The sequence below is a fragment of the Protomyctophum bolini genome (genome assembly GCF_963924005.1).
Source record: "Protomyctophum bolini genome assembly, chromosome: 20".
Taxonomy (NCBI): domain Eukaryota; kingdom Metazoa; phylum Chordata; class Actinopteri; order Myctophiformes; family Myctophidae; genus Protomyctophum; species Protomyctophum bolini.
The window spans coordinates 27,385,558-27,446,505 of NC_137881.1; the positions used below are offsets into that span (position 1 = coordinate 27,385,558).

The 60,948-nt window shown below is 44.2% G+C and overlaps 3 protein-coding genes and 1 pseudogene across 5 annotated transcripts; 2 read left to right on the forward strand and 2 right to left on the reverse strand.

Moving 5' to 3' along the window:
- Positions 1-309: 309 nt before the first annotated feature.
- Positions 310-1,921, forward strand: LOC308335289 (copine-3-like; the record flags this gene model as incomplete). Its single annotated transcript, XM_080792307.1, has 1 exon — positions 310-1,921. The coding sequence occupies exon 1, from the start codon at positions 323-325 to the stop codon at positions 1,919-1,921; it is 1,599 nt and encodes a 532-aa protein (XP_080648433.1). The 5' UTR covers positions 310-322.
- An 18,536-nt stretch (positions 1,922-20,457) lies between these two features.
- On the forward strand, positions 20,458-23,508 carry LOC308335290 (solute carrier family 12 member 7-like; the record flags this gene model as incomplete). The annotated part of the gene is made up of 1 exon (XM_080792308.1): positions 20,458-23,508. The coding sequence occupies one exon, from the start codon at positions 20,458-20,460 to the stop codon at positions 23,506-23,508; it is 3,051 nt and encodes a 1,016-aa protein (XP_080648434.1).
- A 1,098-nt stretch (positions 23,509-24,606) lies between these two features.
- gba2 (glucosidase, beta (bile acid) 2) lies at positions 24,607-49,473 on the reverse strand. 2 transcript variants are annotated; one of them, XM_080791733.1, is made up of 18 exons: positions 48,999-49,473; positions 48,437-48,646; positions 41,213-41,304; positions 40,969-41,084; positions 38,802-39,020; positions 38,092-38,331; positions 36,782-36,884; positions 36,195-36,348; positions 34,758-34,883; positions 34,035-34,219; positions 33,310-33,414; positions 33,046-33,153; positions 32,725-32,876; positions 31,737-31,843; positions 27,754-27,896; positions 27,122-27,237; positions 25,736-25,927; positions 24,607-25,439 (listed from the first exon to the last, which is right to left on the reverse strand). In XM_080791733.1, exons 2-18 carry the CDS (start codon positions 48,622-48,624, stop codon positions 25,203-25,205), a joined length of 2,583 nt encoding a protein of 860 aa, XP_080647859.1. In that variant the 5' UTR covers positions 48,625-48,646; positions 48,999-49,473; the 3' UTR covers positions 24,607-25,202. The 2 variants fall into 2 exon arrangements, with proteins under 2 accessions (XP_080647859.1, XP_080647858.1); XM_080791732.1 differs by having other exon boundaries at positions 48,437-48,649.
- A 5,239-nt stretch (positions 49,474-54,712) lies between these two features.
- Positions 54,713-57,847, reverse strand: LOC308335291 (tubulin alpha chain-like; annotated as a pseudogene). Its single transcript, XR_013966257.1, has 3 exons — positions 57,610-57,847; positions 56,400-56,787; positions 54,713-55,701 (listed from the first exon to the last, which is right to left on the reverse strand). The product of XR_013966257.1 is annotated as a tubulin alpha chain-like (transcript).
- Between the last annotated feature and the right edge of the window lie 3,101 nt (positions 57,848-60,948).

Genomic DNA, 60,948 nt, shown 5'->3' on the forward strand with positions numbered 1-60,948 from the left:
CAGCTCCATATATGGAGATATAGGGGTGATCAGGTCCAGAGCCCGGGCAGAGGCTTTTGTAATGGTTCTGGACAACTGGCTATCCACCGGACTCGACACCGGGCACTGCACTCCCTGTGGGGGTGTGGAACGTGTGCGTCAATGTTGAAGTAGGTGGGGCTAACGGTTCTCGAGTTACATGGATTACAGACGTACACACATATATTTGGAGTTCTGTGTCAGGTGCCCAAATATGGGCATACCATTCTCGGCTGCCTGGAAGTCTCTGGACTATAGTCGTTAGTCCGTCCGTTAGTCTTCATTAATGACTTCTCCGACGGACATGGCTGCCCAGTGTGTGACCAAGATGGAGCTGACTGTCAGCTGTGACAATCTGCTGGATAAAGACATTGGCTCAAAGTCTGACCCCCTGTGTGTGTTGCTCACCAGCAGCTCACAGTCACAGTGGTGTGAGCTGGGCCGAACGGAGAAAGTGCAGAACTGCCTCAGTCCAAAGTTTGCCAAAAAGTTTGTGGTCGACTACTACTTTGAGACCGTCCAAAAGTTGAAGTTTAGCCTCTACGACATTGACAACAAGACCATAGACCTGAGTGACGATGACTTCCTGGGCGAGCTGGAGTGCACCATGGGCCAGGTGGTGTCCAGTAAGAAATATACCCGGCCGCTGGTCCTGAAGAACAACAGACCTGCTGGAAAGGGGACCATCACTATCATTGCTGAAGAAATAAATGACAGCAGGGTGGTGAATTTTGAGGTGGAAGCCAGGAAGCTTGACAACAAGGACTTCTTTGGCAAGTCTGACCCATACCTGGAGTTCTACAAGCAGACAGAAACTGCATGGCAGCTGGCCCATAGAACAGAGGTGGTACAGAACAACCTGAATCCAACGTGGAAACCTTTCCAGATCCAACTGCAGTCTCTCTGTGGAGGAGACGTGGACAAACCAATAAAGGTCGAGTGTTACGACTACGACAACGACGGCTCACATGACCTCATCGGCACCTTCGAGACCACGCTGACACAACTGCAGAGAGCCCATAGAGCCTCTCCGGCGGAGTTTGAATGCGTCAACAGTAAAAAGAAACAGAAGAAGAAGAGCTATAAAAACTCTGGCGTCGTTAGCGTGAAGCTATGCCAGGTGGTGAAGGAGTACACCTTCCTGGATTACATCATGGGAGGCTGTCAGCTCAACTTCACTGTGGCTATTGACTTCACCGGCTCCAACGGGGACCCCAGGACCCCCCAGTCTCTCCACTACATCAACCCGCAGGGTGTCAACGAGTACCTTTCCGCCATCTGGTCTGTGGGCACTGTTATCCAGGACTATGACAGTGACAAGATGTTCCCAGCCTTCGGCTTTGGAGCCCAGATTCCTCCTTCATGGCAGGTTTCTCATGAGTTCCCCCTCAATTTCAACCCAGCGAACCCGTTCTGTGCAGGTGTAGAAGGGGTGGCGGAGGCTTACAGGGCGTGTCTGCCCCAGGTGAGGCTCTATGGTCCGACCAACTTCTCTCCAATCATCAACCACGTGGCCACCTTCGCCAGACAGGCCCTCCAGCAGACCACTGCATCGCAATACTTTGTCCTGCTCATCATAACTGATGGAGCGATCACAGACATGGACCAAACGCGCAGTGCCATCGTCAACGCGGCGCGCCTGCCCATGTCCGTCATCATCGTCGGGGTGGGCGGGGCCGACTTCAGCGCCATGGAGTTCTTGGACGGAGACGATGGTCGGCTGCGATCACAGACGGGCGAATGCGCCATGCGAGACATCGTCCAGTTTGTGCCCTTCAGACAGTTCCAGAACGGCCCTCGAGAAGCGCTGGCTCAGAATGTGCTGGCCGAGGTTCCCAGACAGGTGGTGGACTTTTTCAAGGCCATGAAGTTGACTCCACCCAACAACAACAACACCTGCTGAGCATGCCATAGTGGGACCCACACTATGAAGGAACTGCTAATATTTACATACATGTAAAACATATAAAAACATAGATCACCTTTTATTTGCCACAAACAAATTGTTTGTGGCAGTATGCTATTTGTTATCTGAAGTATTAATTGCCTGTTCTGAGTAAATGCGATGCAAAGACTAATTTGTCTATATCAAAAAATATTTACAATATATAATCACAAAGGAAGAAATATCAGTGTTAAGTCATGCGGTTACATACTTGTTTTTGCCGTTTACCAAGAGTTTAACTAGATTGTCTATCTGATTTGACTCATTGATGACGATTTACATTGGAACCTTAAAAGGCACATTTGTACATTCTCTTATACGTACTCTGCAGTACATAAGAAGATATGTACCTAAGGGCCAACGATGACACTTATTTTCTTCAGGAAAAAATAAATGTATACAAAAAACTAAAGAACAGGCCAGCTCCATATATGGAGCATGGGCAGGGGCCCTGTCCAGAGCCCGGGCGTAGGTCTTTTGTGGCGGTTCAGGACAACCGTGGGTCCGAGTCCTTCGACAGACTCAACACCGGGCACAGCACTAGTGCACTCCCTGTGGGGGTGTGGAACTGGTGTCGAATTGTCGGTTCTCGAGTTACGTGCATTACAGCCATGTGGGTCATGAATACAAGCGGCCAAAATTAGTTTTCTTCGACGGGTGGCTGGCATCTCCCTTAGAGATAGGGTGAGAAGTTTGAGTCACACGAGAGAGTGCTTCTTCTCCTGGAAAGGAGCCGGCTTAGGTGGTTCGGGCATCTGGTTAGGATGCCTCTCGGGCGTCTCCCTAGGGAAGTCCTCAAGGCACGTCCCACTGGAAGGAGACCCCGGGGAAGACCAAGGCGTAGTTGGAGGAAACACATCTACTCACTGGCCTTGGAACGTCTCGGGATCCCCCAGGAGGAAGTCACTAATGTTGCTCTGGAGGGGGACGTCTGGAGTACTCTGGTTGACCCGACTACAGATAAGCAGTTGAAGATGGATGGATGGATGGACACGTACAGACAGACGTACAGACAGACAGGGACATGGTGCATTTATAGATAGATATTCCTGACTGTTTGTGGAACCGAATGGCCAGAAAAAAATATTTCTAGGAGAGTGATGTCTCAGAGAGTCATTCTTTAGACATGCAGGAAAACGTTGACAACTCTTCTTTTGTGGAGATCCCTGGCACAAACTATTTCCAGACGGAGAATAGATCAATTTGGGAATCCTTGACATGAAAATGTTTGAGAACCACTGTGTATACTCTATAGCAAGTGCAACATTATACTTTCCTTGGGGGAAAAAATAATTGTGCCAGCCAGCCAGGAGGAAAGATGAGAGGAAGACAGTGTGTGAAGACACAGGAAGTAGGTCCTGGCAGGATGCCATGGTAAGCCAGCAGGTCTACAACACTCAGCTCTCTGTAAGTCTGGGACTGGGAGTATTTTAATAACCGCTACCCCACTGACTGGCACAGCAGACTGTGCTGTGCAACACTCTACATTCCTGAAGGGGAATAAATAAATGCATGGCTGTAAAGAAGATTGGAAGAGGGCAGCGCACTTAGTTGCAAGTTGCAACGGCTCAGTGTTTATGTATTTTGGTGATTTGATGCACTGATCGGTCTGCACTTTTAATTTCATTGTACAAGTTACAATGACAATAAAGATCTAATCTAACAAATCCACAGTGTCCTCCCAGGAAGGATAGGCACAGCTATAAAAGACCCAAAAAAGCAATTTGAGTAAACAGCTATATTATACTTAGCTGACCGGCGGAGTCCCCCAAGGCTCAATACCAGCCCCTCCTGTTTTTGCTCTACGCTAAATATCTTTGCCGAATATAACAGATCTACAACAGATCTTGCAACACGTTGTGATCTATTTTCACCAAATTTTCACCCAGAATAGGGACATAGTGGTTAACCATATGAGCCTTATATTATTATGAAACAGGTTATCCTTCCTGATAAACTGTCCCCACCTATAAGACTCTCTAAACGTGTGCACAATTACAAGAAACACTGTCTGGGAACATCTTGAATCTAGGGTGATGTCAGCAGCAGCACGCTCAAAAACGTGCATGCACCTTACATATTCTCAAGCACATTCTGCTGAGAAAATGCTTAGTCATGTCCTATGCGAGGAGGAGGAGGAAGAAGAAGAGGAGGAAGGGTCGCTATAGGGTGAATGGACTGAAGGCTTGTGGAATTTAATTGAACCCATCATCACTGAACCTGCTTCCATTAGTGAATTGAGGTATCGCTCTACCTGTGCGTGCGTGTGTGTGCGTGTGCGTGTGCGTGTGTGTGTGTGTGTGTGCGCGCGCGCGTGTGCGTGCGTACCCCATTAGTCATACTTGAGATCAAAACTGTTGAAGGATTTGTCAGTGAAACAGCCAAGTCAAAAGCAAAAGGCTGACCCACACAGGTTATTAAACAACATACACAAAAATCGACATAAACACAAGCACATGCCACATGACAGACATACAATAACCAGCTGTACACATACTGGTACAGCATGTTAACTATCACACGCTAAGCCACATGCAATCTATAATATACACCATGTTAATGAGTCGTGCTGTTCCGCCACATGTGCTGTGCCTGCTTAACTCGATACAAATGGCCCAACATGCATATTATGACATATAGTCAACTAGAACTGCACTCTGCCGAGTGCATACTTGCTTGTTGCACACTAGTAGGCCATAAATGGCCTACTAGTGCGCAAGCAGAGCGCGCAAGTACTTTCGAGAGAGAAAGTAGTCTGCGTAGTCAGTTCGGTAGAAAAATTCTCTTCTCTGAAATGGTATGGATTTCTGTCCTTTATCCTAAAGTTCTGTTTGGTTTAGTTAGTTATATACTACAACGACGTTAAGCTTAATGGTTAACTTTTTGACATTTGCGTGATTTTTATACAATCCAGAAACATAATGTTGGGACCAGAGATATGGTCATCTGTGTAGTCTGGTCCCAGCAGACCAGGCACAGATTTACAAATTACAAATCACATTACAACTACATACAGAGTATGTAGTTGTAATTTGATTAGCAGTATACTGTGGTTACTTGGTTCCAAAAAGTGAAGCCAAGATGTTTTCAACCGTAAGTCTGTGCCTGGTTTGCTGGGACCAGTTACAACATTACGTCATCGTTGAGAACTGGGACCAGAGTACATGGTGTGTATATGTATGACTAGCTCTCAGTGATGACGTAAGAGATATGGTCATCTGTGTAGTCTGGTCCCAGCAGACCAGGCACAGATTTACAAATTACAAATCACATTACAACTACATACAGAGTATGTAGTTGTAATTTGATTAGCAGTATACTGTGGTTACTTGGTTCCAAAAAGTGAAGCCAAGTTTTTTTCAACCGTAGGTTTGTGCCTGGTTTGCTGGGACCAGTTACAACATTACGTCATCGTTGTGAACTGGGACCAGAGTACATGGTGTGTATATGACGTAATGTTGTAACTTGTAACTAGTCCCAGCAAACCAGGCACAGACTGTATGTAGTTGTTCTAGTTACAACTACATACAGAGTATGTAGTTGTAATTTGATTAGCAGTATACTGTGGTTACTTGGTTCCAAAAAGTGAAGCCAAGTTTTTTTCAACCGTAGGTTTGTGCCTGGTTTGCTGGGACCAGTTACAACATTACGTCATCGTTGAGAACTGGGACCAGAGTACATGGTGTGTATATGACGTAATGTTGTAACTTGTAACTTGTAACTAGTCCCAGCAAACCAGGCACAGACTTACGGTTGAAGAAAACTTGGCTTCACTTCGAAGAGACCAAGCGAAATGATTACTTGCGCGCTCTGCTTGCGCAAGTAACTACATACAGAGTATGTAGTTGTAATTTGATTAGCAGTATACTGTGGTTACTTGGTTCCAAAAAGTGAAGACAAGTTTTCTTCAACGGTAAATCTGTGCCTGGTTTGCTGGGACTAGTTACAACATTACGTCATCCTTGAGAGAGTACATGGTGTGTATATGACGTAATGTTGTAACTTGTAACTTGTAACTAGTCCCAGCAAACCAGGCACAGACTGTATGTAGTTGTTCTAGTTACAACTACATACAGAGTATGTAGTTGTAATTTGATTAGCAGTATACTGTGGTTACTTGGTTCCAAAAAGTGAAGACAAGTTTTCTTCAACGGTGAATCTGTGCCTGGTTTGCTGGGACTAGTTACAACATTACGTCATCCTTGAGAGAGTACATGGTGTGTATATGACGTAATGTTACAAGTTACAAGTTACAAGTTACAACATTACGTCATATACACACCATGTACTCTCTCAAGGATAATGTTGTAACTAGTCCCAGCAAACCAGGCACAGATTCACCGTTGAAGAAAACTTGTCTTCACTTCGAAGAGACCAAGCGAAACGATTACTTGCGCGCTCTGCTTGCGCAAGTAACAATGCACAATGTATCTGATAGCGGCACAATTATCTACAGTATAATTTACAAGGGGAGGTTCTTTTTTCTTTTTCTTTTAAATCCCAATGGCAACTAGAAAAATGAGAGGCCGGTAATGTACTCTACTGGGAAGCTGCGATGGATGTCTCATCATGTGTGGAGTGCTTGTGTGTGTGTGTGTGTGTGTGTGTGTGCACCAGTATGAACCTGGTGGTGTGAAATTTCACTTATTTCAGTATTCATTGAGATGACACTCACACACACACACACACACACACACACACACACACACACCTGTGAACAGTCACAAATTTGACCTCAATGAACAGGCACACAGCCACACACTAAACTATCCGTGCATGCACAGTTTGCACACGCACACACACACACAATCTCTCCATCTTTCCTGATCCATCAATCACTGACACTGTTTATCCTCCTTCCTCCTCTAGTCTAGTCTGTCAGTCACCCACCACCACCTCCCCCTCCCCATGCTCTGTCAACAAACTCTGTTTCCCAATTAAGCCTAATTTACACATGGTTCGATGGAGTATAAATTAGGCTTTCACCTCCACGCCACATCACTTAGACACAACACTGTGCTACCATGGCGACCGCTGCGTCAACAACCTAGAAGTTATCTTTATAAAGCAATAAGCTTTCCGTCTATAATTCTATCTCTGACCTGAGATCAGATTCTAAAAATGTCTGTTTGAAAATGACAAGTTTCCTGAAAAAGCTATGTTTCTATGTCAAGTCGTTCTTCGATTTTTCAAAAATAGCAGACCTACAAGCTCGTAGCTCGGAGCTTGTAGATCTGCTATTTTTCAATAGCAACCCCAAAATGGGTTAATGGCCTCTTCTCATAACTTTCTCTCTCTCTCTCTGGCCCAGTTCTCAAAATCCGACCTTCCGTCGACCAGAGGCAGATGTCCTTCACTGTGGGAGGGGGGTGGGGGGGGGGGCATCCTGCATGTCGACATCCTGACACCAGCCTATGTCTGTCCATCACCAGCAGCATGTTAATCGCTCCACTTCACACCCAGCGAGGGATTGGAAATAAACACACATACTGTAGAGGGCTTCCGTTTGGTGTGTGTGTACCCAGGTTTCATGAGCATCTCAATATGTGATCGTATGACTGAGTGCGTCTGTGAGTGTGTGCCCGCCTGGCCATGGGAGTGTGCATTTGTTCTCTTTCAGTTTTTGTTGCTATAATCTCTGCGTCTCCATCTGGTTTCCAGGCAATCATGCTCCTCACTGTATCCATCATGGCCATGAACAAATAGCTGAAACCATGTCCCACATCTTAAATGGTTGCCATGTTTACAGGGGCCTTTACATACAGTAAGTAGGCATGACAGAATAGTGGATTTGATATCGAAAGACATCTGTTCCATTTTCAGGTCCTCCATCATGCTTTATAAGCATTCTACTGTGAAGCCGAGGATGTTTAACCTGTGTAATGATGATTCTGTGTTCTCTAACATTTCAGCTAACACCCCTGAAAAACCATAGAGAGGTGTTCATTCTCGAGGTCGGCTGTACCTTTGACTATAGCCTGGAAGAAGCCTTTCTAACCAAAGTGCTGAATTATCAGCAGCTAGTGCAGACCATCTCACAGCTAGGCTACAGATGTAAACTTTTAGTTTTTATCTTTGGCAGCCTAGGGCATGTGTATAAGTTGGTTGTGAGGGGCTTACAAATGGCCGGCCTTTCCAAAAGGAGAGCCAAGCAGTTAATAGCGAGGTATTGCTCCGTTTCAGCCATTATAGGAAGCCGCTCAATTTGGAGGAGGCGTTGTTTCCTTTATCCATGAGCAGCACGTTGTAACTGGCTGCTCTCCCACTGTCAAACTGCACTGGCAGTGATTATGTCCTTTGTACAAGGTATTCCTGTACTTCTCATTATGTGGACATAAATAAACATTTCAAAAAAGTGTGTGTGTGTGTGTGTGTGTGTGTGTGTGTGTGTGTGTGTGTGTGTGTGTGTGTGTGTGTGTGTGTGTGTGTGCTCGCATGCATACTGTACTGTGCGAGTGTGGTCTCTCTATTCAACAGTAACACATCGATGTGTTTGCTCAGTGGACATCTGACGTCTACCTCTGTTCCCTGACTGACTCTATGAGCCTTCCTACGGTCACTGTCTGTCTCCATGAGTCTTCATCTCTACAGTATCATCTCCACCCCCTGAGTTAGTCCATGAGTCCTAAGTCAACTGAATGGCATATTGGCATACTGGGTATATTAACCCGTGAAAACCACAAATCATTTTAGACTTCAGCGTTACCAGATGTACAAGCTCATAGCGCATCGGCGAGCGTGTACATCTGTATATAATTATCTGAACATTTTCAGTGGCGATATATACACCTGTTTTTTAGAGGTGTATATCTTCGGCACAAAAAACATTTGAGAACTACTAGTCATTTGTAGAATGTAGAAGAATTGTCTGAGGAAGAGCATTGCACTCGAAACGTCACCGTCAGCTTTTTTGTGCAAATAAAGGCACTTAATTAACTAGCATCGGAGCCCACAGTGTGCGAGTATCTTCATTTCCTTATCTGTGTATACTACTCACCGCTCGGCACCTGCCCACGTTTAGGTTGGATGTGCATGCGTCAAATAACTTTTCGTTATTTGTAGAATCTACCTCAGGTCTTAATCAATGAAATATACTGTAAGTGCTGTGTAGTTTCTTCATCAGACTGAGATTGAGGAGTCTGATAGCTTGGAACATCATACTGCTGGAGATGGTACAGTACACCAGTGGTTCTCAAACTTGTTCATGTCAAGGACCCCAAATTTGATATGTATTTGGCGGACCCCCATCTGAAAAGGTTTTGTGCCAGACTGACCAGTGACCCCCAGTAATCCGATTCATTCTATGACCCGGATCGATCTATGATGTTGGGAAGAAGATAACTCTGTACAGGACAAATCTTGCATTTGTTGGTTGGCCTATTGAGAAAAATAAAGGGAAGCTCCGCACACTCAGATCTGTGCAATCAATGTATTTATTTAGCAAGCTTTCGGTCTACTGACCTTCTTCGGGCATAATCAAAAAGTGACATTTCTCATTTTCCCCTCCAGCACCTCACTTCAGTTTTTTCAGCGGATGAGCGGTGGTTCTTTTTACATTTTTGGTTGGCCTATTCGAAAAGCACATTCCACAAAACAGTTTGTGTGCACTTGCACTGTGCAGCCCATAGAAAACAGCACAACTGTAACAGAAACAGCAGCAGTACGAGTGAACGTTGACAGCCAGGCGAGGCGACAGTCTCCCCTTAGCTCTAGCTAAGTCCTAGTCCTCCAAGCGTAAACAAATCAGATCTACATCAGATCTAATTACCAAAAGATCAACTCGGAGCAGCAAATACTTCACCGTTCCAGTCCAGTTTCTCCAATCCTCTGTGCTGAATTGCACCGCTCAGGGGAACACTTGGCCTCATTCAAAATGGTTAGTAATGACATTTAATGGTGACTGCATGCCTATAAACTTTGCCTTTAAAACCTCACTACACCACCATCTATCTTCAACTGTCAAATAAGACTAGTGGATGTAGACTAAATAATCTTGCCTAGTGGAGCCACGCACGCGCGCACACGCACACACAGTGATCTAGCCATTCATGGTGACTGAATTCCCAGCACATAACAGAGCGCTTGGAAACACTTAACACACACACACCCCTTAAAAGCCACTAGGACACGCCGCAGTGTTCATGTCGCACTGAGGCTGTGTGAATGAAATGAAAAGACAGACGAGTAAACACGGGAGGGCAAAACAAATTAAATAACTCTCCTGGGGATAGTGACACACACACACACACAGACACTGACACAACCACCCTGACCCGTTTTGCACAGGCATCAGTTTGGAAGGCAGTATATGAAAGGACCACTTCACCACTTTTCAACCTATATCTTCATATAATTGGTCCTCATTTTTTCTGTGTGTCAGTTCAGAAACCACCATCATCGATGGGGAATCCAAGCTATAGAAACTGCAGGTTTTCTATTCCTGAAAAGATGCAATGCGAAAATGGAAGCCATCATTCTCACGATAATAAAATGTAAATATGAAAAAAATCTGCAAAAAATCTGCCTAACGATGATGTCACATGCAGGTGGATCAGTTTCTGAACTGCCCACAGCCCTCCTATGAGACACAAACTGAGTAGAAAAGAATTGTGGTATTTTATCATGAACATTAGTGAGGAGTGGACAGAGAACAGGTTGAAAAGTGGTCCTTTTTTACCACATAAAGTGACGCAGCATGTGACGCAACACGCAAACATGTACAGTATGTGACGGAGAGGGCAGCGTGCATTTCTATCAGCGAAGGTCACCCGCCTTGACTCCCTAAAATATGACTCAACAAGCCAAGGCTTCGAGGAGGAACAGCACAGAGCTGCTGTTTGGAGAAAGTTGAGACAGATGTCACAAATATTGTTTCACATGTTGTCTATATAGCATATGTAGGCTATATTGCCAAGATATGGGGCAGTTAAAACAAATAAATAAATAAAGCCTTGACCAAGTTGACAGCTAGCCTTCTACTATAGCCAGCCAGGCCAGCCAACCTATCTAATGTGAAAAGAGCGCCAGTCTGTTGTCAGACGACAGGTCTTAATTTATAATTATAAATTCGTTAACAACACTCAGCAGCAACATCACAATTAACAGTTCGCCACTGAACGGGACAACTTCACTTTGCAGCATGGTATAATAATCTACAAGGTCCAAGCTGCATCGACCTGTAGTCTAATTAGTGTAGTGTCTGGTGACGAGCCAGGCAGTTGACCGTAAGCACACACGCACGCACACACACACACACACACGTACCTGTCGTATTGTAGAGGGCTGCTCGTCATTTCGGGTGGGAGAAGGGGTCCCTCCTTCCACCAAAGCCTCCATGATGTTCCGCTCTCCTGTCGCCCAGCATTCGGTCTAGGAGGACGGAGAGACTTCCACTTCCAGCCAGGCTGCAGCAGGCTGTTGACAGTTGGACGTGTCTTTCTTCCCAACACTGGCGTTCTGTCCCCGACTACACAATCCACGCACTGTCCGTCTGTACCCCCGAAACGTCCGCCGCGCGTCTGTGCAGCGTGGAGGGGCTAGCCCCGGTGCCAAGTCAAATGACGTATCTCTCTCTCTCTCTCTCTCTCTCTCTCACTCTTACTGTCTCAGTATCTCTCTCTACTCTCTCTCTCCCGCCTCTCTCTCAGAGTGTCTCTCTCTCTCTCTCTCTAAAAATAGAACCTCCTCAACCTATTTTTTTTAATGAGGAGAAACTGAATGAAGGCGAGAAAAATGTGTATGCGGACGTGTCATGTATTTGCGCGTGTGTCGGTGTGTGCCTCTCTCCCTTCGCCGCCGAACATCTGTTTTCACACGCTGAGCCATTGAGACACGACGACGTCACAACTTGTTGTCTTTCACTTGAATACACACAAACACACGTGCACCTGCACTCACTCAGAGGGACAACTCGACCAAAATACACCAGCACCACTAGTACACCTGCCTGCCTGCAGCCTGACTGTTCTTCGCCACACATCACTATTCTGGCTGATTGCATACTATATTATGGGGGGATGGTTTTGTGGTTATGGGGGTTGGGCTCCAGAGAAAAGGAGACACACACCCCCAATTTGTCACAGGGGACACTGCAGGGAGTGGGTCTGCATGTGTCTGTGATGCTAGAATGGGAGGGAGTGCTCCCAGCTGGTGTCAGTGGTTATAGAGAGCAGTGACATTGACTGGCCCATCTTCATCATCACAATAATAACAGAGACAGGGATGTTAGGGGGAAGGGAGAATGGGAAGCTTTTCCTCACCAAAACTGAGGGGAGGATATGTGGACCCATGTATACTATCCCTGCTAATGAAGATGGACTGTGTGTGTGTGTGTGTGTGTGTGTGTGTGTGTGTGTGTGTGTGTGTGTGCAGAGTGCAAGAACCCTGCATATGAAAACACTTTTATGAACTGCAACATATCAATCTATTCCATAAAGCTCCTTGCAATGCATGAAAGATATAACAAAATAAAAGATTAAAGCAGGTATTGTCTCTGTTTGTCTGAGCTTAACAGACCCTGCATGCCAAAGGAAAGTACCGTACACACACAAGAATGAAGAATAACAAGTTAATGCTGAAATTACACTTATTTATTAAATCCCTTTCACCCCTGGCATGCTGATGGATGGCCTAGTGGTTAAGGCACATACCACCTAATCAGGCTGGGACCAAAGCTACCACCTAATGCAGCTGACAGCGAGGCACAGGTTTGATTTCTGCACCCGATGATGATGCTTTATGTGTCTCTCCCCAGTCTCCCCTGCACTATAGTATACAAATGGGGCAGAAAGGCCCAAACATATCTTATAATATTTTTTTAAATCCATTTCCCTGACGCACACACAACCTCAAAACATTGTCATCATGTTCCCCCAGACATGCATCATATTACTCATGTACATCATATGAAGTTCATACCCTAGCATTAAAAAGTGTTGTTCATACTATATGAACAACACTTTTTATTTAATGAATGAAATGTAATTTTGTCCAATCTGTATGGTAGAGTAATACAATATAACTTATACAAAGGTCATGTCTCACCCAGAGTCCCAGACACAGGATCTGATAAAAAAAAATGTGACTTGAAGGTCAAGATTCAATTTATCGGCCTAAGCAAGCAGGCAGGATCTATTAGCTCAATGGTAAAAATGTCAGCACTAGCGCAGGAAACTGAGTTCAAATCCAGAGTAGAAGAGAGTCCTGTTTCAGCTCTATACTGTTCCCTGCTGGGTAGAGACCCTATGCTGGAGATTGATATGGTTATTATTACTGGCACATGTTGTTGATGTTGAAATAAGATTTGAGGTGAGTAGCTTCCTGTTCACAATAGCATTATGATCGAATCAGGACAGGGGGATCGGTCTTCTAGGTCCCTTTGTCATGGCAACAAGAGCCTCCAAGATTGCAGTTACACTTTTTTCAGACTTTCTGATGACAGGTGACATATCTGTGTTTGGGGAAGCAGCGGGTTATGCTGCATTATGACAACATATTTGGTAAATGTCAGCTACGCTTATTCCACGACTGCAGTTCTAATATTCCATGTGGAGAAGAGCATTGGCTGACAGCCTAGAATGCAATGTGAGATGTACAGTAATCGACACAGACCTACATTGTGCAATAACTGTATGAGATCAAAACCACACTGTAAGGATAGAATGTAATTTGTGTTCCACGCATGTCATGAGTCAGAGTCAGCTAAAAGTGAGAACTGTCCAGAACGCTCACCAAGTATAAAGTCGTTACTTTTGGAAATGCACGCGGAAATGGAGAATCATGCTTTTAACTATTCAGCTTGAAAACGGGATAGCCGTCCTCGGCCAATAACGACAATAAGCAACTTACATACTTAAGAAAGGCTAATACAATTATCCGTCTTCAGGTAAAAGATGTGGTCTACCTTAGTATGTTGTTCTGCACCTGCACAATATGACGACAAAAACAGTGCAAACAGACTTTCACCCACTCCTTTACACCTTTAATCTTCTGATGTGACAATAAAGTTGATTCTTTCTTTTTTTTTAAGATTTATTTAATGATAATGCAAACATCATCATTCAAAACAACAAATTACAGAATCATGATTTAATTTTTTTCTTAAACAAGACAAGACAAACTAAATAAATAAAACAAAAAACAGCAAAAACAACCCCCCCACCCCAACCCCAGAAAGGTAAACTACACAGCTCTCATTACAAAATCAACACAGAGGAGATATTGAAGGTAGAACGAACCTCAAAGAACCTGACCCATATCTTTTCAAAAGTAGCAGGCTTTCTCCTTACATTGTACAGTATCTTTTCAGGAGGAAAGCTCATTCAGCCAGTGTCTCTGTGAAGGTGAGTTTTCAGATTTCCAATTAGTTGATTCTGATTCTGATAGTTGTAATACTCATTTGTCAATACTAATTTGTCACCATAGCAATGGTGATGGTAAAACAATGTACTTCCACAGTTTCTGATTGAATTACTGCCCTGGTTAGATGATCCCTGGAAGGACAGGGGAGAAATGTGGTAATTGATGGAGAGAAGGGCAATCTAATATGTTTTGGAGCAGAGGAGGAGAGGAGAAGAACGCAGAGAGGAGAGGATACACAAACCTTGTTAGGCAGAATGATGGATATACCCATGGTCTCTCTGGACTGGGAGGTCTCGTCATTTAACCACATGATTTGAACCATATTGTGGGCAGGTGAGCATTCAGGAACAATAGCAGATCTACAAGCTCACAATGTATCGCGTTGTGAGCTTTTCGGTGTAGAGGGGAAAAAGGAGGGGGCCAAGCACAGACCCCTGGGCATCCTGGTAAACCAATAGGGTTTAAGTGGTTACATCAGAGTGATTTCTTACACTTATATGCTACCAAAATCTAGTCTATATTCTTTACATGGCATAAGCCAATGGGCTTTGTTGGTGAATGTATGTCTGTAGATGTATTGCTAAACAAGCAACACAAAGCAGAAGAGATATGATTTTGTTTCTAACAATGCTTCTAGTTTCTCCCCTCTCACTTCCTATGCTACATCCCTTCTTCATCTTACTTTCTCTTCGGTCCTGCCCTCTCATCATTCACCCTGGCCTCTCTCTAATTCAATTCAATACAATGTTATTATAGGGCTGAATCATAAGTTGTCACAATACTCTTTACATAGAGCAGAGACATCTCAGAGATTCTCAGTCATGTTCACCAGACTGTGCATGGTGCTGCTATGACAACAGATTCCCCCCACAGGATCTATAAAAGGTCTATCTAAATATTGACTCAATTAAGACTCGTGGACTGATTTGTGCCACAGTCACAAATCGCAGCATGCATGCCAGCTATAGCTAAGCCTAACTGCTGTTTACCGTTGAGCAGAAGTGACAAGCATCTGCTAGGTTCTGTCTGGTTCCTCCAAATGACCCGCCTGGCAGCCATGATGCTCACATTAATCTCAGTTAGTGTAGTGTAGTGTTAATAAAATTAATCAATTAATAAATACAGTGGTTCTCAAAATGTTTAATTTCAAGGACCCCCATAACTCTCAGAGTTGCAGAGCTAGGTTCTAAAAGAGTGTGCGTGTGTGTGTGTGTGTGTGTGTGTGTGTGTGTGTGTGTGTGTGTGTGGTGGTACCCACACTGTACAATACATTACATTTTCCTTAATCTATTGTATGGTATGATGGTATGATGATAACTGAATCATATTGTTCTGTCTGCTCCACAACATCACAGCGCCTTTCAACACATTATCTTACAGAAGTCACTATAAATAGTAAAGAATGCTACACAAGTTGCTGTACTGCACACCCGACCAGACTATAGTGACATGATGAGTCATGTGTCTATTCAATATACAGTACAGTAGATTCTACTCTAGTATCATGCTACAGAGTAGAATGATATTGTTTAACCCTTGTGGGCTGAGATAGCAAGCAAGAATGTATTCAAGATATATTTAATTCCACATTTCATTCCATGACCACGCCAGCTCATGGAAGCTTGTTGTCGTGTGTGTGTGTGTGTGTGTGTGTGTGTGTGTGTGTGTGTGTGTGTGTATATGACGCATTACATTCACCCATTCACACAAACACATTCATACACCGATGGCGGCTGTACCGGCCTCTCTACCCTGAGCCTCTGTGTGTGTGTGCGTTCGTGTACGTCACAGCGTGTGTAACTAGGTAGAGAAGGTAAATGTCCCTCAGTGACAATGTCATAGGAACAGACTGAGCTGTCACTCACTACCTTCACCGGCTCTGACATTGAGAGAGTATGTGTGCTTCAGTTTAGGTTTAACGGAAGCACAGATGGACAGCCAGCCAGAGAGAGAGATAATATAATAACAATAATGATAATATAATATATAAATTAAAAATATATTCACCCAAAAAATGTCTTATTTTCTATCAATTACACATTTATGAAGCCTTTTTTAAATATATTTTTTATCCCACGATTTTGTAACCCATTTTTCACCCCTGTGTCAATCATCTAATCCTGGGCTCTACACACCCTCCACCAACCTAGTCCCCATATATGGGGGACAAGGGGAGAGCAACGGACTTTAACTCATGCTTCCTTCATGCCTGAGTGTCCAAGTTGCTCCTTTACACCTGACAGGGGGGAGGTTTCCCTGGTTGGATGTAGCGCGTGGAAGGAACACGTTATTCCAACCAGTTCCTTTCCCCTCCATCAGGCGCCCCGGCTGGCCAGGGGGAGGCAGTTTAGTGACCAGGATTACTGCATGTTTTTTGTGAGGGTACCCTATTTATGAAGCCTTGAGTTCATGGAGATTCATCAGAGTTTCCACATACTGTGTCAGGAGTCAAGAAGAAAAAATCACTTGAGTAAATGTACTGAAAGTACCAAAAGTAAAAGTACTCATTATGTAGAAGGTGGTCACATTTCACAGGTTTTCAAATGTACAATCTAGGAACCCATTGGCAAAACAAAGGAAAAACAGCACCCTCTTGTGAGTCAACAGACTGTCTCGAGAGACTATCAAATGTATAAAATGTATAAAAAAATACTAAAATAATAAATATCGAAACACTTCCACTCCACTCCACTTCTCAGTAACGTCCAATCAGACCCTCTCTGCAAAGAACCTGCTTCCTCATATGAAATCTGTCCGGATGATGAGGATGCGACTGATTTGCTCTCACCGGTGTCGCCGGTTCTGTTGTTCTCAGACAGAGAGAGCTTTATGTTCGCTGTGTTTGGGTTCACAGAACTGAGTCGTCCACTTGTTCCACCTTCTCTTCTATTTGCAGAACCTTGTTCTCTGTCAACTTGTTCTCTGTCAACTGTGTCAACTTCAAGTTCACGTTTTCATTTCTCCGCTCCGCAGAGATTAGCTGAAGGCTCTCCTCACTCAGAGAGCTGTAGAACAGCTCTCTGCAGAAGGCTCCATTCTCCGTCGCCTTCAGCTCATTCCGCACGACTTCCATTTTCTGCACTGCATAGATGAACTTGTCCTCCGCCGCCCTCTTCTCATTCTGCATGCGTTCAATGTTCTGCTCCGCAGAGAAGCACTTCTGTGACAAAGATTCCTTTTCTCTAATCAGCTGGATTCTCTCCTCCTCCCATTTGTTCCTCTCCTCCCCCATCTCTTCCTGGATCGTCGCGGTCACCAGGCAGTTCCTTTGCTCCTCTGCTTCCATCTCCTCCAACCTCGCTTCCATGTCCTTCAACCTCTTTTCCATTTTCAGGACGTTGACATCTCGGGTCTTTCTCTCTTCCTCTATGTCTTTAGCCGTCTCTTTGATCGTCTCCTCTTGTGAGAAGAGACGATCAATCAGTCTGTCTTTTGTCTCTTCCCATTCGTTCTTCTCCTTGATGAAGGTCTTGTTCATTTCCTCCATGGCGTTCAGGACAGTGTTCCCTTGTCTAGAGTAACCAACAACCACGAGCACTGCTGCCACGACACCGAGGCCTAGGACTTTCACATGATACATTGTTACCACATACCTGTGATCATGAAGCCCTTCAGCATAGAGTGCAGAGCTACTTGTGGTTCAATTATGTGCTGGCAATTTCATTTAAGAGGTTGAGCTGAAACCTTGCCACGATATGGAGTCACACGTCATAGATAAGACGTCATTGATCGGAGAGGACTTACGTCATAGACTGGCCACGTTAAGTCCGAGATCCATGGGAAACTCTGTTTGTTTACATATTGTTTCATGAATTGTGGAGAAAAAAAATGTGTATATATATATATATATATATATATATATATATATATATATATATATAGAGAGAGAGAGAGAGAGAGAGAGAGAGAGAGAGAGGTATTGGCATAGTGCTGGGTCAAACCATCAGTGGTTGTGCTGAACCACCAATCGATGGATTCAGAGCAACATGTTCTGTCTTTAGTTTGTCATATAACTATAGCCTACTGCTAATTTATTTGAGGTTACCTTTTGTAGCACTAATTTAGACTGTAGGATAGAAGTGCATCAATAAGATTTTTTTTTTTTAATCCCCCAATAATCTAAACACTCAATTTAAAGGTGACATACAGTTTAGACGTGCAGAACTAAATTATAGGCTAAGCATATTATCAGCTGCACAATTGCGTGACACTACAGAATAATAATAATAATAATAATGCATTTTATTTCCATTGCACTTTTCATTCACAAGGAATCCCAGAGTGCTACATGGTTAAAACACATACTCAATCATAAAAGGTTAAAAACAGGGTTATCAAAACTCCTGCTCTTCATTGCAGCAACACCAAATCTGTTAATTGATAGAGCTCTAGTCTAGAGCATCTAGATAATATTTCATTACCATATGTCTAGCATTCTGTAAACAGCATAGTAGGCTTATATGTCTGATAGCTTTACCAGATGGATGGCTCTAGAGACAGTCCCATGCAGCGAAGAGTAGCAAATAGAAACCATCCCAGGTATGGAGGTATTTTGATATGGGGGTTTCCATATTCTCCCATGCATGTACGAGCGATTATATGAGCCCACACTGAGCTCAGATCTAGTAGGCTAAAGATCTGCTGTGATCTGTTCTGTTCTTTGGCTATATAGAAGTGTATATTTGTACGTCTCTAAATGTTTTGATGAATTGAACAAGGTGGACCCTCTTGTAAACAAGTGTAATGCATTGGGTCGTCCACTCACAGTTAACAGTCTTTGTATTGAGATGTGCTTGAAATGTACTGTAATTCTGCAAACCAATCAATCATTAAAACCACTTTTAATCTCACTACAGCCTCACTATGTAGATCTTCTATTTTTATGATCGATCTTGACATTTTCAACGAGTCAAGGATTAATTTCCCTGAGGGTGGAGGACCGAGGACGGACACCAGCTGAGAGAGACCCACGTGACCTTAGGGCTCCGAACATGTACAAAAGCAAAATATATGGTGCTTACCCTGATGCCCACAATGTTAGACAGGCGGCACATGCCCGCAGCGTGCTTGTGCAATGTATTAGTCCGTGGTTTTCAATAAAGAAGTGTGTTAATCCCGTTTGTGGCCGAACGCCATTTTCCCACCTCGTTTACTTCCTGTTTACGTTGAGCGTAATTCCGGGTTTCACCGGATGCGCCCCCTCACTATAGTGTCACTATTAGGGTTCCGACTTCAGACAGAATCGGCCACAAATGGGATTATTAACAATTTGATTAAAGTCGAGAGTCGAAATCGTTAGACGTATGTTCTATTAGTGGTGATTGTTACAATTACGGTTAGATGTTTAGGAAATAAATCAATTGAAATATGCCTCATCATCCGGAAAAGTATAATCTGTGGGACAGATATCCTATATTATTCTCTGTCATTAATGGGATTACCCCATGTAAATGATAGTACATCATTTTAAATGATGTATACTATAATCAGTAATGATTACAAATTCACCTTCGGGAAACAAACATCAAGAGATTCGTCTGCAGTTGGTTTGCAAGGGTATACTGGCATCTGTTGGAGGTTGTGAGTAACTGCAGCGACTGTTTGCATTTCAACCTGATTTCAACAGAGTATGCCATGTCTGGTCTGCTATAGAACACATGATTGTGTGGACGCACCTGCCAATTTTATGCCCCATTTAATGTTGATTAATACAAACAGTTTTTATTTAAGTAAATGGAAAACAAGAACAGAAGAGAATTCCTCCAGGTTGACAGAACCTGGCAGTGATGCCCCTGCAGTTTCAGTTTGTAGTTTGCCTCAATTGCTTGCCTTTAGCTTTTGAACTTTCTCAGACATTTAGAGATATGCAATGCAGATATGCAATGCAAAATTGCAAAATTCAGGCCAAACATTGTCAAACGGCATGTGCAAATCGGCATACATGTCACACATGTCAACAGATAGTGTTGTGTGTGATGTTAGACCAGAGCTCTTGTCATCCTTTATGTGTTTAAGATGCCTGAGTTGTTTTCATTTTTTCTGTACCTCCTATACCTAGTCTTTTAGAACCGCAGCATAACGTTGTTGTGGCTTCCCCCTAGGAAGCAATATGATAAGTGGAGAGACACAGGAAGATGGGGGATATGAGCGAGAGATTTGTGGTTGTGCCGATCGACGAACGTGACCCCTTAATCAACACAGACAGTGACACAGGGAGCAACTATGACGGAAAGAACATGCTCCTCTTTGAAGAGGAGATGGAGAGCAACCCTATGGTTTCGTCTCTCCTCAACAAACTGGCAAACTACACCAATCTAACCCAGGGGGCTCAGGAATACGAAGAGGACGAAGATGAGGGACACAAAAAGAAAGCTTTCAGGCCCAATCAGATGGGGACCTTTATGGGCGTCTACCTGCCCTGCATCCAGAACACCATAGGGGCCCTCCTCTTCTTGCGTCTACCCTGGATTGTTGGCACAGCAGGCATCATGGAGTCTCTGGCCATGTGGTTGATTGGCTGCTTATGTACCCTGCTAACGGCTATATCCATGAGTGCAATTGCTACGAATGGCGTTGTACCAGCTGGAGGCTCGTACTACATGATCTCCAGATCTCTGGGTCCAGAGTTTGGTGGAGCTGTGGGTCTCTGTTCCTTCCTGGGAACAGCCTTTTCCAGCTCTATGAGCATATTGGCTACTATAGAAGTTTTGCTGACTTACGTCTGGCCTCAGGCGGCCATCTTCGTTTCCTTGCAGAATAACATGCGCATGTACGGCACCTGTTGCTTGACGCTCATGTCCCTGGTTGTATTTGTTGGCTTGAAATATGTAAACAAACTGTCCTTGGTCTTCCTCGCCTCCGTCATCCTGTCCGTCATAGCGATATATGGCGGTGTTATCAAGACCACCTTTGATCCTCCGGACTTCCCCGTTTGTCTGCTGGGGAATCGCACCCTACAGAACCACGACTTTGACAAGTGTCTGAAGATGGAGATCATTGACAATGTGACAGTCACCACCAAGCTGTGGAGTCTGTTCTGCTCAGGCCCGGAGCTCAACGCCACCTGTGACGAGTACTTCCATGTCAACGAAGTGAACATGCTACAGGGGATCCCCGGGCTGACCAGTGGTGTCATGTCAGATAACATGTGGGAACACTACGGTCCACTTGGCATATTGTTAGAAAACAAGCACCTGGCATCTATTCCAGCCACGGACAAATCCAAGGACACCTACAGCCCCTACTTGGTAAATGATATAACCACCTCCTTCACTCTGCTGCTCAGTATCTACTTCCCCTCTGTCACGGGAATAATGGCCGGTGCAAACCGGTCGGGGGACCTGCGAAGTGCCCAGAAGTCCATCCCCATTGGAACCTTCTGGTCTATCGTCGTCACCTCCGTCATCTATGTCACGTTCATTGTGATGTTCGGGGCCTGCATCGAGGGTGTCGTGCTCCGAGACAAGTTTGGCGACTCTGTGAAAGGGTACCTTGTGATCGGGACACTGTGCTGGCCCTCGCCTTGGGTGATTATAATTGGCTCCCTTTTCTCCTCCTGCGGGGCAGGGCTTCAGAACTTGTCCACAGCCCCACGTCTTCTGCAGGCAATTGCCCGAGATGGCATAATACCATTCCTGCAGCTGTTTGGCCACGGAAAAGCTAACGGAGAGCCCACCTGGGCACTGTTGTTGACTGCGGGAATCTGTGAAATTGGCATCCTCTTTGCGTCCCTGGACGCTGTAGCTCCCATCCTCTCCATGTTCTCCCTGATGAGTTATCTGTTTATCAACCTGGCCTGTGCCGTTCAGACCCTGCTGCATACGCCCAACTGGAGACCACATTTCAAATACTACCACTGGACCCTGTCTTTCCTTGGCATGAGCATGTGTCTTGCTCTCATGTTCATTTTCTCATGGTCCTACGCTGTCATAGCCATGGGCTTCGTTGGCTCCGTCTACAAATACATTGAATACACAGGGGCAAAGAAGGAGTGGGGAGATGGTCTCCGGGGACTCTCCCTTAATGCTGCACACTATGCTCTCATTTCCCTCGAGGAGTCACCACCACACACCAAGAACTGGAGTCCTCAGTTGTTGGTGCTACTTAACCTGGACTCGGATCTGTCTGTGAAACATCCTCGCCTGCTGTCCTTAACCACTCAGTTGAAGGCAGGGAAAGGCCTGACTATAGTGGGGCACGTCCTGAAAGGAAATTATCTCCTCAAGGACACCGAGGCCAGACAAGCTAAGGAAAACGTCAAATTGTCCATGACGGCGGAACACACCAAAGGTTTCTGCCACGTCGTTGTATCCTCCAACCTGCGAGATGGCTTCTCTCACCTCATCCAGGCTGCCGGGCTCGGAGGTATGAAGCACAACTCTGTCCTGATGGCCTGGCCTCGCACCTGGAAACAGTCCAATGATGGACAGTCCAGGCTGTCCTTGAAGAACTTCATAGAGACTGTGCGCGAGACCACAGCAGCCCATCAGGCCTTGCTTGTGGCCAAGAATGTGGACAGTTATCCCTCCAACCAGGACCGTCTCGGGGAGGGCACCATCGACGTGTGGTGGGTGGTTCACGACGGAGGGATGCTGATGATGGTGCCCTTCCTGCTCCGACAGCACAAGGTGTGGAGGAAGTGCAAGATGCGCATCTTCACCGTGGCCCAAGAGGACGACAACTCCATCCAGATGAAGAAGGACGTCCAGATGTTCCTCTATCAGCTCCGACTGGACGCGGAGGTGGAGGTGGTGGAGATGTACGACACCGAGATCTCAACCTTGACCTATGAGAAGACAATTCAGATGGAGCAAAGGTCTCACATGCTCAAAGAGATACAGCTGGTGAGGACAAGGAGGAAGAGAGAGGCCCAGCTGAGCCATCACACTAAGGAGAAGTGCCTTCGCCATCGCGAGCCCAACGGCAACATGGCCTTACATGACCTCTTCAACATGAAACCAAACCAGACCAACGTTCGCCGGATGCACACGGCAGTGAAGCTGAACGAGCTAATTGTCAACAAGTCCCAGGGAACCCACCTTGTCCTGCTCAACATGCCCGGGCCACTTAAGAACAGAAACGAGGATGCAAACTACATGGAATTCCTGGAGGTTCTTGTAGAGGGTCTCAACCGGGTCCTCTTGATCCGCGGTTGTGGTCGTGAGGTCGTTACCATCTACTCTTAACAGAACACACCAGTGGTGAAGAAATCAGCCCCACTGCCACTCCACCCCCTGGACTACATGGAAGACTGGTAGGGTTCCAGAGATTGATCCTGTGGGAGAGCAGTTTTGAAGTGGAAAATACAAGGAGATAATCAGAGCTTGCACATCCACTAGAAAGCCCAGGTGGCAGGACAAACTGGTTGGTAGTATGTAAAAAAGAAATAGTCCACAGACTCCGCAGTCCGCACACTGCAGTTTAACTTCTCAACCAGCAAAGGGTCTTAATCTGAATGAATAAATGAACCAGTATAATACAAAGCAAGGAAAATAATTGCTATTCTTTTTTCTGTTTTATTTCTATTTATTAATTTCATATTTTTTCCTGTGCTATTTTTTTAACTGTATTGTGGCTCCTTCAAGGGTAAGATTTTAAATGGCTCTCTGTTGCTGCTTAAAATGTAACTAATCCAAAATGAAATGCTGTCCGTCACTCACTGAGTGACAGACAGCATTCAGTGGACATTGTTACCCAGTCGATGGCCTGTGCTGTCCACTCACTAGGTGGCATGACTGGATATCGTTGGGCAGCCTTGTATCTGTACCTTTGTTTTTAATACAACAGTGCTATTTTCACTACTTTAAAAGTTCCACAATTTTTAATCACTCCTCAAAACATACCTATTTCAGTAGTTCTTCCACATAATACACTGTAAATAACGACTGTTTTTTATTTATATTTATTTACTATTTCATTGTCCTCAACAATATTGGATTGTATAAAACATTAAATGTCCCTGCTACATGAATATGGATAATTGTAAATGTGCACCAAAGGCACCAAATGCAAAGTAAATGAAAAAGTACATGTCAGATTTGATTTTAAACTACACATCACATAGAAGTCAGTAAAGCATTCACATTGGAAAAAACGATCTTCAAATTAATTGATTTCTTTTCAAGCTTCTATGTTCTAAAACCACAAATAATCCAAATCCCAGTCAGTTTACTAGATGACCCAAGGTGGGACATACCTTGTGCTTGAAGTTCAAGATAAACATTCCGTTTCAGTTTTATGATAATAACGATTATGTGAGCTGCTACAGTAATAGACAACAGTCCTTCTCAAACAGTTTTCATTCACTTTTGAATAATATGCAAGCATTACAATTGATGTGGACAGTGTTAAGAAACAATGTACTTAACTGAAGCCCCGTGGCTGTGCATGACACAAACAGACGTTTATACTTGATAAAACATGAGATCAATGACAATCACCAATACATCTAGCTATGATATTGATGCGGTCTTGGCAATCCACTCCACATTTTGCCAGCATCAATCCGATAACCATCCACAATTCAACTGTCAAATTAGCCTCAGCTTTGACTTGAGCCTCGTGACTAACACTATAGGGTTGGATAAGCCAGAGAACTACTAATTCAATGTCTGTAGCCCGTCACAGGTGCAATGCGAGATGGGAGGGTTTGAGCTATAGAAGCTGAGGGAGACCACATGAGGTCAACCTTTGTCTGGGTCAGTTCCCTTGTGGTCATCACTCCACTCCGGTCTATAGGCTTGGGCTCAAGCTCCATTCACTTTCTGTTATTAAAGCTCATTTAGACTTTGTCATTCAACCTTGTCGTTAGCTGAAAATCTGTTATGTTCAGCAGGCGACGCCGACACACACACCATTTACAATAAAGTATGAATTAGCCTTAATCGTGTCCCTGTTCCCCATCAGCGACCCCAGTCTGATTCCGTTTGGTTTGGTCTTTGTGTGACGAGTCCAGGGCGAGCTGGATAGCCCAGACGCTGAGCGGTCTCATGTACGCCAGGGAGCGATAGATGCCCTTTTCACAGTATGCTTCGGGTGTCTGGAAGGCCATGCCGAGTCTCTCCCACACGGTCCGATAGCAACCCTCCGCTGTGCGAAGTCCTTCCTCCAGCATGCCCTGAGAGGACAAACAGCCAATCGGGCGAGAGCTTAGACCAAAACTTCAAAACACCAATGTTATAGTGTTCGTGTTACAAAGTACACGGAACACTGCAGTTCCATGTTAGTTCCACAGGGAGGAGTAACACGTAAGCAAGAGTAACATAACAGGTTAACAAACAAACATCAAGAAAAAGAAACATAACAGGACATTTCACTTAATCAAGTAAACGTTAAAAACCTCTCTCTTTAATAGGAAAGACAGAATCATAAATTGCCAATATTCAGACGAGCATAAAAAAAAAAAAAACTTGCCTCATAGATCATGGTGGCTGCCAATCCGTACACCACTCCGATCCAGACCTCATCCGATTGGACGCTGGAATGGTCGGGCACTCCTTCAGGCCGCATGCCGTTGACGGCGCCCATCTGGCCTCCGGCGAAACTCATCACGTTCAAGTCAAAGACCGACTTCAGTGCACTGCGAATCTTCTCCTTGGGAAAAGCCTTGGGACGGAGGAAGTCAATGTTGGGACCTTTTCAAAAAGTATTTATTTAAAGACCTTTTAAGAGTCGTACAAAGCCAACTCGAGTCGTGACAAATCATGACAACAAACACAATATTTTGGACCAAACAAATAATTACAAAGAAGAAAAACAACAGTTTTTTTATACTTTCTAATTCTTTGTTTGGCCTAAAAGCTAAAACATTGTGTTTATTGTCATGATTTGTCACGACAAGAGTTGGCTTTGTCCACAGCGTAAACGTATTTAAATACTTTCTGAAAAGTCTATGAGGAAAATGAACAGGGATTTATTTTCCGGGTCTCTCGAGGGGGCGGGACTGCGACACTCTATAGTGCAAGCAGCATGCATTATAAGACCGTAAGAACACAGCAGATCTAACAACCTGTCAATGTTGTGCCTGTAGACAGGCCATTTTTGCTCAAAAAAGGAACGCAAACACACTGGACATTCCAATTTGTTGAACTGAGAGATACACAAGAAATCACCAATCCCATACATGTGCACACTCCGAAATGATCAGATTTTGTATTGTAAATCAGCAAAATAATTCAGTTTTTCTGGTCCGTCTTTTTTTTTTAACCTGTGATCTCTATCATGGTTAAAATAGAGTTACAAAAGTTACAATGGGTTTGTATAAGAAGAGTCTGATAAAAAAAATAGGGTCAAAAATCTAAATACTGAAGCAAGAAACTTCAAAACTGTCTGGGGTACTCAGATCCCAGACAGACCCCAAACATGTTTGAAAGTAAAATATCCCTTTAATAGGGACATTTTTGGTTCAAGTAGTTCATATGGAACACTGTGTTTTTGTCTGCTTGTTTTGTGGCGGCTCCCCATATAACCCAGATGATGCATGGCTTCCACTGTTATCACAGGATTATGAGTCCTTGACGCTGTCACAGGAGCAGAGAACAGAGCAGGGCATGCAAGTGTGTCTGGATCACACATCCCTTGTTAGTGCGGCTGAAGCAGTAACTGCATTTAATGTAGCATGTCTGTGAATAAGAGCGCAACATTTTCTACATTCGAGTCGCTGCACTTTGAATCTGCTGCACGCTGATTTGTAGCATGTCATTTTCACTGAACTGAACATCAGCATGTGCTCTCTCTTGATGACATGTTAGCCCATGACATATTCATTGAACACGTGTCACGGATATCTAGATAACTGACCTGGAACTCCCCTTCACCCAGTCCGGAGGCCCTCAGGAACCAGTGTCCAGCACACTGGTCTGACATGACGCTGTTAGACAGGTCTCTCCCACTGCTGTCATAGTTGTAGTACTTGCCTGAAAATAATATAAGCAAATTAGAATATTTTATACCCATTTAGACCTGGTGCAAACTATACATTGTTAATACCTTTCAATCCGGATGCTACCGCTGTGTCTCATTGGTTGTTGCTATTCGTGTACGTACCAAATTCTTATTTTTAATAATATTTTCAGAAACCTTATGTTAGGTTTTAGAAGGCGTTTTTTTTTTTTTCAGCCTCAGGTCTAAAAGAGTTTAAAAATATACGTTAAAGAAAACGCATGAGCCCTATTTTTGTCTTTTAATTATGATTGATCATTTAAGTCTAAGAAAGTTGTAGAGTAGGTTCAATTGAACTTAGTAGATTCCAGTAAATCCAGGCACCGTTTGTACAGTTCTAGCTTTACACAATGAGGAAGGTCCTTAAGACCGTAGTCAGGACAAATGTTGTTTGGTAAATAACAAGTCCTACACCAGTGCGCAGGACTGTCTCTAAAAGCAATTCAACAACGGGGGGAAAGAAAAGCTAGATTTACTACTCATGAACTCACCATTCCACAGCAGCTTGTCATAAGCAGCACTGCCTCTGTCCAGTATGTCTTTGAAGCGCTGATAGGCTGCCTCGTCCTCCATCAGCTTAGCCATCTTGCACATCACGCACACCGACGCCAACCACAGACCTCCGCAGTATGCACTGGAACACACACAAAAGACTAAATCACATAAACTTGAAGTCACCGCCAACAGGTGGCACCACACTACAGTAACAATGGAGAGTGCAGAGAAGTACGGTATATATAAAACCATAGACATAAACGCCCCTTTCCGGCTCTGGAGCGTATGTTCTCAAGGGAGGGCAAAACTTTCCCGAGATTCCTTTGCGAAGCACCGCGGAAGCATGAGCGTGCGTCACAGAGCGCATGTTCGGGTCTGTAAGTCCCGGAAAAGATGCGCTGTGATTGGCCAGTAATCACTTGAGTGGCAGCGTGACGTGTGACTTCCTTCAGCCAGTGTAAATTCTTCCGCCCCTCCTTCAACACACATGGCTCCAACGAACAGCAGCGGCCAATGAGGCATCTGTATCCATGTATAAAACAGCTGGAGAAATCTAATTCAGCCAGCTGAATGAAAACGCAAGTAATTTTATAATAGGTTATATCCCGAGAAAAAGGATACAGCCTCCGTCAGTCCAAACTTTGCCGTGTATGTAATGGGAGAGGGTTAGATTCGCAGCTTTGAACATGTAGGGTACATGTAGGGTGCACGCACTCTCCTTAACATTAATCCAACAGGGCTATAAACAGGAGGTGGCTTGTGAAAGGCTTTTGATATAACCTTTGAACACAGGCTCAGCTCCCTGCATAGAGCCAGACAAACAAGTTACAAATAACACATAACTCAGAGTCATCATGGAGCAAGACCATTTCCTGCATTTCTTTTCTTTTTTTGTCACTGTGGAAAAAAACTTGAGTCATGCTTCTTGCTAGCCTCTCTCTGTGTCTCTCTCTCTCTCTGTCTGTCTCTCTCTCTCTCTCTCTCTCTCTCTATCGCTACACATAATTCACATACGGTATATGAAGTGAATTATGGGTTTTAAGGCCAATTCTGTTGTGTCAGTGCTATCGTTGTCCAATGTACAGTACATTGCCTCTGTCCAATTCTGTTGTTCATACAGAATCCCTCTTTAACACATAGACTGCTACAGGTTCTAGCGGACCCTGGCTTACTGGTGCTGAAGGCTTAACATGGGCTTTTTGAACTTTTTGGGGGGCCCACAGCGAGGGGCCTCTTATAGCGAGAATCACAATCGCATAAATAAAAAGAAAGCCCAACTTGTCCACTTCAATTTAAAAAAAAATTTATGATTCTACCATCTTCCATTCTGGAGATATTGACCTTTTTCTAACACCTGCTTTTGCCTGCACGCTGCTTGTGAAAAAAAACAACAGAGATATGGAGGCCTGAAGTTGACAGACATTTCAGTTCAGTTTTTTTAGTTCAAAAGACCGATATAAAATTGAGCACAAATAATATCCTATACAAACCATATACCGAATGAAAGCCCTGAATGTCTACTTTTAGGAGGAAAACAGTACACATTGTACACATATACAGTTTGTCACTAATTGGCTATTGAATGCAGCTTGCGCCCACCAGAGAACTTTAGAGAAGGCATGGACCCGAAGAACTATTATTCACAAAATAAGGCCTATAGCGACATGTACATACTATATACCGTATGAAACAGTAGACTCTCTGCTTTCATAAGAAAAATACCACCCAGAAAAATCACACCCCTGTGTGATAGTTATTCAGGCCCATGCCATCTCTAAAGTTCTCTGAAAAAGATAATTTTAGAGAGCATGGACCTAACAACTAAATATTCACAAAATAAGGCCTATAGCGACATGTACATACTATATACCGTATGAAACAGAATACTCTCTGCTTTCATAAGAAAAATACTAATACTGTAATAATAATAGAAATCACACCCCAGTGAAGTGAGCAGTGCAATGTTGCACTGCTCACTTCACAACATTGCACTGCTCACTTCACAGGGGTGTGATTTTTATTATTACGAGTAAGACGCGCGAACGCGGAAGGCGAACGCAGATCGTAAATTGCAATAACAATTAGAATAAATTACAGACATGATCTGCAGGGTGTCATAGTTAGTGCTTGGACCACGCCAGCTCCATATATGGTCACAAAAGACGCCATCACACTCATGTCACCATGACTCAGCCATAACCATATAAGGAGTCCCCAAAGCAGGACCACGCCATCACACTCATGTCACCATGACTCACAAATCACTCAGCTCCATATATGGGCACAAAAGGGCCAGGTCCACATATACAGTAAGCGGGACAGACAGACACACACACACACACACACACACACACACACACACACACAGACAGACAGACAGACAGACAGACAGACAGACGTGATCTGCTAGGTCTCATAGTAAGTGCTCATTGCATTCGCAATTACAGTATTAGTTTTTTTCTTATGAAAGCAGAGAGTCTTGATGCACATTATCTGATCATAAAACGGACTTGGAAACTTTCTTCAATCGTAGCCCCATATGTGCCCTCTCCCTACGCTCATTGAACTCATTCTGTGATTCGAGCTACAAACAATCGCAGTAACGGGGGGGGGGGGGCAACTAGGCTTTGAGGAAATGATCTTGCATAATCAACATTATTGTCGATTGTCGTGTGCCGCTCCAAACATGTCCAGACATACCACTAACCTCATCGATCCAGTCTCGCGTATCTATAAGGTGAGACGCGAGACTGGATCGGATTGTGTCTGGACATGTTTGGGAAAAAAAACAAGAAAAACAACGAGATGGATGCGGCAGAAGCAGCACGTCAACGTATTTGGAAGAAAAAAAACGAGAAAGCACCACCTGTCGTTGCAAGACAAACACCCGTATGTTGCTGATAGACAGATAATAATCGATCCGATTTTGTCCTGCCGTTCATTTTATCACATTAGGTGCAGGGCAGGCTGCTCGACGGTGAGTTTATAATAGCCTGTTGTAACGAGAAAGATTGGATGGTTGGATGCGAGCAGCGCAGCGCGAGCAGCGCAGCAGCAGCAGCAGTACGGCTTGCGATCAGCGACCAACGTATCATGGCGGGCCCTCGATAATGATGTGCAATCTGTCCATGACTAACTCCACATGTGTCTGGCAAACGTTACGTTATGAAATCAAATGCCGATCGTTGCAGGTTTATATACGGGCAGAGAGCAAATCGCGTTGTATCTTGTTCCGAGAATGAGAGTGGGGGGGGAACTGCCAATGCGATCCAAGAGGAAGAGACCCCCCCCCCCACCATTCTCCCTCGGGAGAAACCATGTAGAAACAGGAGGGGAGGGGGAATCGAGTGTATTCACACAAACAAGAGCATTGTCCCATCCATTTTAGATCCCCTGACATCTGCGTTGGTCTATGCCGGACGGCCGTCTCCATTACGTTGTACGTCCTCGCATAGACCAACCAATAGGCGGTGCCAGACGCTTCTCAGACCAACACCTCTTTTCAGCAGGGGGGGGTTTTAACTCTTTTTAGAGCCGATCGGTGTTACATTATGAGTTGTCCGGGCGCAAATATAGTTGAACTAAAGTAATCAATAAAAAAACGTTTTTTGGACCATAAAACGTATAAAAACGTTATGCGCTTCTTGCGCTTGGCTATAATAAAACGTTTAAAAACGCTTTCAGCATTCTATGAGTTAAAACCCATTTTGGCCTGACGTCGAAAAAAAGAAAAGAAAAGATAACGTTCGCTCTGAAAGAATATATATTCAAAGAGTTGTGCCGCATTTTTACGATCTTTCAAAAATATCAGACCTACAAGCTCGTAGCGCGCTACTCGGTGGCGCACTATGAGCTTGTAGATCTGCTATTTTTCCAATAGCTAAAGTATATAACATAATGCTTAGTGAAAACACCAAAACGGGTTCCCGTCCAGAATGGGTTCAACCCTCACCAGTAAACAGTCCCATTTAAACCTCACCTGGGTCCAGTAACGGTCCAGCCATCATACGTCTGGTCAGGGTAGCCCGAGTTCTCGATTAGTCCGTCACCGTCCGTGTCAAACTTCATCTCTGACTCCATCACAGCCTGGAGGAACAACCACAACAAGGAACGCCAATAAGAACAGGTACAGTATCTGAGCAGGTAACCCAACACACACACACGTCAGCCTTTATTATTATTTATAATGTTCCGTTTACAGCCATGCTAGCTGTGGGGCTCCAAGGATAACAATGTCGGCCTGTCAAACAACACATCCCCAGTGAGATATCTCTCTTCTAAAGCTGCGTTCAGACCGGAATAATTATAGTCGCCTCAGCTTGTCCCGTTTGAACCACGCCAGGTCGCGCCCGTTCGCGCAATTCTCGTCTTTGCATTGACGCTCTAACCATCCAAGGACCACCTTAAGGATTGACATGGAATTTGCTGGAGGATGAAGCCTACACTGAATGGCCTCTTAGTGCAGCCCCTGCATCACAAAAAGCAGTGGTTCTCAACATTTTCAGATCACATTTGAACTTTTTGAAGCACTTGGAATGTAGGAGTTGAGGCATTACATTTTGTTTGACTCGGTTCCACAGAACATGTTTGTCTATTTCTTATCGAATTTGACAATTTTGGTAATGTTTGACCAGTTTTCATAGTATAGTTTGATTAGGTTGATTTGGTATCGTATTTTTCTTTGGGCATTAAAATGGTCCTAAAAGTCCTTAACTCATTCTAGACGGGAACCCCTTTTGGTGTTTTAACTAAGCATTATGTTATACTTTAGCTATTGAAAAAATTAGCAGATCTAAAGATCTATCTATTTTTGAAAATTTGTGAAAATGTGGCACAAATCTTTGAATATATATTCTTTCGAAGACTTTTCTTTATTTCGACGTCAGGCCTAAAAATCCTTAAATTGTCCCACAGGCTGAGAACCACGGACATACATGTTGAACATTACTGTTCAGTTCATCCCATACCTGACAGATAGGCCACATGTCTTTGAGGTACTGGGAGTCTTGGGTGAGATGGAAGTCCCTGTAGACCTGGAGGACAAACTTCAGGTTCAGGTCTTTCCAGTCTGCGGTGTCATGGATGAGGTAAGCATTGACCCTCTGCCACGGCTCATCGTCTGAGGAAAAGGAGCACAGGTATGTTGTCAAAAGACAACTTTATTATTTCAAATGTATTTCATGTTTAGTCTTGCCTTTGAAGTAGACAGCTAATGGCATTCTTTGTAAGCTTTCTGTAGTGAATAACTCCATCAATAGTGGTGCTTTACGAACTGCACACTCTCATACCTGGGTCTCCGATGTCATGAGGAACCACATTTTTGGCCTTGACGGAAGAATAGCGGCCGCTCATCAGATGAAGCCTCTCGGTGGGGTCAACCTGAACCACGCTGCCGGCTTGGAGGAGGATAGAATGTCGTTTAAAAAAATGCCCAAGGTTCAGTCAAAACCAAGAACCCGTCACCGCAAACCCATTTCTCAGATTCCGATTCAAATAATAGCACATTTATTTTAAACGTATCAAACCATTGAGAAGACGGCCTCCCAACTCACCGATGTCATACTGTAGGCTCAGGGCCAGTTTGGGCCACAGCATGATGAGTGCAAAGGATGCGTAGAAGTGCACGTCGTACGTGTTGTACATCCTGTACTCCTGACCTGAGAAGCGAGACAGTATATAGGGGATCAAACTTGACCATAAACATTCAGCAAATATTCAACCAACAATTGACATATCTACTGGTTTCAAATTGGTTGGATATGCCGTTTTATTAAGGACGTCCCATATTTGTTGATTAATCAGTCGGTTTCGGTCTTAGTCAATCAATCAAGACTTTGTAGTTGATTAACCATTTTTTTCTTTAATTGAACCCGTTTAACTTCCAGTGGGCAGTAGCCATTGTGTTATCAACCTCACCGACATGACATGGCTGGTCTCTGCAAGACAAACAATTCTACACATTTGTTGATTAAATCACCAGCTCAGTGGCCTTGTGGTTAGAGTGTCCACCCTGAGACTGGGAGGTCGGGGTTCGATCCCCGGGCGGGTCATACCAAAGACTCTAAAAATGGGACCCAGTGCCTCCCTGCTTGACACTCGGCATCAAGGGTTGGATTGGGGGTAAGTCCCTGCGACATACTAGCGTCATGTCCAGGGGGTGTACTTGTACATCAAGCTGCCTCACGCTACAGAAACAGCCCTATGGGCCTCATGGCTCGGCAAGGCTACTTACTTACTTGTTGATTAAATCAGCTATTGCTAATGTCTTGCCACTCACCCTCTAGGTAGGCAAAGCGTCCGTACTCCTTGACGATGGAAGGCTGGGCAGGCAGACCCCCGTCCTCGCTCCGTACCCCTCCGCTCACATCGGTGTCCTCGGGGAGCTCCGTCCACACCGTCCCTCCGTCCACCACAAAGTACAGCTCGTTGAACAGGGCCGACTTGTACCAGGAGGGGAGAGAGCTATACGGCACCAAAGAACATTTACAAACAAACAAAAAGGTGAAAAGAGCTACTAAAAGTACAGAGATAGATGTCTCAACAATTTTGGAAATCTTTGTAGAAACAATGGCAGTGGAAGTTAATTATTGTCGATGCCTTCCTCGTCGTCAGGAATTGGAAATTCACACTTTTAATGTCACGAACAACGGTGAGATGAATCAATAAAGATAAATACACAAATCACTCATGCTGTGGTTTAATGTTTGCATTCGAAAACACCTCGCAAGAGTGTCCATCTGTACTCCATGTATATTAGAAAGTTACATCGTTTATAGACGGGGACTGCTGTTATCTTGTCTTCATAAACACCTGGTTTTACCAGGTCCAGCATATACGAATGCCATATGCGGCTTACTATAAGAATCGTTACCTTGGCTGCACAGTAGCCTCAACAGAGGCTACTGTGCCACTAAGCACAAACAAGATAACTAAGAGAGAACCAACTACAGCGGACATGGCTTCTGTCTGCAAAGTTAATTAATGTTCCATCATGGCATACCTGTCCTGTAGTATGGGCCTCTGCCACTCCTCGATGCTTCTCTCCCATTGGCTGTAGTGTGTCAAGGCGTAGTGGCTGAGTGAGGGAGACGCGTCCCCCTGGGTCCCAAAGTAACGGGTGTATCTCCTGTGAATAGAAGTGTGAGAAGCCCCCCTCAGCAATAATATAAATACTTTCGTTTCTTGGTTTCTTTTTTCCCCACTCTTTCTGCTTTTTCTCCTTCTGAAATGTACACTGAAGCGATGTTGCCCTGTTGCCCCTGTTAATTGTTGACTTGATGCCATATGTAGTCCATCTGAAGAAAGCGAGGACTATACAGAGACATTGGAGATGGAGCCACTTGGAGGGAGGATGGAAGAGGGGTGAAAAAAAAAACCTGGGAACTTGTATCCTTGTATATATCTAAGAGAAATGCTGTCTATACTGTACTGCTTTTTCAAAATAAAATAAATATTATATATATTTTTTTTTAAACGCTTGCCATGATACTAGCGCAGTGTTTTTACACTCTGGTTGGTAGCTGGTATTAGATATGAACCACTCCAAGGAACAGCAATGTCCCTACAGTATGTCCGTCCCTATGTTTAGAGTACCAACAGGGGGCACTGTTGCACCACTCACTTCAGACTGGTCTGATTTTGTATAAAAGAAAGAGGTATCCGTTAAACTATTACCACTGAACGGCTTTGTTCAGGTTGTTTGTTTGTGCATGCGTGGCGACTGGCGAGTGCTCTATGGTCATTAGGCAAGTGTCCAATTACATCACACCAACTTACACCAAATACGTTTTGCCAAGTGCTCTTATTTGCAAAGTCGGCGGTAGAGTTAACACTGCAGGGCAATGAGTAATTGTTTTTCCAACAAGTCGTGTCGCAACAACACACATGTCCTAAATCATCTACATAAATGGTATCGCCCCCACATTTGTACATCATTTAACTAAGTCAGCCTTGACGGTTTATCCAATATATTACGGTTAATGATTTATCTTATTTAATGGTGGAAACTGAAAATGTCTAATTGTATTCTCTGCAGCTGTTCGGTCTTGTGGCCATAAGGACTCTGTTCTTGTTACCAGTCTAAGTGCCCTTATTTTTGCGAACGCAGTGAGCACTTACTATGAGACCTAGCAGATCATGTCTGTCTGTCTGTCTGTGTGTCCCCCTTTTGTGCCCATATATGGAGCTGAGTGATTTGTTTGTGATTGATGCAACACACTCCATATTTGGACGTATAGCTGCGTTCGCTTCCCGCGTTTGCGCGTCTTACTTGTATTATATTGTATACATGCATGTACTGTATGTTTTTTTTAAAGTATTGTCTGATGTATTATGTATTGTCCGTTTGTACAAAAAAAGAAAAATGCAATAATTATATTGTTTTAAAAAAAAAACTAAGTCAGCCTTGCACTTTGGTGACTTCTACTGAAGGCTATACCTGACGTGCACCCGTTCCCTGGAACCGAAGGTGATCTTGGGCATGTCCCAAGATAGGCTGAACTCCAGGGCGTTGTGACCCTTGGCAGGTACCGAGCAGGAGGCAGCCAGGGCCGCTGCCACCGTCTCTCCCTTAGGGGTGGGCGGGCTGGAGCCTGGGGGTCAGCAGAGACAGGAAGGTATTAGGGGTGCAACTGAACAGAAATACAATCAATTTAACCCATTCTGACCTGAGATCAGATTCAAAAAATGTTCTTCTACATCCTGACAGTTTTCTGAAAAAGCTATGTTTCTATGTCAGTCGTCAAAAAATAGCAGACCTACAAGCTCGTAGCGCGCCACTCGGTGGCGCGCTATGAGCTTGTAGATTTGCTATTTTTTAATAGCTAAAGCATAACATAATGCGAACACCAAAAGGGGTTCCCGCCCCAAAATGGGTTAAAATGAGATTAGTTCGATTATATTCAACTCCAACAAATACGAAATGACCCTATTATGCCTAGTTGATCACAGGATTAGAATTAACTTCTGTTCACACATATCCATGTCCATTCTGTGCCTTCATGCAGCCTGTCGTTTGACACTGACCGGTAGGCGAGTCCAGCCGTCCGTCTTTGATAAGGTCACTCCACAGGCTTCCACAGGTTCCCTTTGGACTGAATGCCGTCTGGTGACTGATCTCCCGGTCAGGCTGTTAGGACACACGCACGCACGCACGCATACACACACGCACGCACGCATACACACACGCACACACAGTCACACACACACACACACACACACACACACACACACACACACACACACACACACACACACACACACACACACACATCAGTAGTCAGCACAATACATTAATCAGCCTAATGCTTAATAATGAGCTCTAAGCTCTTTCGAAATATCTGAATCTATAGATTCTAAGATTCTAAATCTCAAGGTAATTCCACAGCAAAGCTGCAATGTGATGGCATGTTGGCCAATGTCCAACTAGCCTGAAAGTATCCGAGCTTTTCTTGGCATAGAGGAGGGGTGGATCAAACTATAGTGCTGGAAACGGACGCCAGCATTGGTTCAACAAACCGGCCTGCCCTCCCCCGCCTACAAACCCCCCCTCCCCGGTGGAACACAGAGAAGAACACCAACCAACGTCACCAAATTTGGAGCGACGCCCCTCTGCACTCTGACTGGTTAGGGAAATAAAATGTTCACTCCTACGCCACATTTCCTGGATCGTTTCAAGGAAGCTCTGAGAAGGAAGAAAAGTGGTCACTTTCATGGGAGCCAAACTACCCGGAAGTTTGGCAGAATGCACTGGAGAGCTCATGAACCAGCTCATGAACAAACATTATTTATGAATGACTCAGACCTTTTGTAAAGTAATCACTTCTGCTAAATAACAGAAGACATGTAACACATATTGTTTGCTGTGTTGCTTTTCGATGTGTACACCGTGTAATTTTAAGTACCTTTTTGAACGTACCAAGTATCGCGAGACTTCCCACCGTTTCCTGTCTGGCAGCCAAATATCGCGATACTTGAGGAGCCAGAAACGATACCTGCTGCTGTTTAGATCCTCAGATAAAATTATATACTGTGCACTCTGTGCACATCGAAAAGTTCTGTTATTTTCCAGAAGTGATTACTTTACAAAAGGTCTCAATTGTTCATAAATAATGTTTGTTATGAGCTGGTCCAGCCGGCTCCATTCACTGCCATGTATTCATTGCACTTCCGGTGTGAGTTTGGCTCCCATGAAAGTGTCCATGAAAGTGCCATGGCGCAGCCCAGTCACGTGACCACTTCCCTTCCTTCTCAGAGCTTCCTTGGATCGTTCGCCCAGGCTTTTCTTTTCTTTTAAAAAACATAAAGCTTGGGCCCGCGAAGGGCTAATGTCCAACCTGTTCTCGTGCTGCCACGCACAGAGTGTAAGGGTTCGCCGGAGGGCAGTGGTGCAGCAGGACCCCGGACACGGCCTCCCCCTCCTTCTCCAGGTGGAACGGTTCGTTCCAGTGCCCCCCTGCCTTGTCGTCCTTGTGGCCCGACCCGTTGACCACGGTGAACATGATGGACACGTCCAGGGCATAGTCGTTGGCGTTCTCTATGTCCCACACGAACACCGCCACCGGGAGGCTGGAGTCCTGAGGGAGGGGGTGAGAGAGAGAGAGAAGGAAAGATAGACAGACAGACAGAGAAAGAGTGAGAAAGTGTGAGATGATTTTCTTCTTCAATCTTTAATATCCAGAATTTACACAATGTTACGCAATGTTTGTGTTTACACAAACACTCAAAATTGTCCATTCATTGCGTTTGTGTTAGGACAAAGTTTGTGTTTACACACACACACACACACCAAAAGCTGGACATAGGAGTACCCCTCAAAAATAAGATATTTTTTGGGGGGGTGAACTACTCCTTAAAAGGCCAATGTTAGAATATTTTCACTATATGCAAGACAACACAAAAAAAAAAAGAACAGCCTTGCTAAACCCTCGAGCACAACAACAACCAAATGAAGAAAGGCAAAACAACCAATCCAGAATGGGGTCAGTGAGCGGGACACGTTTTACTCGGCTGGAATGTTGCATTTTCTTTTTACGTTTTACGTTACCTGATAGTCATGCGGGATGACGGGGGACACCTGTCTGCAGGTCAGGGTGACGTTCTGCCCGGGCAGGTGGTACACGGTCCAGGCGCGGGGGTACAGGGCGTGGTAGAAGGCGTACTCGCCGCAGTAGCCCCAGTTCCAGCCCTGCAGCGCGGGCGGGCGCTCCACCGACAGAACCTGTTGGTAGACCGTCTGGCCGCCGCGGCGCAGGCACACCGTGAACTAGTAGGGAGAGATGGAGGGGGGGAAAAAAGGAATGTCTTTAAAGGGCAAGACCACTTTTTGAGAGGTTTGGGTTGTTTTCTTACCTTATTATGGGCAAACTATTCAATTTCATGAGTTATTTCGCTCCGTTGTGTTGTTTATTAGCAATTTAAGAAATAAAAATAGTGGCTCATTGACTTCCATTTGTAACGGGGAAACAGCTCTCAAAGTCACTCTTTTAGCACATAAACCAACGCAACCAAAGCTGATTCTGACAGTTTATGACACCAGGAAAACTCACGCGGTTTTATTTTCGTCTTTTAAGATAGATTTATAAAGTTACTATTTTAGTCGGAGATAGACTGTAGCAGTACTACGGCGTTCCCAACTCTCGCGGGCCGTCTTGCGAGGTTTCGTTTGTAAACAGAAGTCTCCACGCTGTTTGAGATGCACCCTTGCATATGAGCAATCCCAGACACAGACACTTTACAGTACACTTCTTCTAAAGTGTCTCCCTCAAACACGTCCATTGTGTATGTTTTTAGTGACAAGCGGACGAGATCAAATCCATTTGTTTACATCCCCTCTCAAACACAAATAATGGAAATGGCCGAGCTACGTGCTTACAACGCGTTGCATTGTGTTGCATCGTGATGTTGTTGTGAGCTTGTATAAGCAATTAATTAAGAAAATCCTTTTCTTCTTCAACTCTTTTTTAACGCTAATGCAGTTAACACACATTTACATATTGCAATTTGCAACATACTGTGTAACTTTCTCAATTGAACAAGAGACATTTTTCATATAAGCTTTCACAACATCACTGATTCACTGGTATGCGTTTCACAATAACCATTCCTCATGAATGTGTTTTTGATAACTTCTCGTCTAGCAAACATATTAAGACCAGAAGGAAATGCTTCTCTTTAGAAGAAGGCAAATAGGAATGATTTCCTCTCCATCTCCCACAGCAAATCAAACCCTGTGCGTCGGTTGGGTTACAGCCAACAGATGTGACATACGTATGGCTCTTTGTTATGTGTTTACAACACAACCAACCATACATGTTTGCAGTTCGTACGGTATAGTCCCACTGGATTACAGGCTTGACCGTCAGCTTTTCCCCCCTCCCAGCCTTACAAATTGCACAAAATGTACACTTTACTGTGTACACGTTTTCCATTGTTTATAAGTGTGCATTGTCACTGCGGTTGTAAAGACATGACACGGTACACTCAGTAGCTTCTGCTTTGTCTATCTTGACTGAATGGGTGTCATTTTGTTTGTAGATTCAAATGAGGTCTGAAAAGCATCCCGGATCCCATGTAGCCAAACATGTAGCCAAACATCATGGGCTGTCCACACCAAGCCCTAACTGTAACTATATGTATAGTTTTCATTTACCGGTAGTTTTAATTTCACTTTCGTTCTGACTCAAATGGATGCCAGAGTCCACCACAACTATAACGACAACAGTGGTGTGAATAATGCAGATGGTGTCTACAGTAACTCTCTGACCCTGCAAATAATTGGAGATCGGATATCGGTCATAATTTCATAATCGTGCACCCCTTACCTCTGAACATAAAATTAACACAGCTATTTTGAACACTTCAAATGCTCTAATCTTAAAATAATCTGAAATCTAATCCGAAAATAGCCCATCTACAAGCTCTCAATGCAAACATGCTATTTTTGCTAGGCTTCCATAGAAGACTTGCATGGCTCGTATGAAATTCAAATGACTGAAATCAGTCATGTCGACTAAGAATGTTAATCCATTTTGTATCGCTATAATTACAGTGCTTTGTGTCGACGGGCACAATATTTCTAGTGGGAATCGGAAGGTTCCGGCTCCTTCTGTCATTGAGCAAGACCCCTAACTATGTAGCTCCCAATGAGCAGATTGTAATGCACATTGTAAAGGAGAAAGGCGCAAAAAATAAATGCATCATTTACTACATACCTGGTTAGCTATGACGGTTTTGTAGTGGTACATTCCTGGGTTCATTTGCCATCTGCAGAACTCCCCCCTCCAGCCTCTGGTGATGGTGCCTCCCCCGATGCCTCCAAGGGGAGCTCCTGCATAGTTGTACCAAAGAAAAAAGTACAGGACTGAACAAATAATGGACTTTATGCATTCAAAGACTTAACAAGGCGTCACGTGTGATGTGTGATGTACTGTATAAGTCTTGGCTAAAAACACCTACCGTATATCTGACGCAAAGGCAACGCACGGAACATATCGATGAAGGGAGCCTTCTTTTCCACTTGAGTCTTCTTGTACCACCATTTCAGATACCTGGCACAGAACAGACACACATGATCCGATTACTTTGGGTCTTTGGGTAACTTCCCGTTAGAACAAGTTACAAATGTTTGCTTGATACTTTTTTCACTACATTCAAATCAAATCAAATCAAATCAAATGTATTTATATAGCACATTTAAAAACAACTCTCATTGTACCAAAGTGCTTCACAAATACAATACAATACAATATAATACAGTGTAGAAGACGTCAATAATAAAACAACAGACAAATAGGACAGAATAGTCTAAAAGAAAAGGTGCAGGATCATGTCGGTGGTGGAAAAGCTTGTGAATATAAAAATGTTTTAAGTTAAAAGACTCAACGGAGGGCGCAGACCTAACCGCGAGGGGAATTCTGTTCCACTGAGTGGGGGCTGAGACGGCAAAGGCGCGGTCGCCCCTGAGCCTCTTATTTGTGTGCGGAACCCCTAAGAGACCCCTATCTGCTGACCTGAGGGTCCTGGTAGAGGGGGGGATAGGATAGGAGGTCAGTGATGTAGGAAGGGGGCCAGCCCATTGAGGGCTTTGTATACAAACAGGAGGGTTTTGAACTGAATTCTGAACTTTACATTGGAGAGGACCCAAACTGATAAGACACAATCACTGAACAAAACAAGGTTTAACACTTCACACAGAGACTGAATGACTAGACACTCCACACAAACTATAGTGTTTAGTGGTTCCCACATTTTTTAACTAGAGACACCAAAAATTGATTTGACATCTCCCCAGGGCCCTATAGTGAAAATAGCTTGTAGATCGGCCATTTTCACAACTTTTCCCTCTCTCATTCATCGTCTTCACCAGGCCGAAGGCATGGGGAGAGAGTATGTTTTGCAGTCCGTCCGTCCGTGTGTGTGCGTGTGTGTCCGTCCGTCCGTTACCAGCTAATCTCCAGCACCGTTAAACCGGTTGATGCCAACGATGAACCTCTGCCGCAGATTTTCCATAACAGCCTGTTATAGCGCCACCAGGAGGCCGACTTTTGAAAAACACATTTTTGGATATTACTCCTCCAGATTCTGTCCAAAAATCCCGCAAATCGTTATATACCATCTCTATAGTCTCTATGTGTTCAAGACGGATCTGTCCGATATTTCAGATTCCATCCCAATTGGCTAACATTGTCTTTCAAAGTTTGCAGGATTGGCCCGTTTTGAACAAAAAGCCTCAAATCATGAACGGAGCGTGCAATTTCCGTGAAATCTTTCACAGACTTTCCTACTAGGCTGAGGAATATATTTTCACATTGGCGTGTTATAGCACCACATTGGCGTGTTCTTTTTCGACTAAATCTACAGTTGATTTAGTCGACTAAATGTTATTTTGGTGTCGAAATGGCTGATTTTACACTTCGACGCGTTGTGTGCTTGTAGATCTGCTATTTCAGCATGGAAGCAAGTGTGAAATGTCTTACTTACAGTATACTGGAGTCTAGTTTTTATTTGTTGACCAAATTGTCAATATATTTAGTCTTACTTTTAGTCATCATAGCTTAGTTTTCCATGTAGTTTCCATTTAGTTTCCTTGTTGGAAAGTCGACGAAATCGACACTGGTCTGAACGCACCTTTAAAGGGGAAAGCTAGATATTTCCCAGGATGTATCTCCTCGTGAGAAGGGAGATAAAAATGGTTAACGAGGTTTGAAGCTAATTGGTCATGTGCTGGTTACAATCAGGGATGCTCTTATTAGTTTTATGGGCCAACTGACATTGCAAATTAACACATAATGTGGCATCGCACAGATATATATGCGCTTTGAAAGCAAGCTCTCTTCTCTAACCTCTTCATCTGTCCATTCATACACTAGGAAATGCAGCCACAGCTGTTTAGATGCATTCAGCACTCTGAACTGCCAGCAGCGACACACACACACACACACACACACAGACACACGCATGCACGCACGGGCACGCACGCACACACACAGAAAGAGAGAGAGACAAGGGCGAATCTGTGGGACTGCTAGATAAAGGCAGGAATTGTTTCTCGTGCTGCTGCGTGGGGTCAAAGTGGCACATCCAGTGGAGTGAGTGGACGGACGGGTGCTTGTTTGTGTGCAGCGTGCGCAACATGTCACAAAGACCACCACACTACGGTCTTCACGTGAACTAATGATCAGGGTGCGCTGCTGCTATCGTGCCAAAACAATGCATCCTGTTCTTCTGGGTGAGGTCTGAACCTAATATAGGCTGGCTTATCTGCCATTGGCGGTGCCAAGATAGAAAGACAAATAAACTTTTATTGATCCCACAGGGGAAATTCAGTTGCCATATGGCAGTACAGTTCCTTTCTTTCCCCTCCCGTATCGGCTCTGTGTTTTCTTACAGCAGTATCAGTACAGTTTCGGTACAGTAGATGTAGAGGAGAGGATTACAGGATCGTAATCGAAATGCCATGAAGAGGGACAGCAATGTGTTATTTTTGTATTTTTTGATTGACTAATTCAAGTCGACTAACATACAAGGCTGCAGTGCCAGTAATAACCTTTACAGTACAAGCTTTTAGCTGACGTACGTAACATAACCAGTCGAATGCGGGGGGGAGCATATGGCACACATCAACCGCAACACTGATGCAGATAATGTATGCACAGAGTGCAATTCGATTACAGTTTGGACATGGGTTACATGTTGCTTTCCTCTCTCTTGATTTCCCGTGTCTCTGACAACGTCATGTATACTTTAAACAAAGCAGAAAGTTTCCGTAAAAGTAATATTTTTAAACAATAGTATCAAAAGAGAGCTGCGTTTATCTTTACGTTATACAGTAGCATGGGAAAGTTCGGTCACAGAGGCATACCACTGTGGCCAACCACTCCGGCTTTATTATAGGGGGATCAAGAGATGACTGGGATTGCTTTTGACCATGTGTTGTTTGAAGCTGTGCCAAGTAAAAAACCATTGATAGGTCTCTGGACAGAGGAGCCACTGCTCTCGTTTCAATCTTTGAATATCTTCCAGATATTCAAGAGCAACTTCAAGATGTAATGTGCTTATTACATCGTAGTAGTCTCGTCTCACTGGCTGCGACCATGAATGCTACAGACATTGATTTGTACAGTACTTAGTCTGTCAGCTCAACAGGGTGTGGAATATGGAGGGTTTCCTCTAGAAATGTTTGTAGCTGTGGGAGTATAGTTCCAGTTCTTTCTCACTCAGTCCTGGTTTTAGGTCGGCTTCTCTCTCTCTCGCAACTCACTCTATCAACTGCACAAATTGTGGCGTGACTTACAATTTAAGTTACTAAATAAAGATATAAAAAAGGTGTGTGGTATAACTAGTACTGATATAAAAGATATTAAAGCCTGAATACATTTGTGTCAATAACGCTCCTCCCTTAGACCTGGGCCCACTTCAACCCTTTGTGGTTCCCACGGTCTCCAATTTAGGAGTTCAAATGGATATTGGATAATGCTTTTAAACTTGATACACAAATAAATGCTGTGGTTAGATCTAGTTTTGATCATTTGAGGCTTTTATCACAAATCAAATCAGTTTTGATTTGTGGACCTAGAGCGAGTCATACATGCTTTTATTACAACTCGCCTCGATTATTGTAATGCCCTCTACGCTGGGAATCACGCAAGCCTCCCTCTCCTGCCTTCAACTTGTTCAGAATGCTGCCGCACGACTTTTAACAGGAACCCGGAAAGTTTTAGAATCCATCTTAATTATTGTTTGTTTTTAAATCTTTAAATGGATCAGCGCCTGTTTATGCTTCCGATCTCCTAAAACCCTATGTTCCATCTTTCTAGATCACTTAGGTCAGCCAATCAAATGCTCCTCGTCATCCCCAAGGCAAGGTGTGAGAGAAGAGGGCACTGAGCCTTTTCAGTCATTGCTCCTAAACTGTGGAACCAGCTTAGTTCCTAGCCGTGTCAGGCTGGCTAAAACACATCTTAAAACTCATTTCTATTCCCTGGCTTTTAAACCGTGAATAATGTGTACTCCTGAGTGTTTGATTTTATTGTATATGTTTTTATTACTGTATTGTATTGTTTTATTACTGCTTTGCTACTGTACAGCACTTTGGTCAACTTTGTTGTTTTAAATGTGCTCTATGAATAGAATTGGAATGGAAATGTTACAGGCGCATACAGAATTGCTTGTGGAATCATTTTGTGCAGTCACCTTAATGTGGGAGGATGTTTAGTTAGTTTAAAATAAATGTGTATAATTCTGCAGACAGTGACTCCTTTTCAACTCTTTCATGGTTCAAGGTCTCTTCTTTTTAGATTAATCGAATAATAGTGAAGCGCAGTTTTATCTTTTATTGTGAAAGAATTGTAATCGATTATGTAGTTTGATTAACTGTTGCATGTCTTCGCGATCCATTTATGCTACTGAATTTATGTAGAAAGTATTTTCTGTCCATGTATTAATTGTGTACACAATTACATACACTCTAGATATCAAGTCCTCAAGCCTAGAAATAATTACTAATAATTGGACACAATGCATCTCCAGGATATAACTGAAAAGCAAGTTTAGTTTCACTTTCCCCAGAAGGCCTTGAACATACAATAGGATTGGGGGAAAAAAGCTTACTTTTCCTATCACACCATTCCTTTATGCACTCCTTTAACTTTCGACACACAAACCCCTCGCCCCCAAAAGGAAACATAATTCTATTTTCGTTTAATAAATCAATTCAATTCATTAGTTTGATTAAATGTTGCAGCTCTAGCGACGAAAATGATTTATTTAACTCCATCTTGTTATGACAGTTTGTTTTTAGATCACATTTTTTTAAAGTGATAGCATAGGCCCATCATGGCTCCATCGATGTAGCTGAGTCACTGGTTAAATCTTCAGGCCTCTGACTGGTAGTATAGGCCAACTACTGATGCAATGACAATGTCATTCACAATATCATTGCTGTGTAGGCTGTAGCAACACTAACTCAACTCCATCTACCATGACAATGATTAACAAGTATTGCCATGGTGAGGACTGACTGACTGACTGTGGAATCTTTTGAGGTAATCCGTTGATGTTGATAGAGCCACACCTTTGAAGTTTGAACAAACGTCACAGGGATAAGCTCTGAAGTCTGCCATGTACATTATGTTATACATGATTTATTAATATGTAATGGTACACTACTGTACGGCACAGAATGCTGGAAAACAACAGAAAATGACATCCATAAACTATCCACCTTCCACACATCATGCCTGCGAAAGATCCTACACATATTCTGGCCCAAGACCATCTCAAACAATAACCTCCTCAACATCACCCAACAAGACAACATGCACAGCATAATCAACAAACGCAGGTGGACCTGGATTGGCCATGTACTCAGAATGGACATCAATGCAATCCCAAGAGTCGCATTACACTGGACCCCAGAAGGAAAGAGAAAGAAAGGCAGGCCCAAAACGACATGGCGTAGGACGATCGAGAAGGAGCTCCAGCTACAACATCAGAGCTGGGGGACCATAGAGAAGATGGCCAAAGACAGATGCAAGTGGAGGAACTTTGTTGCTGCCCTATGCGCCAGCCGGCGTAATGGGCATAAGTAAGTAAGTAATGGTACAGCCCAGCCCAGGTGTGCTGCTGATAGGGCTCACACCAAATTACACAACCACACACAGTGCATTTGTTGCCCCATATGTGCCCTCTCCCTACGCTCATTCTGTAGCTCCGAGATGAGGTCACACCCTGGGCCCCTCCCACAATACACGCTTCTTCTTCCCTTTTCTGCACAATGAATCCAAAACGTGAAGGGGCAGAAAGGGTTTACACTACGTCCCGTCTTTTGTCAGTCGCTTCCATGTTTATCAAGGAAGTTGGGGAGGCGCTTTAGTGCCTCCCCGGTCGAAAGTTTCCAACTGACTTCAGTTCACTCGACATGCATGCGCACGACTTCCTTGATAAACATGGAAGCGACTGACAAAAGACGGGACGTAAAGGCTCGGTTCAAATCGCTAGTTGGATTTTGTTGGGCGTTGCTAAGTTTGAATTAGTGTAAACCCTTTCTGCCCCTTCACGTTTTGGATTCATTATGCAGAAAAGGGTAAGAACTAAGAAGCGTGTATTGTGGAAACTTGCGCCCTTTCTGAACCGCGGTGGGAGGGGCCCAGGGTGTGACCTCATCTCGGAGCTACAGAATGAGCGTAGGGAGAGGGCACATATAGGGCTAAGTGGATTTGTTGAGTTAACGTGAAACAATAATGAGAATAAATTAGAAAAACTAGTGTGCTCTTAATTGGAAGTAGATGTTTGGCAGATAACAATTAAATTAGCTTAGAGTTACATTTTTAACTATTATATCAAACATAATATATGCATATTAATTCAACCAGTTGGAACTCTGGTACAAAGAGCATCCCATCCTGTGAAGGCCTAATCACTTATCGCTAGCGTTATGACCCAGGCTCCACAGCCAAACAGTACAAGTAGTCCTAAAGCAGCCACCTGCTAGATTATTTGTAAACATCATTTATATGCCAGTATGACAGTGTGTATAAATGAAATACAGTTTCACAACTTGATACATTCTACTGTATGCCTCTGCCATCAAACTGCATTGTGAAGATGTTATGACAACCGATATAGAGAATGTTCATGTTGGCTGCATGCCAAAGCTAAATTCTAAGAGCCTATTCTAAGAGTACTTCCTGTATGGATTATTACTCATCCAAAATTCAAAAGAGTTGTAGGGGTGTGGGTAGTAGCCTGTATTAGTTAAAACGTAAATAAAAAGGTTTACAAACAGCAGTTGTGTTCCCTGACACACGTGTATAGCTAGTTCAAGTGTAAGAAAAGAAAAACAAGTTTTGGGGGCATATTGTGTCAGACTCGCATACAGTAGAGTAGAGGTAGGATTAGATTCCACACCTGCTCTCAGGTGTGGGCTGAGACACATGACACTACTAGTGGCAAAAGCCCCAACTCACCAGCTCCTCTTCCATGGTAACATTGGCTATAGTAACCACTTAAACCCTATACTTGGTTTTTCAAGGCTCTACAACACTATAGTGCCTATTCTGTTTTCACACTACATCACATATATCTTTGCTGCAGTGCAAAGGTTCGTTTCCCCCATCAGAATACAGATGCTAAGTGGTTAACAGTCAACAGACAGCCCTAGTGTGAATGTCTGCCATTTACCTGAGTCCAAGGCCGATGTGCTCCAGGATGTTGGAAAGGGAGACATCTTTTGCTTGAAAGGGCTTTCGCTTCTCTTTGAACTCGTGCGCCAGGCAGATTCTCCATCCCTCCTTCGGTACGTGATAGCCAGGTTCTTTGGACACATACGCGCTCATGAGGTCTGCGGTTGATTTCTCACCCCAATCCATGGTGTCTTCTTCAATAGGGCACCTGCTAAAGGAATGGTTCAAACTTCAAACCTACTGTTTTCTGTCACTGCAGGCAGCAAAGTCGCTATCTGTATACGCCCTGTATGAGTTATTGTCTAAATCGCCCACTGGACTATTCCACTTGCCAAACAGCACTCGAAAAACTAGCTTTGAATACCTGTGGAGCAGGTGTGTGCAGGCAAAGTGTTCTTCCTTCAAGAAGGAGGCAATAAAACTAAAGCCTAAAGGCAATTGCCATACTAATAGATAAGGTCCACATAAGCATTTAACGGGTAGAATTTATCATTTTGAATGTGTCTCCATGCTGAACGTTGGAGAACCCTGCTCATTGTAACTTTAAAGAAAACACAAACCCTTTGCAATAAGTCCTTTTTGCACAAATCCTTGGGTGACATATGGTCTGTCAGATCTGTAGAGATCTCGGTTGGTGTCAGCAGCAACAGGAGATACAGAGTGAAGTCTCCAAGCCTCTGCAGATCAAGCCTGTCGGAACCAGAACCAGTAGCAGTCGGTGAGATGATCTCAGAACCTTCAGACACCTAGGCTGTTGCCGCGCCAACAGAACCGGGGAAACGGTCATGTAACATTAGCTACACCGAGCCCAGCCCAGTGCTAATGCTGCCGGGTCCGGGTGAGAAGAGCATCACGTCACGTCCCAGTGCGAGCAACATCAGTGGCAACTGGCAACAACAATGTCTACCCAGAGAACACGGTCAACTGTCGCTTAACTGTCATCAAAGTGTCATTCTGCACCATGCAGCAGATGTCTCAGGTCCATTTGAAGGCTGCTAGCAGAACGGTCAATATGCAAACAGTTCCCCGTAAAAAAACCAAACCAGACCAGAGCTTCTCTTGCTGCGAGGCCGAACCAACATGCACTGGAAACATGGGGGGCTCAGCCATAGTCGCCGCTCAAATTTGACTTCGAATTGCAACGGTTCTGGGTGATATTATTGCTTGAAACACGTAGCACTGAAGTACAAAGTATAAGCTGCGACAGGTGTACACAATGCATGTAATAATGTGGTCTCTGTCAAATGTACCCGAGTGAGTGAGGATATTCCCCCATTTTACAGCTTTCATCGTAGAGTCCGTTACGTCACATTATGCCACGGGCGTGATTCAAGGAAACCAGAGCCAGAGTTGCGCCATTGAGGGGTCAGAAAACAGAGCTCGAGCGCTGTCAGTGTTCATGCAGCCCTGGAGTGTGACAAGCTGGAGTTTGAAATACATTGTTTTCAACGAGGGCAGCGCAAATATCAGCAAATTTTAGGATGATGTGATGTGTGCAACATCTACTGCACAGTGACAACTAAAGTCTCTGTAACGTTTATGTTGTACTATTACTAAAATCACACCCGTGTGAACTGTGAAGTGAGGGGCGCTCTAATCATCTTACAACATCAATTACATTACAACATGTTTGTTTAAAGCAACGGGTGCTAATGTTTGTTTTAGTCCTCAACACAAACATTACATTTCTCTGTATTGTCTATGGCGTTTTCTTAAACAAGCATCGTTGAAAAACAAACATCCTCAAAAAAACGATCTAAAATAAAAGGAATTTAAGATCATTAAAGCTGGGCTGTTGCCAGAGTCCAGTGCATTCTGCCAACTTACGGTCCCAGGACTTGTCACTCTTAAAGCCTGGGTATCGACTATCGAGGCTACTCTTCGCCTAGCACAAGAGGCAGGAGCCGCCATTGGACTGGCCCCATGAAGTGAACGGAAATGTCGTAACTCTGTAAGCGAATCCAAAACCCAAAACTCCGTTTCTGTGACGCACGCGGAACTGCTTCGCCTCTAGCAAAGATTCAATCCCGATTGGAGCCGCTAGAGGCGAAATGGAACACAAATCTGGAGTTTGCTTCTCTCCCTTTTCCCCCTCACTATTATGTTTCTTTTCCCTTTTTGCTTCCTTTATGATGAATTCCTGTTCTGTTCTTTGACTATATAGAAGTGTCTATTTGTACGTCTCTAAATGTTTTGATGAATTGAACATGGTGGACCCTCTTGTAAACAAGTGTAATGCTTAATTGGGTCGTCCACTCACAGTTAACAGTCTTTGTATTGAGTTTGTGCTTGAAATGTACTGCAATTCTTCAAACTGTTAATAAATATTTCAATCAATCAATCAATCAAAACAGATTTTAGTCTACAGATTTTTGGCATTGTGGTAACTTGTGACATAGTAGCCACGGAAACCCAGACGTTTTTATAGTGACAGTCAATCAAACTTGTCTTTTATAGAAAAGCATTTTTTTCACAGGTTTTGTGAATGACCTGACCTGAACGTGAACATTAATGCCCATATACGTATGGAACTTTTTTTCTTTTTGTTTGTTTGTTTTCGGGCAAGTTTTCTGGCATAAAATGTGTGCCAAGCGAGGCTTCGGGCCAATAAAATTTGATGAGGTCAGATCAACATAATGGAATGTCAGAACAGGTCGTCTAAGGTCAACAGGGACAGTGTCTTGAGTGTACAGGGTTTGATGAGGGCCCAGGTAGGGCCTGTTGAGAACTCCACTAATAACTTTGGGGCGGGCCTGTCTAGAGTTTGAATGGACAAGTATCAGTCAAAAGGGAGACTTCGAAGAGGAAGGACGGGTGGGGTAGGATCAACATATGGAATGTCAGAACAGGTCAGTTCCATATATGGAGATCTAAGGGTGTGAGGTCAGATGTAGAGTTGCTGGCTGGCTCCATGCAGATCTAGGTGATGATCCAGTCTTCTCCATGTATGGCTATCCAGGGTTTGATGAGGTCGCAACTCATGCGCTTATCACACTTGGTGGTGTCTCATCTCTTCGCTTGAGACGGTGCACCTCCATCGCGGTCTAAAACTGTTTATCGGCCGAAAAAAAGTAGGCCTAGTCCGCGGATGTTGGAACAATAGTGGCGGCAACGGCGGGATATGATCCCACCCAGGAAGTGTGGGTCGGGAGTCTAATGACTAATATATAGTCCATGAGCCAGAGCCCCAAAATTGGAACATGTTTACCAAATGAGTGTGCAAAGCTATACCTTTATAATTTTTTTATCTGGCAGCCTCCATTATGGACAAAAGATACATGTCACTCCAATGAACTGCAGTGGCGAATGAGGTGTCTGCCACCTTTCCATATCTATGGAGCAGGTCGGACGTCAACTTGACGTTGTCAATGACATAGCCGCAACACAACGCAACACCTGTGGGTGGAGCTTTGGTGTAATGAGCTGTGTGAGGCCTCCTAGCCTGCTGAGTCTCCAGGTCACACTGACCTACACTGGTATCACTGGTATCCATTTAGATGGCAACGAACATATTGTATCGGCATTGACTGGTTCTCAGGAATTTAGCAGTCTATTAGGCTATGAGTCACAGCAGTGCTGCCTCTAAGGGGGGTCAATGGCTTGAGCGAGGACTGCTAATGGAGGAGAAAGTGTTTATTTCACTGGCCCATTTCTTTGTATATGTGATGTACTCAAAGCTGCTCTAAATCTGCTCTCAGCTGCACTCCCCCTTCTCCCTGTAGTGGTGGTGCTGCTGGTGCAGACCCGAACACACAGCATTTATTCTGTGCAGCCCTCCCTCAGTCCTGCCTTTTCTTTGGCAGTAGATATTCAACCATATAGACATTCGCCGCTGCACTTCTGTGTTGCGACATGTATCCGCCATATATTGAGGTCGCCATATTGGAGCTCGATATGGTGGAGGGAGGCACGGCACGATGCCACTCAAAGTGCCGGGTGATCATAAAGAACCAGTCCAAGGTTTAAGGGTCTTCTAATCTATACAGTAGGTGTGGTTCCTATCAACATGAAACAGTAAAAACACTTTGCATGGTATCTTCAGTCAGTCAGTGACCCCCAGCCAGTCAGCCACTAGTTTTATAGGTTAGGGTTAAGCTTAGGTTTGTTTAGGTATAGTTTTACTGAGGTTAGGGTTAAAGGTTTCATAACATACATTTTCATTTATTTGTATTTTTAGGTTTTTAGGTTACTTTTAGGTTTTATGACCTTTTACACCCCAAAAAAATGAAATTTGAACATTTTCTGTGGTCAATCTACTGAATGTTAAAGGTTTTTTTGGATGCAATTGAGCTCAGAAAACCTAAAATAATGAAGAAAAATTATAAAAGCGTTTTTTTGGTATGTTATAGGTATAGGTAAGGTATAGTTTAACTGAGGTTAGGTTTAGCCTTTTGGTCCCGAAAGGGTCTAGGTTTAGACCCTTTAGGTCAGTGATACTCAACCTCAGGCCCGCGGGCCACATCAGGCCCGCGGGACCATTATGACTGGCCCACCAATGAAAATCTAAAAAAAAGAAGAAAGAAAAATCTGGAAAATGAAATAAAAATAAATAAATCTGAATGAAGTTATCTTTAATTACATTATTATAAGTAATACTATTAGAGTTGTACTCTCTATGTGTTGTTGTAGACTCGAACGAAAATAAAAGCTTGGGGGGGGGGGGGAGATGCAATGCAAATGAAAGACATATACTGTGTATCCCTATTCCCTGACATAATTTTATAGCTAAACGGACAGAATTCTATTTTATTTGAATGATGAAACCCAGCTGCCATTAATAGTTGGAAATGGAAATGGAAATTGCTGAAATTGTAATTCCTACAAATGCGGAAATTGCGGAAATTGTAATTGCGGAAAATGCGGAAATGGTGGAAATGGAAATTGCGGAAATTGCGGAAATGCGGAAATGGAAATTGCGGAAATGGTAATTGCGGAAATTGCGGAAATGGTGGAAATGGAAATTGCGGAAATTGCGGAAATTGCGGAAATGGCCGCTACTCATTTTTTTTCATGAAAAAGGTCATAGCTGGGTAATCTATTTTCAGGCAAATTGTGTTTATTGTATTTTATTTTACTCAGCCATAACAATTTATTTTCTGTTATCCAACTTGCTGGCTGGCAGGCAGGCAGACAGCTACTCATAGACAGGCAGACAGACAGACAGCTACTCATGGAGAATTGGACAGGCAGGCAGTCAGACAGCTACTCATAGACAGGTCACAGGCAGACAGACAGCTACTCATGGACAATTGGACAGGCAGGAAGGCAGACAGCTACTCATAGACAGACAGACAGCTACTCATAGACAATTGGGCAGGCAGGCAGACAGCTACTCATAGACAGACAGACAGCTACTCATGGACAATTGGACAGGCAGGAAGGCAGACAGCTACTCATAGACAGGCAGACAGACAGCTACTCATGGACAATTAGGCAGGCAGGCAGACAGCTACTCATAGACAGGCAGACAGACAGCTACTCATGGACAATTAGGCAGGCAGGCAGACAGACAGCTACTCATGGACAATTGGACAGGCAGGCAGGCAGACAGACAGCTACTCATAGACAGGCAGGCAGACAGCTACTCATAGACAGGCAGACAGTAAGACAGCTGATCATTGACAGACAGACAAATAACTACTCATGGACAGACAGACAGACAGGCAGGCAGGCAGGCAGGCAGGCAAAGAGCTACTCATGTTATGTTATTATGTTATTATAACAGCTACTCATGTTATGTGCAATAATTTGTGCAGTTATGGAAACAGCTCTTTGTGTTTATGCAAGAAAATGTAACACATTTATTTATTTACATATTGTGTGCATGCACATTGTACTTTGATACATTTTGTGAAAATAAAGCAATTGAAAGAGAGAAGTGATCAAGTATCATTAATGTCGTAATTTTATCTACTGGCCCCTGGCCCCTTGCCATTTTTGTAATGTGGCCCACAGGTAAATCTATTTGAGTATCCCTGCTTTAGGTTGTCAATCACAACGACTGGCCAATCACAGCGCACATCTACTCAAACACGCCGAAGATCCTGCATGCTCGAGTAAAAACACAAAAGCATATAGCATTCATATGGATTATTCAATTCATATAGTTAGAATTCATAAGTTACATCAAACACATCACTCAAAATATACACCAATATCAATACTGTCTAAACTCTAAACAACTTAATTCTACCAAAAGATTGCTCAGTACTAAATATGTATAATAATAACATTAACTCAGCAACTTACTTTAGACACACACACACACACACACACACTGAACAAAGACTGCACAAAACTGCACTGAATGTGCTATATGCTCTACTGGGCAGCAGGTGAAACTAATAATGTCAATTGGCCCTGATTAGGTGCCCCCCCCCCCCCCCCCCCCCCCCATTCCATTACTTCCGGGCCAACGGCAAACCGGAAGACAAGAGTGGCCTAGAATTCCTCCTCTTCCTCGTCCCCCCAGCAGACACTGTCAGCGCCCACCTCTTCGTAATCCTTCTCCAGGGCAGCCATGTCCTCTCTGGCCTCAGAGAACTCCCCCTCCTCCATGCCCTCGCCGACATACCAGTGGACGAAGGCCCTCTTGGCGTACATGAGGTCAAACTTGTGGTCGAGGCGAGCCCAGGCCTCAGCGATGGCCGTGGTGTTGCTGAGCATGCACACGGCCCTCTGGACCTTGGCCAGGTCTCCTCCGGGAACCACCGTGGGAGGCTGGTAGTTGATGCCCACCTTGAAGCCCGTGGGGCACCAGTCCACAAACTGGATGCTGCGGCGGGTCTTGATCGCGGCGATCGCAGAGTTGACGTCTTTGGGCACCACGTCTCCGCGGTACAGCAGACAGCAGGCCATGTATTTACCACGCCGGGGATCACACTTCACCATCTGATTGGCCGGCTCGAAGCACTCGTTGGTGATCTGGGAGACGGACCGCTGCTCGTGACACGCGATCTCGGAAGAGATGACCGGGGCGTAGGTGGTCAGAGGGAAGTGGACGCGGGGGTAAGGCACCAGGTTGGTCTGGAACTCCATCAGGTCGACGTTCAGGGCCCCGTCGAAGCGAAGGGAGCAGGTGATCGAAGACACGATTTGACCGACGAGCCGGTTGAGGTTGAGGTAGGACGGCCTCTCACAGTGCAGATTCCGGCAGATGTCAAAGACGGCCTCGTTGTCCACCATGATGGCACAGTCCGAGTGCTCCAGGGTGGTGTGGGTGGTCAGGACGGAGTTGTAGGGCTCCACGACAGCTGTGGACACCTGGGCAAGGTTATAATAGTTTTAGTTCGTTTTTTTTTAGAGTGGGTTTTCTAGTTTTTATTTAGTTTATATTTTTGTGAAAACGCTTAGTTTAGTTTTTATTAGTGTTAGTTTTACTTTTTTTTGCCCTTTGTCAGGTGCAGGATTGAAAAGTAAAAGTATTGTGTCATACACACTCAAGAAAAGATAGCAAAAAAAAGAATATTCAGTTACAGATTAAGTTTATATAACTAAATTGACAAAAACTAAGGGCATTTTGTCTATCATTTCAGTTAGTGTTGTAATCACACAATACAGTTTCATTTAGTTATTATTTTTCTTTTCCTTTTCTAGTTTTTATTTAGTTCGTAGCTAGTTAACTTAACTCGTTTTTTGAGGGGCGCCAGGGGAATGGCCAGCTTGAGTGTTTGTACAAACACAAACATTGAATGCCATGGACAATGAATGGCCAGCTTTGAGTGTTTGTGTAAACACAAACATTGCGTAAACACAATTGAAGACTAAGGTTAAGGGTATAGGACGCAAATTCTGATTGGCCCGGAATGAGATGATGGGAGATGTGAAATTGTGATTGGTCGGAATGAGACGATGTATATGATGTGATTTTTTAACCCATTTTGGGGCGGGAACCCCTTTTGGTGTTTTAAACATTATGTTATAATTTAGCCATTGAAAAATATTTTTGAAAAATCCGTTACCCGGGGAGCCGGGTAGACGGCAAACTCCAGTTTGCACTTCTTCCCGTAGTCGACGGACAGCCTCTCCATCAGCAGGGACGTAAAACCAGAGCCGGTGCCGCCGCCAAAGCTGTGGAAGATGAGAAAGCCTTGGAGGCCAGTGCACTGGTCAGCCTGAGAATAAAATAAAGTCCTTTAATCAGTTATAAAGATGCATTTAAGCAGTTTGCTAACGAATAAAACTCATTAAGGCCTCTCACAATCTTGCGAATTCTCCCCTCCACCAGGTCGACGACCTCCTTGCCGACGGTGTAGTGTCCGCGGGCGTAGTTATTGGCTGCGTCCTCCTGTCCTGTGATCATCGTTTCAGGGTTGAACAGCTGGCGGTACGCTCCTGTACGCACTTCATCTGTCAATTAAGTTAATTAGGTTTAAAGGAAATGGTTGACAATCATTTTTTACGTTTTTTTAATAAAAAGTTAATAGATACCGGTACATAAAAAATCATATCATATCAATTACTCTACCCCCAAGAGCCTTGAATTCATACAGATGAGATCATTTTTGTATCATTCCTGATCCTGAGCCAATAATTAAATATTGGTAAAAATCCAAAATAACTCACTAATCACTGAGAGGCAGGCCTACTGCTATAAAGCCAGGTTCAAGGAGAATGTTTTAACCCAAAGGCCTGACGTGTAAATAAAAAAAACGTTCGCCCTGAAAGAATATGTATTCATAGATTTGTGCCGCATTTATACGATCTTTCAAAAATAGCAGATCTACAAGCCGCGCGCTATGAGCTTGTAGATCTGCTATTTTTCAATATCTAAAGCATAACATAATGCTTAGTTAAAACACCAAAGGGGGTTCCCGTCCAGAATGGGTTAAGACCTGAGGCTGATTCTACAACATGCCTTCCAAATCATTAGTTCTCACTTCTCACTAGAGTTTTCAAAAAATAGTTTAAAAATAGCAGATTACAAGCCTGCAGCCGCGTGCAAGCGCGGCACAAAATTAGCGACACATTTTTAATAGGTTAAGATTGGTCTCTCACTCTCCAATTAAACGATTGGGATATTTTCGGGTCAGGAATGCGATAAAAACAAACGAATCTCTATGAATTCAAGGCTTCATGGGGTGAGCAATAATTGATAAGGGGAGAGAAAAAAAAATGCATTTTGTGAGTGAACTAAAGTTGAAAGGATCCTGGCTAAATGGTTTAACTGACCGATGACAGTGGGCTCCAGGTCAACCAAGATGCCTCTGGGAGAATACTTTCCCGATCCATTCTCGTAGAAGAAGGTGTTGAAGGAGTCACCATCACCTCCTACGATATCACTCTCACTGAGCATCTGTTGTCCGTCAGGCTGGATGCCGTGCTCTAGACAGTACAGCTCCCAGCAAGAGTTACCAATCTGCACTCCGGCTTGGCCAATATGGATCGAAATACATTCACGGCCCTGCATATAGGAAATGGGGGGGTAATGTTAAATATACAGTAAGAGATTCTGAATTGGTGGCAAGACAAAGAGAGAGAGAGAGAGAGAGAGAGAGAGAGAGAGAGAGAGAGAGAGAGAGAGAGAGAGAGAGAGACACCAGTGCTGGAATGGGGTATCGTGTTGTAGTTACATGCACAATATGTTTTGGGGAAATGTAGACTGCCTGATATTATCACAATTTAACAACCCAATTTGAAATACATCAACCACATACCACTTCAATGCTGTGTGTGTTCCATTTAGTGCAGAGCCTTCAATGAGCACACGTACTGCACAGCCTGTGTATTGCCAATAGCTTGCATGGGTCAAAATAGCCAAAATACAAGCTCGCAATGTGTTTTGTGACCGCTTAGATCAGCCATTTGTACAAATGTATTTTGTTACACATTATCCCAAAATGGGCACACTATAGGGATTTTTACCACAACACAAACTATAGTAGGCTATTAACATACAAGTATTTAGCTGTGTCAATATGGCAGCAACATGTCCCCTATTCTGATGAAAACATCTTGCAGTTTGTTTTAAGGGTCTTGGTTTGGGGGGTATGAAAATGTGGTCACGCATGCAAACCCCCCTATAACAGAATGTGCAGAATGGTTCTATTGGTTCACACAGGTAGACACAAGCCAGGTAGTCGTTGATCTATAATTATAGTTCCATAGCCTACAGTATGAATCATTAGTTTTAGACATCAACATTAAAAGACTCAGCAGCGACTTACTCACCATTTTTCGGGTCGCGTGTGTGTAACGAAAACCACAGCTTTCTCACTTCAATAGTTCAAATGTGAGTTCCTTAGTGCCTTCCTCTCTTTATAAGACACTGATTGGCTGTACGACACGCCTATATAGTAACCAAGAGTGACCAGGCTTTTGCCGCTGCACGAGCAGCATGTGGAACGCCCTACAATGGCAATTAGAAAAGCCAATTCTCTTTCATATTCTGAAACACTTCTGAAAACACATATGTTCAGTTAGTGTGAGCTATAGAAGCACCCCCCGCCGCGCGCACACACACACACACACACACACACAAGGTCCAAAGGCAGTTTGTCTGGCTCGGCTACAGGCAGGATTAAAGACATGCACCTAGGGAGCTGGCACTGGCACGGGGAGTCCTTTGAAGCGTGAGCCTGACTTGTGCGTTTATAACACCTGTGGACTTTTGGGAGCCGGCAGGGCCAAATTAGCCATTGGGCCAGTGGGTGCCGTGTGGCCCAGGGGCCCTTGGCTCTCGTGCAGTACTGGGTTTGAGGCCCTGGCTCCTAGGACCCTTCATTGTGTGTGTGTGGGGGGGGGGGGGGCAGCCCAGGGGCCCTCGTGGGGCTTCGTACACACATATCAAACGAACATGCTCTGTGCTGTCCATGTTTCATGGCCGCCTCAATGCTTTTCCAATGGAAGTCACATGGTTTGACCAAACAGTTGTGTTTGTGACTTCCATTGGAAAAGCATTGGGGGGCGGCCATGAAACACAAGGCAGAGCACAGCACTGTTGTTCTTTATGTGTGTACGAACTGTGAAGCCTGGGAGTTAATCCGTCCCCATGTGGGAGCGGGGCCTCTATCCGATTCTGATTGATCCACGAGGCACTCTGAGACGTGGAGGACTCTTATTAAGACATATGGCTCCGCAGGGCTCGGCATCCCGCTGAAATCTAACAGCATCCCCTCCGAATCTTAACTCGCTGCGCCGCACGCCACCCATTACTGGCTTGTTAGCCCAAGTGGAGAGCATCACACATCGCCTGCCTGTTGCCTGCATGGGGGGGACCGGTGTGTGTGTGTGTGTGTGTGTGTGTGTGTGTGCACATGCTCACTTGCTATAGGTGACAAAGTCACAAGTTGAACCAGTAGATTATCAACACAGTAGTATGGTGCTAGCAAAAATATGAATTATTAGTACAGGAAAAGTAGGGTTTTTCAAATGTTTACAATGGAAAATCGAAAATGAAGAAACACCTCAAAATCTACAAAAGGTTAATATGGATGCTGACACAGTGCTGAACTGGGTCCGTCATTCAATCATTTAGTAATGAATGAATTAGTCATTAATAAATATAGTAATGTTAATGTTAGTTGAACACATTTCAGCCTCCGCGTCAGTGTTTATGTTCCTTCTCCTTGGGATGCCACTCCAATGACCAAGCTAACATTAGGCCAAAGCCTCCACCTGCTCCCTGCGGACCCCCCCATGCTTAAAGCCTTTTATAATTTAATTACTCTTAGACACTCTTAAACCTCTCCTCCAGCTGTCGCCGTTTCCTCCGCTGCAGGGGGGGGGGGGGGGTGTGGAGACCCGCGTTCAGCGATGGAGCACGCGGTATATCCACCAGCTTCTGTTCGCCCCCCTTGGAGAGGCGGATGAAAACCCCAAATGGAGGAGGGTGCATGGCATGCATGGCACCTGCCCACCCGTGGGGTTCCATCTGTGATGGAAACCTGAAATAATCATAGCTTTATAAGATATATCATATATAGGATACATGCAAAGCACACACAGCACATGGCCCATTGACATTTCATCCCCACGTTGCTCAGTGTAGAAACAGCCGGTAATGCACCGGGTTGCTGGCAGCTCCGCCCGTCAGCTGATTTCAATGACAATCAGCCCAATTTCGAAATCCATCAGGACTCTGTCTGGATTATTCAGGTTTCCATAAAATATCACACACACACACACGCACTCACACACACTTACCGTTATTCAGTGATCCTCCTCTTAAAATGACGGAGGTCCTCCGTCTTGCCGCTCATCAAGACCTTCCCAGGCAGAGGCCATGGATTGGTGGCAAACTGATAGAACGGCCTTGGGCAGGTCTTGGAAGGTACCGTCCATATTATAGATCTACTAATACTATACCCGACTGATAGAAATTAGACCTATATATCCAGTGGTGTGATGCTCGTTGCGACGGTGTACAAAAAAAAATCACCCCCGTGTGAAGTGAGTGGTGCAACTCTGTGTGGGGATCCCGGGGGGGGGCGTTCCTGTGGGTTCCAGACCCACAGGAACGCAGCCAGGGTGCCAGCCCGGTTCCGGCGAGCCGCCCCGCGTCCGAAACGG

Excerpts from the sequence above, each read along its gene's own strand:
- gba2 (XM_080791733.1), bottom strand. The coding sequence starts at position 48,624 with ATGGATTGGGGTGAGAAATCAACCGCAGACCTCATGAGCGCGTATGTG. Across the intron at positions 41,085-41,212 it reads GCCTTTGCGTCAGATATACG|GAGCTCCCCTTGGAGGCATC; the intron begins GTAGGTGTTTTT and ends ACAACTATGCAG. Across the intron at positions 25,440-25,735 it reads CAGCCACCATGATCTATGAG|GGCATGCTGGAGGAAGGACT; the intron begins GCAAGTTTTTTT and ends TTGTCCTCTCAG.